The sequence below is a fragment of the Meleagris gallopavo genome, chromosome 1 (genome assembly GCF_000146605.3).
Source record: "Meleagris gallopavo isolate NT-WF06-2002-E0010 breed Aviagen turkey brand Nicholas breeding stock chromosome 1, Turkey_5.1, whole genome shotgun sequence".
Classification (NCBI taxonomy): Eukaryota; Metazoa; Chordata; class Aves; order Galliformes; family Phasianidae; genus Meleagris; species Meleagris gallopavo.
Window position 1 is genome coordinate 37,189,850 of NC_015011.2, and position 55,142 is coordinate 37,244,991.

The 55,142-nt window shown below is 43.7% G+C and overlaps 3 protein-coding genes across 4 annotated transcripts in view; 2 read left to right on the forward strand and 1 right to left on the reverse strand.

Annotated features, from left to right (window-relative positions):
* LOC100551190 (glioma pathogenesis-related protein 1-like) overlaps positions 1–2,264 on the forward strand; it is an 8,751-nt gene extending 6,487 nt beyond the window's left edge. Inside the window, exon 7 of the mRNA XM_003202097.4 lies at positions 2,204–2,264. The gene's annotated coding sequence lies outside the window, so the exon portion shown is untranslated. The remainder of the gene's footprint in view (positions 1–2,203) is intronic.
* A 4,532-nt stretch (positions 2,265–6,796) lies between these two features.
* LOC100550421 (glioma pathogenesis-related protein 1-like) lies at positions 6,797–15,404 on the forward strand. Its single transcript, XM_003202092.4, has 6 exons — positions 6,797–7,102; positions 9,760–10,005; positions 12,140–12,249; positions 13,146–13,228; positions 13,749–13,775; positions 13,858–15,404. Exons 1-6 carry the CDS (start codon positions 6,923–6,925, stop codon positions 14,007–14,009), a joined length of 798 nt encoding a protein of 265 aa, XP_003202140.1. The 5' UTR covers positions 6,797–6,922; the 3' UTR covers positions 14,010–15,404.
* Positions 15,405–17,988: 2,584 nt separating this feature from the next.
* Positions 17,989–23,645, reverse strand: KRR1 (KRR1 small subunit processome component homolog). 2 transcript variants are annotated; one of them, XM_031553666.1, is made up of 10 exons: positions 23,350–23,645; positions 22,908–23,083; positions 22,408–22,542; positions 21,913–22,038; positions 21,733–21,816; positions 20,994–21,050; positions 20,425–20,595; positions 20,179–20,256; positions 19,980–20,073; positions 17,989–18,615 (listed from the first exon to the last, which is right to left on the reverse strand). In XM_031553666.1, the coding sequence occupies exons 1-10, from the start codon at positions 23,411–23,413 to the stop codon at positions 18,476–18,478; spliced, it is 1,125 nt and encodes a 374-aa protein (XP_031409526.1). In that variant the 5' UTR covers positions 23,414–23,645; the 3' UTR covers positions 17,989–18,475. The 2 variants fall into 2 exon arrangements, with proteins under 2 accessions (XP_031409526.1, XP_003202141.1); XM_003202093.4 differs by having other exon boundaries at positions 22,908–23,086; positions 23,350–23,490.
* Between the last annotated feature and the right edge of the window lie 31,497 nt (positions 23,646–55,142).

The window sequence follows — 55,142 nt, forward strand, 5'->3', positions numbered from 1 at the left end:
GATAGACGTGACAGATGAGGAGGGTTGGAAGAGAATCTCAACTCAGCATCACTGCCTAGCCTGCTTCCCCAGCTCCCAGTAAGCAACAGGTTTGAGAAGCTGGAAATTGAAGGGGTGGTGAGTGGTGAGGTGAGGGAGGATCTGCCTAGGAGGGAGCCTAAGGCAAGGCGGTCACCCCCACCTTTAGACTGCCTCTGTCAGGAAAGAAAGAAAGGTGATTGTAGTGGGTGACTCCCTTCTCAGAGGAATGGAGGGCCCCATATGCAGACCAGACCAGAGCCGTTGAGAAGTTTGCTGCCTTCCTGGGGCCCAGGTCAGGTACATAACCAGGAAACTCCCAAAGCTGGTTAGGTCCACTGATTACTTTCCATTACTCATAGTTCAGGTGGGCAGTGATGAAATTGCTCAGAGAAGCCTGCAAACTACGAAAAGAGATTTCAGAGGTTTAGGGCATTTAGTTCAAGGAGAAGGAGCTCAAGTGATCTTTTGTTCTATACCTTCAGGGGCAGTGAAGGACACGGAGTGGGCTTAGGAAAGGACAAGTAATGAATAATTGGTTCAGAGGCTGATGTTGAAGCAAAAACTTTGGGTTCTTTGATCATGAGGCAGTTTACTCAGCCCCTGGCTTGTTGTCCACCTATCTCAAAGAGGGGAACAATCCTAGCGCAGGAGCTAGCAGGGCTTATTGAATGAGGTTTAAACTAGCTACGATGGGGGAAGGAGATAAAACAGGGATCACCAGAGACGAGCCTAGGGGAACAGTGCTGGAGCTGGGGGTGAGGCAGATGATTCGGCTGAAGTGCATCTACACCAATGCATGCAACATGGGCAACAAGCAGGAGGAGCTGGAAGTGATTGTGTGGCAGGCTAACTATTACCTAGTTGCTATTACCAAAACGTGGTGGGACCACTCCCATGACTGGAGTGCTGTGATAGATGGCTACAAGCTCTGCAGAAGGGATAGACGAGGAAGGAAGGGTGTGGCTCTTTATATTAAAGTATGTTTTGATGTCGAAGAGCTTGGGGCTGGGAATGAAAAAGTTGAGTGTCCATGGGTAAGGAACAGGGGAAGGCCTGTAGGGGCGACATCTTGGTGGGGGTCTGTTATAGACCCCTAATCAGGATGAAGAGATGGATGAGGCATTCTATGAGCAGCTTGCAGAAATTGCACGATTGCCAGCACTCATTCTCATGGAAGACTTCAACTTCCCTGATATATGTTGGAAATATAATACTGCAGAGAAAGCAGTCCAAGAGGTTTCTAGAGTGCATGGAAGATAGCTTCCTTACACAGCCGGTATGAGAGCCTACCGGGGGTGGTGCCCTGCTAGACCTGCTCTTCACTAACAGAGAGAAGGACTGGGAGCTGTGAAGGCTGGGGACTGTCTTGGGCAGAGCGACCATGAACTTGTAGAATTCTCTATTCTTGGAGATGTCAGAAGGGTGAGTAGCAAAACTGCTATCTTGAACTTCCAGAGGGCAGACTTTGACCTGTTCAGGATGCTTATTGCAGGGATCCCTTGGGAGTCGTTCCTTAAGAGTAAAGGGGTCCAGGAAGCCTGGATGCTCCTCAAAATGGAAATCTTAAAGGAACAAAAACAGGCTGTTCCTGAATGCTGTAAGGTGAGCCGTAGGGGAAGCAGACCAGTGTAAATGAACCGGGAACTGCTTTTGAGACTTCGGAAGAAAAAGAGAGTCTATGTCCTTTGGAAGGACAGGCTACTTGGGGGGATTACAAGGAAGTTACTAAGGTATGCAGGGAGGAAGTTAGGAAAGCAAAAGCCCAACTCACTCTCAGATTGGCCACTGCAGTAAAAGAGAATAAGAAATCCTTTTACAAATATATCAACGGTAAGAGAAGAACCAAGGAGAATTTCCATCCTTTACTTGATGCAGCGGGGAATGTGACCACTGAGGATAAGGAGAAGAGTGAGGTCCTCAATGCCTTCTTTACATTTGCCTTTAATAGGCAGATCAGTTATCCTCAGGGAACTTTACGCCCTGATCTGGAAGTCTGGGATACTACGCAGAATACACCCCCGGTGATTCAGGTGGAGATGGTTAGAGAGCTCCAGTCCTCCATCTCGACTGTCACAAGCCCATGGGACTGGACAGGCTCTACCCTTGGGTGCTGAGGGAGCTGGCGGGGGTGATTGCCAAGCCGCTCTCCGCCATCTACCAGCACTCCTGGTTATCTGGAGAGGTCCCAGAGGACTGGAGGCTTGCTGATGTGGCTCCCATCTACAAGAAGGGCTATAAGGAGGATCCAGGGAACTACAGGCCTGTCAGCCTGACCTCGGTACCAGCAAAAGTTATGGAGCAAATCATCTTGGGTGAGATCACATGGCACATGCGTGGCATCCAGGGGATCAGGCCCAGCCAGCACAGGTTCATGAAAGGCAGCTCATGCTTGACCAACCTCATCTTCTATGACTGGGTGACCAGACTGATAGACGGGAGAAAGGCTGTTGATGTAGTCTACCTAGAATTCACCAAAGCCTTTGACACAGTCTCTCACAGTATTCTCCTGGGGAAACTGGCCTGTCCATGGCCTGGACAGGTATACCCTTCTTTTGGTGAGGAACTGGCTAGAGGGCTGTGCCCAACAGGTAGTGGTTAACGGAGTTAAGTCAAACTGGTGACCCTGTTACAAGTGGTATCCCCCAGCGGTCAGTGCTGGGGCCCATCTTGTTTAATGTCTTTACTGATGACCTTGATAGGGGATTGAGTGCACCCTCAGTATGTTTGCAGATGACACCAAGTTGGGAGGTGGTGTTGATCTGCCTGAGGGTAGGGAGGCCCTTCAGAGGGATCTAGATAAGCTGGATGGCTGGACTGAGGTGAATGGGATGAGGTTCAACAAGGCCAAGTGTTGGGTCCTGCACTTTGGCCACAATAACCCCATGCAGCATTATAGGCTTGGGGATGAGTGGCTGGATGATTGTGAAGAGGAAAGGGACCTGGGGGTGTTGGTTGATTGCTCAGCTGAACATGAGCCAACAGTGTGCCCAGGTGGCCAAGAGGGCTAATGGCATCCTGGCCTGCATTAGAAATAGTGTGGCCAGCAGGAGCAGGGAGGTGTTCATCCCCCTGTACTCAGCACTGGTGAGGTTGCACCTCAAGTATTGTGTTCAGTTTTGGGCCCCTCACTACAAGAAAGACATTGAGGCCCTGGAACGTGTCCAGAGAAGGGCAACAAAACTGGTGAGGGGTCTGGAGCACAAATCTTATGAGGAGCAGCTGAGAGAGCTGGGATTGTTTAAGTCTGGAGAAGAGGAGGCTCAGAGGAGAACTTATTGCACTCGACAACTTCCTGAAGGAAGGTTATGATGAGGAGGGGTTTGGCCTCTTATCCCAGGCAACAAACAGGACCCGAGGAAATGGCTGCAAGTTCTGCCAGGGGAGATTTAGATTAGACATAAGGAAAAACTTTTTCTCTCAGAGAAGTGGTCAGGCACTGGAATGGCCTGCCCAGGGAGGTAGTGGAGTTGCCATCCCTGGCAGTGTTCAAGAGACTTCTGGATGAGGAGCTACGAGATATGGTTTGGTGCTTGTGGTAGCAAGGGCAATGGGAGGATAGTTGGACTAGATGATCTTGTAGGTTCTTTCCAACCTTGTGATTCTATGATTCTATCAAAACCTATGTCTGAGAGCATCGTCCAAGTGCTCCTTCAGCTTTTGAGTTGAACTTAACTCTGAATCCAAAAGAAGCAATAACTCATTTTCATTAAATTTCAATTATCCCAAACATCATTTTTTCTCGATATTGGAGATTTAACTATGTATTACTTTTAAAGAAGAGAAAGAATAAAGCTTGTCCTTTACTAAGCCTATATGTGTTAGTCTCCATTTAAGTTATTCTATTGTCAGTGGTACCATTCCATTCTTCTCTCAGAGCTAATCTTTGTCCTGTGTAGCTCAAAAAATACAGGTGAAGATTGATAGAGCGAGGTTTAAAATTGAGTGCCAGTGGAAGAAACCTAATATTAGGACGTTTGAAGGTGACAAAACCTGACATGCGGAATAGGTAACATCCACCCTGAGCTGGCAGAGAGAGGCAGTGGGGAGTGGGGAGGAAAGCCAGATGTGGGAGAAATTAGGTGGGCTCAGAACAGGTTCTGGTTCAGAAGTGAAGATCTCAGCCTCATTCAAAAAGCCTGAATCACTGGTGGCTTCAGTTTGTTTTTAGAGTCTTTTGGCCTCAACCACCTATTGTTCCTACATACCTCTGTTAGCAAAGGAAAACAAACCCAGCCATGCTTCAAGTTAAGAAATACTGGCTGAAATTAGCATGTGTAACTGCTATTAATGTTTCTCCTCCTTTATCTTAGATATACTGTTTGTGAACACAGTATCTCAAATTCTGAGCCACAATGTAGCTCACAAGGAATGTGGCATCACACAAAGAAAATGAGCCCCAGGTATTCAGGCTTTTGTTAAAATGTCAAAATTAAAATTTTGTTAAAATTTTCTTACCATGTAAGAAAATACATATTTAATTTGACCATTGTCAGTTCTTGTCTGCTGCCATCTTTCATACTAAGAGATAAGTAAAGATTTAAATTAAAGGGTTTAAATAAAGACTTAGAGAATATATATGCATGCATTTATTATTGTTTGCATTTAACAGACAGGATAGTTGACCTGAATTGGCCAAAGGATATATCACATTGTGTAACATTGTGGTCAGAAATGAAATCCAGAGTAGAGGAAGAAGAGGCAGGGGTTTCTTCCGGGGTGGCCACTGCTCACAGACTGGGCGCCTATATATCTGTCTATGAGGGTGATTGCCTTCACAGCACTTGTTATTTTGTTTGTTTGTTTTTCTCCTTCATCTCCACTTCTGTTGAGCTGTATTTATCCTGACTCATGAGTTTTCTCATTTCTGCTTTCTCCTCCATTCTGCTGGGAATGGGGACTGAGCAAGTGGCTGTGTGGGTGTGTCTCACTCCAATTTATAGGAGGGAGAGGAGGTTCTTTGATATCTGTATACCTGGTGTGAGATTAAGAAGAAATGGTTCAAATGTTGGTCCAACCAGTTTATTACAAATCTTAATCAGGGTGATAGGGAAGGGGAGGACAGACACTATTATGAAATAGGGTGATGGGGAAGGGAAGAAGGGCAATAGAAAAGATAGGAAAGAAGCAAGGAGTCTTTATAGGAAGCAAGAGGGAGATAGTCACCACCATGGATCCAGTGTGGTTCGTAGCTCAGTCTTCAGTAATGGTGGGTCATCGAGCATTGTTCCGTTGACAATGATAGTCACCACAGCGATGGTGATGGAGACTTCTCAATGGTGGAACCAACTTATTTATAAGTCCAAAGTCGTCGAGTCAGCTCTCCTTTGAGTGGCAGCTTCTGGATCTGGGATCTCAGCAGAAACTCCTTTTTTCCCATCTTCTGGGCCTTGCCACCAGATAAGAGGGAACAGGGAGGTGCTAACTTGTATCTTGCCTTCACAGGATACAATGGTATCATTCCCCAGTCTCCCATAGCAAGCTGGAGTTACTTGGACACAGGCTAGATCTTCTGCCAGTAAACAGTCCTGAGCACTCTCTTCCAAAGGCAAACAGCTCCAAAGAAATGCTTTCAAATTGTAAAATTGTCCACACAGTGATGTTGATTGCCACATGCAACACCCATCACTCATCTACTAGACAAGTCAGTTTTATCACAAGAAATACCTCAGGAAGCAAGCTTTGAGCCAAAAACAAAGGATTCATACAGGGTGCTTGACTGCTGGCAGGGGCCAACCCACCCTATTATTCTTTAAGAAGTAATCTGTAGTGAAGTTGGGAGCATGGTGTTTCCTGCACATGATTCCCTCAGAGGGCGTTCTTGCCCATAAACAGTCTCCCCCAAAAAGCTGAGATGTGCAACCCATGGCACATAATGTGTGGTGGTGGGGCTGCTTCTGTAGGCCCACAGCATAACTTGCTATGACCAAGGCCAACGTTTATGGCATCGCATGCACAGAAGTGGTAACTGTGACTTACAACTAAGTATTCCAAAGTTGCAAATTCCTAAAATGAAACATGGAGTGGGAAGAAATCCAACTTCATTCCCATGAAGATGTCCAAGTTGGTTCACAGAAAGGATCCTGAGCTTGGTGGAGAGATTATAGTTACAGGCAGTGTGAGGAAAGGGTGGTGATGGTGGCGGGTCTGGGCAGGGAGTGTTGGGTACATGAGGCAATGTGACTGGGACAGCAGCTGCTGGGTGAAAAGCCCATTGTGGGTGCTGGGCACCTAGCATGAGGCAGCACCAATCTCTGTGGCACACAGCTCCACTGTAGGCTTGGGTCACGGGGAGTGATTCATGAATTGCTAAAGTTGGGGAGGAAAATTTGGGAGCAACAAATACCACAAGCAAGTGATCACAGAAGAAACCCATTAGTATGCATAGTACATTTAAGTCACACTTCTTAGCCAATAACTGCAAGTACAGCCAAAGTGACTGCTCTGCTATAGTAAAAGATTTAATTCAGATCAATTATGTCTCATTGCATTTTGTCTCAGAACAGCAGACTTAACAGCAATGCTGTTTTTATGAGAAGCAGAAAAATTGTCCAAAATGTTCTTGTAACCCATTGTGATTGCTATGGATGGGAGGTTACAAAAACAAAGAAGCCCTAGGGCTAGGAGACAAGAAGCTTGCCCACTGCAGTGAAAGAGAAGAGAGAAAAAGATTCTGCGGCTTTAATGTGAATTCGTAGCTTAATTTCCTTATTCTCATAGCAACGCTCTTGAAATATGACTCATTTCCTGTGACATGTGCTGCAGTCAATTACCATGGCTAAGACAAGTCCAGCCCACAAGCCTTCCAAGCAACACAAGCCCACAAGCTGCAAGGAGAGCTAAAGCCACCTGACGCAGCTGAAGTGTTCTGTTCTTCAAGCTGACAGACTGGAGGCTAAGTAACATGATAAGCAGATTTTTCACTTGTGTGCTGGCTTTATTGCATTTCTGCCTTTCTTCTGGCTTCTATCAACCGGAGACGTTGCCTGATATTGGAGATGCAGAGTTTATTGAGGAATGTGTGAGAACGCACAACAGATTCCGGTCTGGAGTGAGCCCCCCAGCCAGCAACATGTTGTACATGGTAAGGGGATATTCACAGTTTACATGCAAGTGTGGTGTTTACAGTTGTTAAAGATGATTTTTCTAATCAAACGTAAAAAAATGAAAAAGAAACCAACTCCTGGGATCATAGCTGCAGTTCCTCTTTAAAGCAGAAGATAAGGCTCTGATTGTTGGATGATGTTATACAATCAGATATGTGTGTAGCTCTGCCTGACTTAGTTTTTTCATTCCAAACTCAACATTTCAACCCACAGCACTGTGAAAAGTGCTGTGAAAAGGCTCCTCGTTACAAGGCATCGAAGTTTAGCAGCCTGGAGTGTGATTTATGTGCAAACCTTAGCACAACCTTTCATACTTGAGTTGGCAAGTGCAGAAAACATTGCCAAATGGCGTTGGAGAGCTTGCTTTTAGCTTTCTTTGCAAAGATCTCAGCAGCTTGAGCCAATGGAGAGCTGTTAGCTGCAGCTCCTAGGTGCTGGACTGCAAAGGAAGCCAAAACAAGTGCAGCAGCAGCAATAGCTGGAGGCATTGGTCCTGCACTGTGGTGCCCATCTCTGGCTGCAGCCATCATGCAAAAGGCAGTATGTTGTGATTCAAAAGAACCCCAGCCCTGGGAAGTAGCTTTAGTGGGGCATTAGGATCCCAAACCTCCACTGCATATTGCTCCAGATCTTTTCTAAAACTTTTTCTAAACCGCTTCACTAGCTCTACATTAACAGAATCTTGCTATGAGCAGTATCCATCTTTTTAGAATTTCAGTGATTTTGTGCCTGATTTTTCTTTTGAAAAACTGAAGATCTGGAACCAGAGGGAAAAAAAAAAAGCAAACAAAGACAGGTCACCACAAAGAAAAGAAGAACTAAAATAATGGCAGCTTTCTTTTAAAGTGCTGCAAAAAAACTAGTCTTGGGTATGACCTCTCCCAGTAAGAATAGAGCAGTATAATACATTATAAAATCAGTGAGAAAAGTAGAAGTATTGGAATTGAAAAGAGCATGTATGTTTATTGTTGTAATTGACCTTAGCACTACAAAAATGAGGAAAACAAGAAAACTTTTTTATTTCTCAGAACACTTCTGTTTCCTGCTGATAACTGTCCATCTAGATGCATAAAAATGAAGGATATGAACTCAAGGCATTTCCATCCTTTGGGAAAAAAATACTTTTTAAAACTAAATGCAAGACAGAAACTCCTTTAAGCACAAGTGACAAAGCCTAACCAGCTACATTTGTAATACAGCTGTTATTATTAATACTACTACAGGATGAAGAAGAAAAGAGGGCTGCGAACTCTCCAGAGTCTGAAAAATGGGACTGTGGAGGACTAACCTATCAACTGCTATCACAAAGCTTTTGTCACGGTCTTCTGCTTGTGACCTCACAGCATTGCCAAAATGTAGACTGCAGCCTCTGTCTCAGCTTGCAGCAATGCTAGGACTGGGAGATAATGCCTGAACAAAGCAAGATTTTGTTAATCATCCTTCAAAGTTATCATCTAAGGAAACATCAGATCTTCAATTGCATTTAGGCCCCTGCTCCCAAGTTTACCTTTATTATTCCATGTACTGAGTTTTTAGACTTATTATTTATGTTTTAGTTTTGTAGGACAACACTTCTCCCAAATAATTGGCATAGGGAGAATTGGAAGACAGTGGTTACAAAATATTTTCAAATCTTTGTAGATCTATTTTGATGTCACCTGGCAATTTCTCCTTACTTATTCATAGCATAAAATTAAAAAAAAAATTTTAGACATCTTCAGTACAAAAAAACTATATTATGTAAAACATAGGCATGAAATTCAGCAACTTCCAAATCTTTCCTCAGTCACGATCAGATCGAAACAGTTTCTCTGGTGATCCTATTGTTTGCAGAGGCAACTGAGAGATTTTTAATCCATACACAGAAGGATAAATAAGGAAGTCTTATTTTTTTACAAAAGCCCAATCAGAAATTATCCAGCAGTACTGAACAGCTTAATTTTCATGACACATTGCTTAAGCAGGGCTCCAAGAGCTGTGTTTTCCAGGAGGTACAACACTGCTTGCTCAATCAGATTGTGTACACAAGAAAACCCAGTGGAATCGGACAATGCCTCCAGTGCAAACAAAAGACATTCATATAACTCAATAGCTCTCTGTTGGACTGAATTGCAAGTGAGTGAGTGATTCCACAAATATGAATTCAGTGCCAGTGTGTGAAGCCACAAAATTCCCTGAGTTTAGACTGTTTCAAAACTCCCAGCATGTTTGTGACTTGACCCTGTGGCCCTAATCTGTGAGGCTGCATGAGATTTCAGACAGTTTGGAACAGAAAGCACAACCCTCTTCTTCCAGGCTTTCTATAAATACATTTTTTTAAGGTTAAATTAACATTCTCCCTTAAGTGGCACAGCCTGAAAATGTATATTGTGCTCCATACACTTTGATGCACAAGTCTTGGCATCCAACAAGCATGTCAGACACAATTGTCCACCTCTCCAAAATCTTCCCCATGTTTAATGAGCGATTAGATTCCCATTAGAACTTACAAGTCAGTCTACTATACAGCACTCGAAGTCTCAGCAGAAACAAACAAACAAACTTGCAGTGTATAGACCCAACTTCTCCAAAATCTGTTCAGCACTACTGCATTGCTAAGATAACCAAGTCATTGTTACTTGTCTTTATTTTGCAGAGTTGGGATCCAGACTTGGCAAAGACTGCAAGAGGTTGGGCAAAGAGATGCGAGTTTAAACATAACATATACCTCCAAGAGCCAGGGCAGGCTCACCCCAGATTTACCCCTGTTGGAGAAAATCTCTGGACTGGCTCACTTTCAATTTTTTCGGTGCAGGGAGCCATCACCTCTTGGTACAAAGAGGTCGGAGACTACACATACGCCAGCAATAGATGTAGCAGAGTATGTGGCCATTACACACAGGTAAGGCATCACACTTGTCCAACTCTGTCAAGTTTAGATGTACTGAGTGCTGCTGAGGCTGCACCTTGAGTACTGTGTCTTGGGCTTCTCACTGCAAGAAATATATCAAGGCCATGGAGCCTGGTGTCCAGAGAAGGGCAACAAAGTTGGTGAGGGACCTGGAGCACAGGTCTTATGGAGAATGGCTGAGGGAACTGAGATTATTTAGTCTGGAGAAGAGGAGGCTTGAGGGAGACCTTATCGCTCTGTACAACTGCCTGAAAGGAGATTGTGGTGAGGTGGGGTTGGCCTTGGCCTCTTCTGCCAGGTAACAGTGACAAAGCAAAAGGTCATGATCTTAAGCTGCATCAAGGGAAGCTCACCTTGAATATTAGGAAGAATTTCTTCCCAGAGAGAGAGGTGAAGTATTGGAATAGGCTATCTGAGGAAATGGTGGAGTCATCACCATCCCTGGAAATTTTCAAGAAACATGGAGATGCAGCACTTAGGGACATGGTTCAGTGTATATTGCGGTGATGAGTGGATGGCTAGACTAGATGACCTTAGAGGTCCTTTCCAACCTTAATGGGTCTATGATCCTATGGTTTTACGAACTGGACTTGCAATTCTGACAAAAAAATTCTAAATTTCTGTTGAAGTCTCAATGAAGTGAATTCAAAGTGCCGTAGTAACTCTTTTGTGCCTGTGTGCATGAGATGTTCTCACGTCGCATTTTAGAGAAGAAGAGTTCCACTGCATTATTTTTTAATACTCCAGCTGTAGTTTGTTTCCAGGAATAAAACAGGACAGAGATCAAACAACCAAGGTTAGCCCAGCAGTGGCTGAAAACCAGGCAGTGGCTGTAGGCTGCAGTGCATGGTGGGACAAAGTCCCCACTCTGGCAGGTAGCTTCCACACAGCACCATGAGTAATACAAGGGCTAGTTCTGTGATTCTGTGTGTGATTTGGCTCCTGCTGTTTCCCCCTCACCATCCTCAGGGATGCGGTTGTCCACCTCTGGTGTCATGGGCAGCCTCTGGTTGTTACTGTGCTGAGAACACTCTCAGGAGCCTGAGGAACATGTCCTGTTCATGGGCCTGGCAAACAACAAGGGGCAGGCTTTCCTTTGGAAAAGGAAATACGATATACAGTGCTGAGTTGAATTGGATAACTCATGCTACACAGAGGATCATAAGAAGATCTGATGCTCTTGTCTCTGTTATGTCAGTCATGCTCATGATCATAGAAGGCAAGACTGCAATCTGGATGTGCTCTTTCTCCCTGTTTTTCCTGTAGCCCCCTGCCTTTTGGTCATTTGCCTGTGCAGTAAACCCTTGTAGAAGGCAGCAAACAGCCTTGTCCTCACAGATTTTATATCCTCCAGTGGGAAAGGCAGAACTATCATGGATTACCATGAAGGAAAGGAGACAAATTTCCCCTTCTCCTTTGCAAGAAAAGAAAACTGTCTGTCACAATCAATTTTTCTTTCTTTCAGCCATTTTAATCATAAAACCATAGAATGGTTTGGGTTGGAAGGGACCTTTAAGATCACCTAGTTCCAATCCCCTATAGGTAGGGACACCTCCCTCTAGACTAGGTTGCTCACAGCCCCATCCAGCCTGGCCTTGAATGCTTCCAGGGAGGGGCATCCACCACCTCACTGAGCAACCTGTTCCAATGTCTCATCACCCTCACAGTAAATCATTTCTTCCTGCTATCTAGTCTAAATCTACCCTCTTCCAGTTTAAAACCATTTTCCCTCATCCTGTTGCTATATGCCCTTCTAAGAAGTCCCTTCCCAGCTTTTCTTTAGGCCTCCTTTGGGTACTGGAAGGCCACTATAAGGTCCTCCAGAGTCTTCTCTACGCTGAAGATCCTCAGCTCTCTCAGCCTGTCCTCATAGGGGAGGTGCTCCAGACCTCTGGTCATCAAATAAATTAATAAACATCTAGTGAATTAGTTAAAAAAAACAGATGTTCTTCAGAACAAGCTATTATTTAGATATCCATCACTATTGCTTGCCACTGCAAATCATGTCCAAGGAGCACTCCAAAGCCCATCCGTTGTGTAATATAGAGGAGGACAAGGCTTTTCACTAAAACTGTAGCTGTTAAACCAAATATTCAGCCACCAATGCTTGTGTCTGTCTTTGCAGGTTGTTTGGGCTCAAAGCTACAAGGTTGGCTGTGCTGTCCACTTCTGTCCCACAGTGTCATACTTCTCAGGAACCAATGCAGCACACTTCGTCTGCAACTATGGGCCAGCGTAAGGTTTCCAAAACAAATATTTTAGAGGATTCAGATCCTGCCCCTTCTCCCCTCCCCAAATGTGCAATTTGACAGGATCAGACCTTTTTTTTTTGTGTGTTTACGGGTAGAAATGGTCCTCAAAACAGAGAACGAAACATACTCAAACAAGGATTGCTTGGATAGATGTAAATGGGAGATATATATTGTAGCCAAAAAGCAGTGGTGCTGGTAGAAAGAGTAAAATATAAGACATTGAAATAAGCATACCTAAGTGATCATTTGAAGGCTGTTCCCTTGTTCCTCAGTGCCGAGGTGGCCCCAGATGGTTGCCAAGGCGCAGATCCAAGGTGTGAAAATATTTACGCATTTGTCTGCAGAATCAAGTCTCTTGATCAATGGTTTGAGTAAATACTGAAGTGTGCAGTGCTTGTGGCTGCAGGCCAAGCTTTAGTACGAGAGCTTGGACATGTGATGCTGGGCTGCTCAAGTGTCATCAAGACAAAATTTCATTGAGAGATCCTTCGTATGCATTGTAAGTAGCATATTTGCTGCCTGAGGTTCAGAGAGACACAGAGGCTCTGAAGGACCTGCTGAACCTTGGTCTCAGCTTATGAGGGCAGGATGCTTTCTTGGTCCTGGTTGAGGCCCTGATCTGCTCAGCCCTTGAGATCACAGGGAGCATAGAGTACAAAGCCCTTACTGTGGATATTTACTGCCTGCCAAAATCTTCATGGAGCAGCCTGGACATCTCCTGGTTTAGGTGGGAGCAGGGCAGTCAGGCAGGGCTGACCAGGACACAGTTCACTGTCCATACAAGTGGAGAGAAAATCTCAAGTTCAGAAGCAAATTAGCAGAAGGGATTGCCATCCCCTCATAAGGGCAGCTTCAAAGCAATGTTATTTTCCTTCACAGTGGGAATTACAGACGGCACCCATACGAGACAGGAGCAGCATGCAGCAAATGCAATGGCGAGCAGTGCACTGACAATCTGTGTCGTGAGTAGACAACCCACCCTCCTCCATAAGCACATGTAGAAAGAGAGGGAGCATGCAAGAAGACACTAGCAGGAAGCACAGCATCTCCAATTCCCAAATACTGTCTGAAAAAATGCAATGAGGAACCAAGAGAGCAGTGATGCCCAAGGATAGTAAAGGTTTTAAAATACCAGCATCAAGGAATGACGGGATTCCTGGCTGATGGGGTTGGTTGATGTCAGCTAGACAAGTGAATCTTGAACATGAGAGCTGGGCAAAAAAAAAGTGACAAAGTGTACCTGAGGGATAATTCCTCTCCAGCCAGCCACTGGCAGGGGCACTCAGTAAAATGCAATCGAGCTCTCTGCAGCAAAGCCCCAGAATCACCCTCTGGAAGTCTACAGGTCCTTGGTTCTTCCTGGAAAGAAACACAACTGTATTTCTTGTCAGCCCACTGTGAGCGAATTCTCCTCTTTCATAACTCACATTGTTTGCAAATTCTAAGCTTGCTGCTTACATTCACTTCTTCTTCTCTCTCCAGGAAACACCGAGCGTGACAAAGTCATTAGTAAGTACCACAGATATTACTGCCTCGGTTTGTTGTCCCCAGTGCAGTTACACTTGAAATAATTGATCTGTTTTGCCTCCAGGTGATTCCAGGTGGTACCCAGCTTGGGACAGACCTGCCTGTGATGAGTACTGCATCTCTGTGGTTGTTTTAAGGCTGCTACTTCTTATTCTGACTATTGTAGCCACTTGGATCCTACCCAAATACTGGTCCATAGCACCTGCCACCAAGTAATGCACAGGAGGCTGTGGCAGCACTGAGGTTGATTCGTCCCCTCCCTGTGCTTAAGCTACTGGCAGCACTGAGATGGATGGAGTTGTCGTTTGCATCCACAAATCATTCTGACATATAGAAATACCATCCCCATTTCATGGAGGAGCTGGCAGAGCTGATAAGGAGCCTTCTCATTGTTCAGAATCAGTAGCTGGTTTTAAATTATCTGCTTATTTTTCCAAAGTGGAACACTGTGGCAGAGATGGGTATGCCACCCACACTTCCCAGGGAGGGAGTGGGGTGTCTGCAGCCCAGCAGAGTAGACTCCTCTATGCCTATTGAGCTCTCTCCACACATACTCCTCCAGTGAGACGCAGCAGCATGGTTTTGGGCAGCCTGGAGAGATTTTCTTTTATCATTTATAGCTTTTTTTTTTTACCTCATAATTTTTGGGCACAGGTGAGTTCCAGCATGGGCATCCCACAGCAGGCAGTGCGTTTCCCCGTTTCACAGTGCACAGGGACCACTGGCATTTCTCTTTGCTTAGAATCTGTTTTCAAACACGTCATCTCTGCCAAGACACAGAGCTTCACCCGTGTTTAAATGTGACTCTGCACCACCTTAAACTCCTATTTATTTATTTTTTTTTCTTTTTCTGAGCATGAGGTTTTTGACTTCTGCTTCAAACAATAAACCACTATTTCCTGCCTCCTCCCATGCATGGCGATCATGTATCTGCAACCTGATCTGAAGGTCTACTGGTGCACAAACCCAAAACAAATGCATTCAGTTCCAGCCTGCACAATGCCGAGAAACATGATGCTGGGAAACACAGTACAGTGGTCTAAATAAAATCATGCTGTGCCCAAAATCGCGCCCTGGGCTCAGAGGCTGCCAAGCTCCAGTCTCCATGAGGCTGTGCCCCCAGAGCAGGCAGGGTTCAGCCAGGCCCCTTCGATACATCACACCATTCTGCTGGGTGCTTCTATGCAGGAATCCGGGGAGTCCCCCAGCTGCTTCCTTTCTGTGGTGCTGTCTTTGCTCATTTCTGTCAGTGTTGCTGCACAGGTCCTGCTCTGATGCCACTGCTGGAGTCAGTCTCACCTGGAAGTACTGCAACTGCAACCCAGTTTCTGACATTATTCTTCCATGCAGTTAGCTGCTAGTACTTGAATCATCTCAGCATCACAGCATGTCCTGAATAAAATCATTTTCCAAAATGTAAATGCGGTCAGGGACAGAATTCCTAATTCTCTTCCTTGTCCTTCACTTATATTTACACTTTCTTTGTGCCAGAGCCTCTTTTCTGCCAACCAGTGACCAGTGTCACAGCACCTGTTCTGGCCAACATAGACATAATTTTGTTAAATAAATAAATAAATAAATAAATAAATAAATCCTCACTAAATATTCAAAGCCACGGGTCTATCTGTTGAAAAAAGCAGCCACTTTCACTCCCACTTGCCTTTTTGCCACACTTTCTTGAGAACCACTCAAGCCTCACACTTCCTGTACTGCAAACTCCCATCTGGAAATCCCACAAGGATGATAAGCAGCACACGTTGGCAGCAGGACGTACTCTGCAGTGTCCTTTTGCAGAGAAGGGCTCTTATGCCAGCATCTGCCCCATGTGCAGAAAGAACCTACTGATGCAAGAAGAAATGGAGGAAAGGAAAGCGCATACAATGCTGTGTCCAGGGAGCAAAACGAGCTCAGCAGGAATGCTCCCCTGCTAAGTTTAATCTACACTTGGTTTCCAGGAGAGTAAACAGAACCAACACAGAGCCCTTAAAGTTCAAAACATTCACAGTGCTGCCACTGAAACACATACCTTAGCAGCTTGAAGGGAATTCCATAGAGAAAGCTTCATTAAAAAAACTGTAAATCACTGGGGCTAATGGGGGAAAAAAAACAACCAACCAACAACAAATTCTACAGCATGGTAACTTTCAAACAAAAAATCCAGAAAGTCAAGGAGTCAAAGCTAACCAAGAACTGCATCTCATTTTTCTAAGGACACCCAAAATCCAGATATTTAACTCCTGATGATTAAACCCCCTCAAGTTGTTCACATTCTTTTTATAGCATACATCTGTGACTTCCACATGATAAATGCAAAATACAGAAACAGCCATTGAGTACTTCTTTGCTAGTCTGTAAACTCTAAAATCAGTTTAAGGAGATAGTTTGCAAAATCTCAAACTAGTTCTAAAAATACTAAAACAACTACTTTGCCCTTCTAAACTTATTTTTCTTTTTTTTTAAAGACACATTAGAACAGGTGCAAAAAGCACAGTAGTGAGCCCAATGCAGATGGTTACCCCAAGAAACAGATTCTAAGCACACAAATCCTTGGTTTATCTTCCTTACGTGAATGAAGGGCCTTTCTATATTTTCCTGTTTAACTAAATAGAAGTTTAACCACCAATCCCTGAAACTCAGCAGCCATAACAACCAAAAAAAGATTAAACATAACCCTTTCATCTCATGAAAACAGAACAAGACTCCCTGAAATCAAGCAAGTTCTACTGTGGTTGGGGTTTTGATGCCCAATCTACATAGATACCTCAGCTGGGGAACCAAAGTTCAAAACACTCATTTTCATGGAAGTACATATATGCATTTTAAGGCCAGGCTGCCACCAAGCTAACGTATATTTTCCTGCTTTGCGACTCAGGCAACTATGCAGCTGGTTGATCCAGCTGGAAAACAATCACTTAATTAGCAGGTTCCTGAAATAAAAGGCCAACCTACAAAGTCAAACAGCCCTTCACATCATGGAAGATATAACTTAATTTTAGCAAACAGAAATTTGCTGCAGGGACCTTCTGCAGTAAAAGGGGCCTCATTCGGTCCAAAATATAAGAGAGGACTCTCCCTCCTTGCACCTCCCCTGAATCCAGTTCAGCTCCTCCTTACTGGCTTCGGGCTCCGCCGATTACTCCGTTGAAGTACTCACTTGTGGGATCACTTGACAACTATTGCAATGCCTCCAAGGGTGGCTCAGGCCCTCAATATGTCCGACCCACCTGATGCTGAGCTCAGGCCTCCCCTTTACACCATCAACAGCTACATATCAGGTAACATGTCTAAGAGTTTATCATAGGGCTGATATCCTAAACATATCAGCTTACTACAGCTTCTGAGATGGGTGTGTAATTTACTTATTTTCTCAGTGAAGCATCTGTTGAGCAGTACTTTCTTACATGATTTTATAAGTAATTAAACCGACATTTATGGATGATAGAGTATTGAGTTTTCTCTTCCAGAACTAAGTTGCAAGAAAAGATCAGGCAACAGAAAGGGGTACCAATATTGTCCACCACCCTAAAGGGCAAGAATCCTAGATCATTTTCTCCATGCATACACACACACTGACTCTTTAACATACATTCTAAATTCTTATTTAGACATGTAACAAAGAAAACAGCTGTGTTTTCAACGGCCAGTCCCAAATAAAAGGCCACTAACCAAAGCAAAGTGAGCTGCAGTGTTCTAGCATAATCATCTTTTCCACACGTGCAAGGAATTCCAGTCTGGCAAAGCACTCAAACACTGTCATGAAACTGGTGTGGCCTGACCACCTACTTACTGTTACATTTGCTTCTTGAACCTCAGACACATCAACTAAGTAACATCTGCTTTTCTAGTGCACTCTATTTCATCATAATTTCCATTTTTAGGAAACTAAGAACCTCTGTACTTCCTTCAAAAAAGGGGAAGGGGCTGAATAAAGTTAAAAGGAACCTAAGTTCTCATTTCTTGTAAGAAATGAATTAAGAACACATTTAAAGAAAGGTAACAACATTTACGTTTCCCCTGCAGCACACTTGCTTTGCGTCACATTCTGCCTAACAAGATAAGTTAATAAATGACAATTTATTAATGGTGTTCAATTAAGATTACGGTTGTCTAATCCTCACATGAAGCTGTAAGCTTGCTTCCAGGAATACAAGATGTGGGTTTTGCAGTAGATGACTAATTAAAGGATTTAACATCAATATATTAAAATAGTTTATTAACTCCAAGACAAGATACACAAAAAAAACCCAGCTTGTACAGAAATAGAAGCTTAATAAAACTAATAAGTCTTGCCTATCTTGACAGTTATTTGGCAGCCTTTCATAGAAGTATTCCATTTAACTCCCACCGAGTTCTCCAATCCTTACTGTTTCACATTCTGTATCAAACTCCTGAATGTTTCTAATATGAAACTTCCTTTAGGCAGACAGATATTACCCAAATACACTCTCACTTTCTCAATAAATATGAGAGAACAGATTTCTTACACCAATTTTGACAATTTTGCATAGCTGCTCTAGGTCCATTCGTTAAAATGGGCTTGGAAAAGAGAACAATCTTTCTGCCCAGTATTTTCTCATCCACACTACACTGACAGCAAGAAGTGTTTTACTCCACGTCTCAGTTGTTCCAAGTGTGAAAATGTTCTTTACTGTAGGAGAAAAGTGCTCATTATGAGTGGTGAATTACTTCTTTTTTTTCTTCTTTTCATCTGCTGCCATTTTTAACTTGACTTCTTCCATAGGAAGTGCTCCTAATTTCTTCTTCTTTGCGTTCTTTACTTTTTCCTTGATGGCTTCAATATCAATTTTTTTCTCAGTGGAGGCTACACAGTAAAAACACAAGCACAAACAGACACAAGTTTCACTTTTCTGATTTTTCACAGCCTGTGAGATTACTTCACACGTATCCACGGTAAAGTGCATCCTGTAGCATTGGTTAGGACTAATTTTATGTTTGGTAACAATTTTATAAACTATTCCTACCATTTCTACTGAAACTAGCATGATATACAAACCTCTTTCAACAGAATTCAAGGAATAGTTACATAAAATCCTATACGACTGTGTTTGAAAACTGATGCCCTACTACATTGCACACTTAGAAATTGTCACCCGCTTATCAGACCACAGCTGTACTCCAAGATTAATACATACATAGTCTGCTGGACATGTGTCTATTGCCTTGGTTGGTCTTACATAAAAAAATAAAACTACTTATTGAGTACTTATTTTCAGAGCTTCCATGGCATTTTATATATATGCGTGCAACTAGGGTGATGAGTTCACAGACATGCCTGTACCATCCTTATTTTCCTTCCCTGGCCGTGCATTAATGATGGCTACTGGAAAAAGTCTGATCTCGGCATGAAAACCTTTGCAAGAGATTTCTACAGGAAGTGACAGAGCATGAAGAACATCCTATTTTATGTTCATAAAACATTTTATGAACATGCTTTATAAGGGCACGTAGCGACAGAACGAGGGGAAGTGGCTTTAAACTGGAAGAGGGTAGATTTAGGCTAGATATTAGTAAGAAATTCTTTACTGCGGGGGTGGTGAGACACTGGAACAGGTTGCCCAGAGAGGCTGTGGATGCCCCTCCCTGGAGGGAGGGCCGGGCTGGACGGGGTTGTGAGCAACCTGGTCTAGAGGGAGGTGTCCCTGCCCATAGCAGGGGGCTGGAATTAGGATCTTAAGGTCCCTTCCAACCCAAACCATTCTGTGATTCTATGATTCATCTGATATTTTCTCTTTTGGCCAAGAGTCATGAGCTTAGGTCCAACTCTGCCACCTCACATGGTTAATTCCTACACACCATCAGGTGTCCTTTTTGGAACTCAGCTTCTCTACATACAAAGTATTTCTGTTATTTAGTTCTGGAAGACTGAATGGTTTCATTCAAAACACTTATCAGCTGGAAGAGCACAGTATTTGATATACAGAAGAGGCAGTAGCACGATTACAGAAAGTTTACTGCTATCACAAAAAAGTATTTTATACAAATCAGTGCTCCAGAACATACACTGCTTGAGAAGTAAACAAATCCTTCAGCTCACAAGAAACAGCGTATTAATATGTAAGTAGCATGACTTTTCTTACTTCCTGTGGCTACATCTCCACATAATCACTTAGGCTAGAAATTAACACTACAAATGTTTAGAACAGGGAAAAAAAAAAAAGACGTTACCTTTCTTTGCTTTCACAACTGGCTTTTCCTTTGGTGGGATAAAAGCTTTATTTCTTTCTTCTTGTCTCTTCTTGACTGCATCAGCTTGCTTTGCCTAAAGTTACCAATAACAAGAATGAAGTACCAATAGAGCAGGGCAAAAGGGAGAAAAATCAAAGTCAGAAATCAAGCCCTTTTAAATTGGTTGTAACAAATTTACCTTTATTTCTTCCACTCGTTTTCGTTTCTTCTGGCTTTCTTTCAAGAAGTATTCACCACTTGCCAATTCTTTATCAATCTGTTCAAGAAAAGTACCACAAACCTTTAGAAAATTATACATTCTAAGCCAGGTATGTAGTATCAGGAAATAAAAACTTGACAGAAAAAGCCGTTAACTTCATCTTAACAAAAGCAGGATTTAAAATTATCATATACTCCTGCATAGCCAAATAAAGTTTCAGCTGACCTGGCTTTCTGGCTGTGGAGGTGGGAATGGTGTGTACTCCTTCTTAATATTTTTCTTCTTTGGCTCCTTGCGTTTTTTCAAGTTCTTCCGCTTGAACTTAGGCAAAAATCTTTCCCAGTTTTGTGTCCTCAGTTCAGGATCTTTTGATAATTCACGTTTGATCATCAAAGTCTTTGGTAATTTTAGAACGTCATAAAGAAGAATAAAACAATAGTATTGCAGTAGTGCCTAAGAGCTCCAAACTAAAAGTTTCTTATAGTATATTAACAGTTGAGGGATTTAATTATGAACAGAAGCAGAAAGGTGAATATGTCTCAGGACAGGGACAATTTAAATAGCAGGTATCAAGCAAACAATCAAAGGGAAGAAAACACTTTTCTTATGATATTTTCTCAGATACTATCAATGATATGACAACATATCCCCAGCAAGTAGACTATCTTTTTTTTTTTTTTAAGTACAAAACAAATTCTCATAAACAGTTTATTACATTGAAACATATAATTACTAACATAAAGCTCTGTACAAAGACATAATGCTTGCAGAGGTGCACACTGGACCGTACCAACCTTAATGTTATATATGGGATGTATATTCTTCATTGTGTCCAGAACAACTTTCCTAACCTGTATTTAATAAAAGAAAATGAATGGTACACTCAGCAGGTACTTCATATTCTAATCAAGTAAAATATCAAGTACCCTAAGTTTCTTCAAAATCAGATAATTTCTCTTTCCTAGCTTCACAACAAAAGCAGCTAGACTGAAAAAGCCCCAAAGCCAACTAGAAGGCACAGTGCTTCAAAAATATCATTAGCTCTACTGTCACGCTTTTGATACACTCCAGCATCACCCGTAACCACCACTTTCACACCGCTCTGAATGTCTCTTTGTTTTTTAGCTTTTGACATGCATTTTTCCCGACAGAATTACTAAAAGCACATGAGACGTTCACCCGTGCTATATGCCATTAACACTGCAGTATTTTCACTTAAACCCCTTAACTGAAACTACATAAATTCAGCACAGTAATCTACAGGGAAAAAAAAGCTGAAGCACTAGATACATTATTCAGAATTATATGAAAGCACCCCTTTGATACATCTGCTAAATCTTACCTTAAGAAACAAAAAATACTTTTTCAGCAACTAACAAAATTCAGAAACTAAGACTACAGGCGTTCACATAGAAGTAGCACTAACATGTAGCTGAAAGGACAACTCTTGAGGCTGTCAGATTCTGCCTGCAGCCTATGCCAGAGCTGGACACAAAAGTGGGCTACATAAACCACTCATCTGCCTTCTCTTACCTCTTTTAGCCCACTGAAAGGTCCAAGAGCTGAAACAGTGTTGCCTTGCACCATAATATAACAGTTGGTTAACAATTCGAGGGCCTAAAACAACAAAAATGAATAAAGTCAGTGTGAGCTCAAGGTCTGAAACAAATCTGCACCTAAGATTTTTATGGTAACCATACTTATTAGAAATACCTTCAGAGTAGATCCTTTTGGCCCAAGAAGTCGTCCTCTTCTTTTCACAAAACTTTCTCTGTTCCTCACTAGAGAACCTATTTTAATGATGTCACACGCAACATCATCCTGAAGAATACGAACTGCCTGAAGATACAAGCAGCAGGTATTAACATCTGAATCCAGAAGTATTATTCAGAAGAGCCAAAAAACTCATTTCATTTGCAAATAATATGTTTATTTTAAATATATATTTTCATATAATTATCAAATCATTTGAGTTGAAGGGACCTTTAAATGTCAGCTAGTCCCAACTCCCCTGCAACAAACAAAGACACCTACAGGAAGGTCAAGTTGCTCAGAGCCCCATCCAGTCTGACCTTAAGTATCTCCTAGGATGGGGCATCCACCACCTCTCTGTCCAACCTGTTCCAGTGCTTCACCACTACTACCTGAAAAACCCATATTTTGAAAACATACTACTTTATAAGCATTACAATATTATTTGCTACAAACCTGTTCAAACGGAACACTTCTTGCCAGAAGCTTTATTAAATCTCTAGCCCTGATGATCGCATATGGATCAAAAGTCTTCTTAGTAGTAGTGACTGTCATGCTTCCTTCAATTAGATCCAGCGTTGCATTCACGTACTGCAATGTGTGAAAACAAACAGCAAAGCAATCTCTAAAATAAGAATCTAAGATTATATTTCTGGTAGCATGAAATTCAGAAATATAAAACTACACACTGCACAGGCATGCAAATCCATTATCCAAACCTCTGAAAATGATTCTCAGACACACATATACACACACACACACACAAAAAGCCACCAGACTGATAGTCCCTATGTATCACAAGGCCTGAAACACTATCCCCCCCTCATCTCCCTTAAAGGCAGATCCCCCTCATCTCCTTGGCAGATTATGGAGAGCAACTGCTACTACAGCAAGCTTTTATGCAAAAGTAACACCTATATCCCTCAAACAATAGAGCACAACATCACAACTCATACATGCTCACTCAGGGCTTTCTGGACAAGCGGCCAGCACTCCTTCAGGTAGGCTTCTCTGTACTTGGGGAATAACGTTGCAAAACTGCTTTCTTCCAGGAGCCCTCTGGGATTGTCTTCCCTGGTAAACGCGGGTTCTTTCCAACCATCCGGCACAGTGAGCAGTTCAGACTCATCAACTACTAGAGATTAAAAGACGAAAGGAAGTTTGTTTCTCCTTTGTCATCGATGGCAGCGATAACTGAAAGCAGGCACACAGCAGGCGGTGCGTTCAATGCTCCGTTGAGGCGTTCTGCATTTCTCCTTAAGGAAGTTACCGCCTTTCCAGCCCGAGGCCGGGCCCCTCAGCGAGCGAGAAGGAAAGGATGGCGGGGCAGCAGGCCCAAACCCCGCCGCCAAGAGGCCGCGCAGCCCGCGGACAGCTCCCACAGAGCCCCGCACCCACCTTTGGCCGCTTTCTTCTTGCCGGGACGCCGCGCCTTTTCCTCCGCCGCCTCAGGAGCCGCCATGCTCACCGCGCGCACACAACTTCCGCTCAGCGCCGGAAGTGGGACGGGGGCCGCGCGGCACGCCGGGAACTAGAGTCCCGCGCTGCACGCCGTTGTAGTTGAGCTCCCGGGCAGCACAGCGCGCTGGGCAGCTGGGTTGGGTGCTGTATCTCCACTCAGGCAGCAGCTGCAGGGTGCTGGAGAAGGCTTGGCTGAGGGGCGTGCAGCAAGCACCTTCTTTCCTCCTTCCTCTTACATATCAGACATCGCTCCCATCCGCGCTCCTCAGCGCTGAATTTGCTGCTGGCGTTTTGCAGCGCAAAGGAAAAAAAATCCAGCATCATCAAAATCAAACCAAAGCACTTGGGTAGATGCTTGAAGTACTTTAGTACTTGCAACTAAAAAGAACACATGTTCCTGATGAGACCTAATTATTTAGTTGAATGACATAGCTTAATGCCTCCTGGGTGATGCCCTGCCTCCTCCCCACTCCCCATCCCATACTTGTACCTCAGCACTTTCTTCAGAATGAAAGCAAGCTTGTGCAGCCTTTGCTGCTTTCCTGGGCATCCAGAGAAGCTGAAAGACACGTTTGAGCAGGAATCCTTGAGGCAGGGCAGTGTCCCTGCAAATGTTCATCACACCTGCTCACTGTGAGGTGTTTAATTATTGTCATAATCATGGAATCATAGAATGCCTTAAGTTGAAAGTGACCTTAAAGATCAATTCCAACCCCTTCCCATGGGAAGGGCTGTCCCCCACCAGCTCAGGCTGCCCAAGGCCACATCCAACCCGATCGAACAGGGATGAGGCACCCACAGGCTTTCTGGGCAGCCTGTGCCAGTGCCTCACTGCCTGCTGAGTAAAAAAATTCTTTGTAATATCCACCTTAAATTTCCCCTTTTTTAGTTTAAAGCAATTCTCCTTTTCCTATCACTATCAATCTGTAAAAATTTGGTCCCCCTTCAGCTTTTAAGTCCCCTTCAAATACTGGAAGTCTGCAATGAGGTCTCCCTAGAGCCTTTTCTTCAGGATGAATAAGTCCAACTCCCACAACACTTCTTCATAAGAGGCTCCAGCCCTTTGATCATCTTCGTGGCCCTCCTCTGGACCCTCTCCAACAGCTATCCCCACTATCAACTCTACTCATAAATAAAGCATCCATAACTCAGTTTTGACACCCAAAGACGTTTCATTGGGCCGCACTGCTGCTCTTATCCGCTGGGTGGCACTGACCGCCGCGACAAAAGGAGCAGCCCAGCGAGCCTCAGTGCCCGAGGATCCCTGAGCTGCTCTGGCAATGAGCACGGACAGACCGCGGCTCAGAAGTTTCTGGTGAGACGCACCTGGATCTTCTCCAAATTGCAGGCACGCTCCAGGGACGTCTGTCTCCAAGGAAATGGGAACAGAGCATCCCTGTTGCTCGCTGGCTGAAAATATAAAACAATGGAGTAATTCAGGTTGAAAAAGCACTAAGATCATCAAGTTCACCTGTCAAAGCTCTGCACCCCAATGGGGTCATCCACAAGGCCACCCAAACCACAGCCCAGGCAGAAGCCAGCTCGCAGCTATTGGTGTGTGCAGCTCTCTCACCAGTCAGGAGCCTGACAGTGTAATTCTTATCTGGGGAACTTGAAACAATAACAAATCCAACTCAAATGCTATTTATTTTTCAAGATTTCACCCTTAGTTAGCGCTGTTGTTCTGCTTTAATTATGCCATAATTAATTGCAGCAAAACTGTTTGGGAAGTGCATATGTGCATGGCAGAAAGGCTCTGATATTGCAACCTGCTTACCTACAACAACGAGCACTAACCAGGGAATTTATGATCCTGGGTTGATAGAGCACTTGGTGTTCACTACACTGCCTTCATAGAATCACAGAACCAGAGAATCATGAAGGTTGGAAAAGACCTCCAAGACCATCAGGCCCAACTGTAGATCCAACCCCACCATGCCCACTCACAGAATTGTAGAAACATTAAGGTTCGAAAAGATCACTAATATCACCCAGTCCAACATCAACCCATCTCCACTATGCCCACTATACCCACTTTCATCCAGAGGGTCTCCAACTCCTTTCAAAACCAGACCAAAACCCCATGAATGAGTTATTTTGCACAGAGGAATATTAAGGTGCAGAGGAGCTAATCTCCTTAATTTATCTCTAGGTGGGGATCAGCCCACATGCAATATGAGGATGAAAGAATGTTATGCTACAGGGAAGAAGATCTAGCCTCAAATTAAGAGACAGCACCAGCAGTTGTGCTATCAGACTTGGAAGCTGTGACTCAGGAAGGACCCTCATATCCCATCCTGCCTGGCTTTCTGGTGGAGGCAGTGACTTCTCAGCTTTCCTCTTACCTCAAATTTTGCAGAGGAGTTGAATACAAGGAAGCCGCCTCCCTAATTCCTGTCACAGACCAGGTGTTCCTATAGACCCCTCTCCTGCTCCAGTCAGCCCACTTGGGCTCAGACAATGACAGATTTATATCACTTTTGTCAGACACTGCTCAGACGCAATGGCCAGCCCCAGCATGTCTGGCAGTGGCGGGCTGGGAGGTGGGGACAGCTGTCTAGGGCCAGGGTCTGCTGAGGGGACAGCGAGATGGAGGTTGCTGCAGGGAGTTCCAGCAGTCCTGTACCAGACTGTGATGGGGCAACATGTTTTCTTAAAGCAGCTCTCAGTAATCACAGAACTGTAGGGGTTGGATCATACCTCTGGAGATCATCGAGTCCAAGGCCCTGTTGAAGCAATTTTCCTACACTAAGCAACATGTATCACATTCCCTTTGTGTGACCGCAGACCTGGGTGCAGAAAGCTCCTTCGAAGTCTTCTGCCTGAACAACACAGATCTCAGCCTAGCAAGACCCCTACATCTGCTGAGCTGGTTGCTGGGCTCTGGAGGAACCTAGGCCAGCTGTGTGTGTGTCTCTATGTGCACTCACTGTTTTCCTGTTAGAAGCAATGCAGACGATGAAACAGCACAGCCACACAGCCTCCCCTGAATGCACTTCAGGCTGTAAGATAAAATAGGCAGAGCGCTGCTGTTAGGCTGAAGGTGCCTCTATTATGCAGCAAAGTAATTATTTCCCAGTCAGTAGATAGGACTCAAGCCACTTGGCACTTTCTTATGTGCCATTTTCAAATCCAAAAGAGCAACTTGGGATTTTGTGATAATTCAAGCAATCAGATGAGCTCATGCACATGGCATCCATTCACTAGAAATGCCATGCAGATCCCATTCAGCCCCAGCACTCGTAAATCCATGTGACACTTTTATCTATTTATAAACTTTTAACAGCAGGTTATGATTGTTATGCAAGCCATTTTCCAGGGATTAATAAGCAGCTTGTGTTGATGGCAGTGAGAAGAGCCATTAACTGCTCTGGGACAGACATTAATCTGTAGTAAATGTTCAGCATCTGGATCTTTTCTGCGTAATTAAATAATCAATACTGCCTTTTGATTGAAATAACTGGAGAATTGTATCTCAAATTTGTCTTAGCTTAGGGTATTCTTAATTATTTTTGCTCATGGCAGGGCAGGAAACAGCCACAAGGACAAGTGAGAGTCTGAGCTCTTTCATGCAAAACATCTCATCAAATAATCAAAATATAACTCAAACTGGATACCAAAATCTATTCACTGGTCATGATACAGGGGAAAAAAAAAAAAAAGGTTGAGAATGTGTTGTCCTTTTCGTGTTAATATAAAACTCCTTCATTATTTGAGTAAAGTTATGGCACGAAGTGACCCAATATTCAGAGGCAGCCTGGCAGAATAAAAATAATGAAGTAGAAAGTTCCTGTGCCCAGCTACCTCCAGAAAAGCCCTGCTAACAAGACCAAGGCTGACATGGCTATGCTCTCCATTTCTCTTTCCTCTTCAGTTCTCTCTCTCGCAGAGGTGTAAGTCACTTTTCTGGTTCTGTTTTATTCTTGACTTTGCTGCTGAGTGCAGCAATCTGCAGAGGTGCTGACAGATAAAAGCAACAGTGCCCACTGCAAACCACTCTGGTGCAGTGCTGCTGCCAACTCTGCAGGGAGCCTGAGGAGGGGGAGGTCATCACAGGTGGCAAGCAGGAAGTAGGAGTGGAAAACACAAATTTCAGAAGAGAGAATGAGACTTAGTGTATCATCACAGGATCATAAACAAATTCTCAGTCTTCTGGGCTCTCTTTTCACCGCATAGCAAATCCGCACCTTGCTACAAGGACAGGATGGAGAAATAACTGCACATATTCCTGCTAGTTGGGTTAAGGGTGAAAAAAGAGCAAGCGCTCACACTGGCAGTTATCTACTAGTGTTTCAGAGCTGGAAAGCCAGAAGGAAGGTTTTGCTAGAAATGAGAGGAGTATCATTGATTCAAGAGCAAAGTTTTCAGATGTAGCTAGCACTTGCAAGGCTAGGCATGGAGAGATCAGGAAAGAGGACAGCAACCACCATAAATTCAGCTCAGCTGAGAACTACCTGACTCTAGGAGAGTGAGGACTTCCCTTTGAAAGAGAGCAAAAAGGAGAGCACATGCTAAACCCTAAAGAGGAACAAAGAGCTGGAACATGAGAGGGCCACGAAGCACAAGATCATCTGAAAGGATTTGCTGGAAAACCATAGCAAAGATAATTAGATGCAGAAGGAAAAACCCAGAATAAGAAGAAAGAATCAACAGACAGAAAGGATGACAGCTTTGTCTGGGGAAAGCCGTGCTGCAATAAAACTGCTGTCACCAAGAAATGGATGGAGCCAATTGGGAAAAGGATCTCAATGTCATTATGAAATCAAAGCAGCAGGCTTAAATCAAAAGGTCTTTGGAGCAGGGGATGTGTCTAATCATGCATCGTACAGTGATGGACAGGATGGGGCTTTTTTCTTGACTTGAGCGTCTGGGAGTTGTCAGAAAGCAAACTACACACAACAGAAACTGTGCCAGGATCTGAGATACACACAGAGAATGAGCAGCTGAGAGTGGTCAGGAAATACGTCCCTGAATTTCTCCAAAATATGTGATTAAAATCATTTTAATATTGTACCTGAGCAGCCAGGTTTTGAGCATTGTGGATTTTTAGGAATGCGCAATAGTGCCGGTGTGTATTATTCTGAAATGTGCAGATAAAATACTCCCTCAATCTATTTTTCTCTTGTACTAGAATCCAGGCATTATTATGCAGATTTCCACTATAGCAAAATTACAGCAGAATAAATAGCTCTGCTATACACGAAGGGGAATCCTATTACATCTTCAGTAACTCTCAGTAAGCATCATCGCTATTATACCAATTGAAGAGACAGAAAACAATTTTTAATTAAAAATATTTATAGCAGGCATAATACCAACTGCCAGTTTCACTATCCAATGAATGCATTTTGCAGCTGGTACTAATTCTCTCTTATTTCCATGAGGTTAGCCAATATCAGCTGTTCATTAAGCAGAGGACATTTCAGGAGTATCCATATTATAAGCTGTAACTAACTGCAAAGTTCTTCCTTTGACAGATTTCAGGAAATCAAGATTGCTTCACTATGTTATTCTGGGACTTTATAATAAGGAGGTCATTTCCCAGTGATCTGAGTAGGCTGCATCATCAGTTTTATTGAAATCAATCCTACAAACTGCTTTCCAGCAGATAAGAACATTTTAATTAGCAATATATCCTTTGTCTCGTATCCGCAATGGAGTAGGGGGTGGGAAACTGATTGCAGCACATCCTTTATTTTACTGGGATAGCAGCATAATCAGAAGGTGTCAGCAGAAGCACAGATGAATTAGTTTTGAGATGCAGAGCCTGAGCTGTCAGGCTTCATGGGTGAGCGAGCTCACCACTGTCGATGGCACCAGGCAGGCTAGAGGCATAGCATGGTGCAGCTCTTCTGGCCCAAGGACACCATGACAGTCACCCTGAAACACTCATGCTTTCTGTACCAGAAAGCAAGTAAGATCTCAGCTCTTGTTCTTTTTTAATGTATGTGTCAGTGAATGTGTTATGTGTAGCTGTAGGTACCCTGGAAGCAGCTATGAGGCTGTATCCTATGCTGCAGGCAGGGGATCAAGCCCAGAGGATCCTCACTCCCATATCTCCATTCCTCCTGTCTCTGTGTGCCTGAAATCCTGAGCTGCAGTGATGTCCCCACCAGCCTGGTGTCCACGGGGAGCTCTCTCACCATAAAAGCGGTGATTCAGCAGCACAGCTTGTCCTTGGTTCACAATCATGCGACTCAGAGGGAACTCAGTATGCTGAAAGCTACAGCCCATAAAATCTGATACGAAACTTTGTGTTTGCTGCATTTACCCCTGAGATAGCCAGTGTGAAATTCCCCTGTGATTTATCAAAGTAGCAGCTGAGAACTGGCAGACAAAACGTCTGTTCATAACCTGCCCTGTGACTTGCTAAATCCCACATGGTTATTGTTTTTCACTAAAATATTAGCAGCCAGTTTCAAAGCCCAGAATTTAGCAAGCTTTTTTTTAAAACTGAACATCGAGCCTCTTATAAATCTATGAAGTCGTTTAGTACATGTGTATCCTTCCACCCACAGCAGATTTCACAGCACTTTCCCCTGACCCGGATCCACAGCAACCATCTGGAGCCTGGGGGACACAGGTGGGGACACAAAATGTGGAGTGCAGGGCAGCAGGAAGTGTCCCAGAGGCAATTTGGGAGGTGATGCCAGGACTTCTTTCAGAGCACTTTGGGCTGTCCCCTTCCCTTACCAAAGTAAAGATTTTAGGTGCTAAGCTTTCTCCAAGTACCGACTTCTACAAGACAGCAGTTTGAGAGGAGCTTGTGCACGGTACAGCTGCCGCATGGGACACTAGGTTTGTTGTAAAGTCATATCCGATGTGGAAGGAAACACAATGGAGCTCGTGGGTGGTGAAGTAGCTGTTAAAACAACCATTTCGGATGAAATATCGCAGACCAAAGTTTGAATGATAAAATTTCGTTTTTGCATGCCACCGGGAGGAAGAAAAGAGGCCATCTGTTCTCCAGGCATTGCACATTGTTAAACAAACCACTTGCAGCTTGGCAAATCAGAACATTAGAAGGAAAAAAAAAAAGAGCGGACGATAGATGAACATGAATACAAGATGAGTCATTGAAGTTTACCCAAAAGCAATATAAAAATGATGGTTTGTGCCAGGAAGCTATGCCAGGGTATTCTCTGGACCTTGGCTGGCTGGGGCAGAGGCCTAGCAGTGCATTCGCCCACCACAGAGCCTGGCCAGGGCCGCTTGGCTGCCGGTGCATGGGGAGCACGCGCGTTGGGTTCAGCAGACAAGGGACGCCATTATCACGTACCTCAGCGGGGCTGTCATGTCAACCAAACAGTCTGTTTTGTTTCAAATGTGACGTCTGACTGGTGAATGAGGCATTTTGGGTGTCCTGGAAAGACTTTATATACAAACCAGCTGGAATCCCATTGACAGGCACAGCCTCTTCCTTCCCCTCTCCCCCCTGCCCTGTGTTCTCAGACAGAACTGGAAGTGACTGAGAAGAGCTCTCAAAGCCTGTGCCTTGGAGCGGTGAAGGCCGCTGATGCTGAACATCTGACAGTTGTTCATTAAGAGAGACCCTGGGCAGGCACCGCATCACTGAGATGAGCTTTTAATACATGAATGGGAAGTGAGAAAACATATTTGTGGGCATTTCAAAAGGCTGTCATACAAGGAGACACCAAGTCTGAGCAGGTTGGAAAAGCTGTCAAGCGCTTTGGAAGTGTCTCAAATGGACTCATGCTTTTAAAGCACAAAGTTGCTATTGGAGCTTCCAAAGGAAAGTAAGAAACAGAAACAGCGGGCAGGCTGTTTTCTCCAGCACACAGCCAGGCTATAAGGCAGGGAGGGAAAGTTATCCAGCTCTGCAGCTCCCCATGCACAGGATCACAGCTGCATCCAGCCACCCCAAAACAAGGCAACATTAGTCCTGCCTCCTAGCTGCATAAGCTATGTTCTGGGGCTTCCCAGGTCCAGGTAATTCTATTACATCTCATGCCCAGTGAAGGAAAAATGAATTTTCTAAATGTGAAAAAGTACCATATGTTCAAGGACAATTATTAAATGTAAATATGTTCAAACCAAAACTGAAAGTAGACCTCCAATAGTGGAGATAGAAGAATGTTTAAAATAATGCAAAGTAGAGGCAGAAACATTTGGGAAAGCGCTTTTCCTCTGATTTTGAAAGATGCAGGGTTCTGGCTTCTGTAACACAGGCAGAGTGCCTCTTGTGCATCCCAAGTGTCCCAGAAGAGCTGGCTGAGAAGGGAACGATTTTTCAGTAGCTTCTAAAATACCAGGGGAACTACAGGAACTTTGAAGCAAGATGATGAGGTGCTAATTGAAGAGGACGCAAGGATGTCACTAGCTGACAGCTGTGGACTGGCTGGTTAATTTCCATCCTACTTGAAACTACGGAGGAGCTTGATATGAGATTCAGTGATGTACATTTAATTACTGACACCAGTGTTTTGCAAGAACAAACCTACATTATTAATCATATATTTCACTTGCCCAGTGTAGAAGTTCGTCTGATAAATGGCAGTTATGGACAGACCTTTAACTCATATGTACTAAGACTATATGGATGTTATCTCAAAAAGCTCCACCAACATCAACCAAAATAAAAACCTTGTCACACATCACACAGGACACAGCCAGTGGATTAAGACCTTCCTGATTAACAATGAGGAATAACCCTGAAATGAGCTGCCAGATTTGTGATTCAGTCTGCATAGGTCCAAGGTAGTGTTTTTGTTGAGCACCTGAAAACAGCTCTAAGAGCAATGCAAAGCCAGTGTATGGAAGATGCCTGGGATGTAAAGCAGATAGGCTGTAATATGGCAGTCACGTAATGTGCTGGGGCACTCACTCAGCTCGAGTCATCCAGACAAGGAGTACTTTAACATAAGATGATGCAAAACACACACTTGGGAAGAAGGAATGCTAGCTGGACCCCTGTGGGAAATAGGATCCTGGAAAGAAGTGACTGTGTGTAGCTTGTGGGAATTAAAGAAGCACAAGCAATACAGCTGAAGTGGTTGGAACAGTGCTGTGACAAATACATAGATAATATTTACAAGAATGCAAAAATAAGGATAATTGTTAAATGCTCAGGATAAAAATGTTTTCTCCACTTCTTCAGCTGAAGATTTGGTGCCTTTCTGGATGATATGCTTTACTCTAACATCAGCAATTTAGTTAAGTATATGGACAGTCAAACAGTCTATTCCCAGGCAGTTGTGCTACACTTCGTGGTCCTTTTCTGACATGAGATCTGTTATCCTTCCAGTTCTCTCCCTGAATTGCATATTAAGGCTTGCACTGTGGAAACCACAAGTAGGCTAGGAAATGTCCTCATAAATCACTGTGGCTAAGCAACACTTCTTATTTAGGGTTTGAGGCCATCTCCAAATGAGGAGAGAGGAAATACAGGGAGTCAGCAGGGAAGACAAGTTATGCCAAAAGCATAACAAAATAGCATTAGGGCTGTGGGCATGCAGCAAGCTCAGCGGGACCCAAGGGCACTGCTGATCACATGGGTCAGATGACCCTATTTCAGCAAGTGCTGGACTGAGACATCCTGCCTGCATGGCCCCAGAGCCTTTGGCTGTAGGTTTGGGTAGTGTGCTGATCCTTTTATCACGCTTAAGAGCAGGAACTGCGGTCCTGCCAAAATTAGATAAGGGTTAAACAAAAGACAAGGGCAGCAGCACACGCTGCTATCAAACTGAGCGCTTGCTTGTACTCTTACATGGTTGGAAATCATCAGCAAATTAGGTATAAAAAGAACAGGCAGCATGTTCCCAGCTGAACTGCTGTAAATGTCACAGCGCTTATGTTGGCATCACTTCTTCATTTATATAAAAAAAAATGAAGAAGAAAGGAGGGAAGGAGGGAAGGAGGAAGGAAGGGATGGAGGGAGGGAAGGAGGAAGGAAGGGACGGAGGGAGGGAAGGAAGGAAGGAAGGAAGGAAGGAAGGAAGGAAGGAAGGAAGAGAAGAAAATAAATATAATATAGTAAAGAGGATTGTTTTTTTGAATGAGAAGAGTTAAACATTTAGCAAAATCTACTCTGCAGGCATCTAATAGTCAGGTCCTAATTTGCTGATGGTTATATGATGGTTGGAAGCTGAATGGTCAAGTCATAACTCTTCACCATCACTGATAAAAAAACTAAAATGTGTGAAATATTTTATACCATAGAGCAAATGAGAAATGAGATGAAGATATGAAAGTGCTTGAGATCATTATTTGAATCAGAAAATACTTGGAACTGGATGAAGCTTGGGCAAAAATAAAAGTAATACTGCAAAAGGTACTGTATTGCTTCATGGGAGTTAATGGTCTGCCATTAGGATCTCCTAATTCACTGTTTGTAAAGAAACAGTGCTTCTCATTAGGTGACAGAACCCAGCACTTTCTCTCTTGCTGCTAACTCAGTATCCAAAGGAGAAATTTTGCAGGAACTGTAAGTAAAGTAACAACTATTTCAGCTCACCATTTTTTAAGGGGAAAATTAAGTTTGAAAGTCGTCTTCAGGAGCCTGGCTGAAACATGGCTTTCTACAACCAGCCTCACCCAAAACATTCACAAGCACCTGCTGCTTCCCAAAGCAAGGCCAAAACAAGGCCAAATTCTCTTGGTTTCAGTCCGTGGTGAATTCCAAAGTTGGGACAGGTTTGCAAAGCTCTGGGTGCCTGGGTATGACTATGGGAGAATGTCATGTTTCAGAGCAAGCACTGGGTGGTGCAACAAGGCTCAGCAGTCACCCTGACTGCCATACTGAAGGGATGAATACCATGCGAAATACTGGCAGGTGAAATGACTTCCCTGAGAACCAGCTGTATTCTGCAATCACCTGAAAGTTTCTGGAGTACTTCGGCATCTCTTGTTGTATTGGTGAAGAAAGAAGCAGGATGGGCTGCTCCTGCACTCAGCAATGCAAGCTGGAGACAGGATCCCAAGTTGCCAAAGGGATTTTATGAAACCTTAGTGCAGTAACATCTGTCCATTCAAGACAGTGTGGATGTGTTAAGGAGTCTCCTACGTTGTTTTGAGTACCACAGTGCATCATATGTTCCCTTTCATCCAGGAGGAAAATTTTCTCATAATTTATGATGCTGTATTTGGTAACAAACAGGCTGTGACCTCTCTGCTGGAAACCTTGGAGGTTAATTCCTATGGCACAGGGAGGAGCAGCAGAATGTTTCACAGAACCCTTCAACCTGTCCTTCCTGGGGCACCACAGCTCTCATCTCTACCTCATACAAGTGAAGACAGGGCATACATTGCAATAAAACAACATTTTGATACAGCAACCTACATATCAGGCTCACAGTCTGAGAAAAATGACCATGACCATGCACACACACTCCTACAGCAAGAATGTTTCTTCTCATGAAGACCAGTTTTGCCTCCATGCCCAGCCAGTGGTTTACGCTTCAAATTTGGTCTTCAGATGTACTCCATCTTCAGTGCTCCTTGTTCTATAGTGCCAAACCTTAGAGACTTTAAAAAAAAAGTATTCTTTGAATATTGTCTGTCAGTGTTTATTCAATCTGGGCTGCTTTTATGTTCTATGGTAACCTGAAAGTAGGCCATCATGATTTTGAATTTCCTTTCTATTCTCTATTTATTTTAAATTAAAAAAAAAAAAAAGCAAAGTAAAAAGCGTACATGCATTTGTCAATATGTAAATCCTACACCATATTTATTTAATAAGTCTTGGTCAGCTAAATGCCGTATTTGCTTAAATTGTTTCTGATTACCCCTGCATGGCAGGTGTTGCAGAGCAGAACAGCCTTCATGCCTGCATGAGGCCAGGTGCCCAAATCCAGCACCCATCACACTCAGGGGTAGAGGAGGACGGGGCTTGGCTCTGTTAATACAGTTAATATGGGGGCAGGGCCCACATGCAGGGTGCTGCCTAAGTACAGTGCAGGCATTTATCCCATTGGGGTGGGCAGCAGTTTTCCTGGATGTCCCACATCTGGAGCCGTGCACATCTGATGGGAGGCACCCATGGAGCCTGTGGCTGAAGTCATTTTACCTCTAAGCTCCACATCCAAATACAAGAGTAAAATCCTATCTCATGAAGGCATTAGTAGAGCTTTCTTCCAAATAGTGTGTGAAAAGATGAAAGCCCCATGCAGGACAGTTTGAACAGATTATGGTTCTATTTGAGAAGGATTTCTGGTGTCCCTGCTTGTAAAGCTGTCAGTGAGCTTTATTGCTGCATCCACTTAACCCTGAGCATCAGCTCCAAAGCCTCCGTGATTTGTGAGTGATGTTGGTCTTTCAGATACAAAAAAAACTGCTTTTTACTAAAAGATGTTCTTTGTTCCTCTTGTTGGAAAAGCAGAATGTCCCGGCAGTCTTAGCATTTCATCATTAACTGCAAAACACAGTTTGTGCACAGCTTAGGAAAGATCTGGTGTGAAAAAAAAAACGCATTTGCCTCGTTGCCCCCAAACCCATGCCACCTGTTATTTTTCACAAAATTGTTTCCGTGTTTATGAGCCTAAATCAGTATCTTTGGAAAAAAGTGTCTCAGGGCAGCAAAGGGAACAATAAAAATCCCAGGGTTTTATGAATGAGAGGGATTGTTGGGCACTGCTGGGCCAAGATCAATGCAGGGCTGGCAGGTGATGCTGCGGCGATGCCACAAATGCTGCCATCTGTCACTCTGAAGCTCCCAGAGCACAGGAGGCAGCAGGGAATGGCAGCCATGCCCCGACACAAGGTGCTCAAGCAGCTCCCGCATGGTGCTTGGGGCTTACTTCCTCACCCTGTGCTGCCTGTTTGCCCTTGGCTGTTTTGGAGGCTCCAGGGCTCGATGACTTGCATGTGAGCATGGTGTGCTGGGGAGAATGCAGAGCTGAGATACCTGCAGCTGAGCTCCTGAGCATGGAGGAACCCTGAAAGACAAAAGGCTGTAGTTCTCTGCAAGGCCAGTGTCTTAACAACAGAAGCAGAAAGAGAGACACCCATGTATGAAAGCAGTCTATTCAGAAACTATGCTGTTGTTATTAGTGTGTAGGAATACTCATGTTTGCAGGCTTTTTTTTTTCCCACTCCGATTCAATGCAGAGGATGGGACATAGCTCCAAAATAGCTCATCATTTCCGTTTTTCTTTACATTCAGATAATGTATTTTCAGGTTAGAGGACTTAGCAAGACAATACTGGCTACACATGCAACACTGCTGGAAATGGAACTTATCCCTGAAAATCCATCTCCTGGGGGATGTGATAACTTCTCTCATTATTCCAGCTATTCCTCTCTGACCTCCCCCCCCTCCTTCAGGCACATCACTGCCTCAAGCTGCAGCTGAATTCCCCACAAATACATGGGAACTTCCGACTGTGCTGCCTGCCTGCTGCAGGGCTTCAGGGGTGGCCAACTGCAGCTTATTATGGGCAGCAAAAAACCAGCCCCAAGGCAGGGACAAGCATGCAGATGAACCTCTCAAAAGATTTAATTATGTAGAAGCAATTTCTATTTTGAAATCCCATAGGATTTCTGTTTTGAAAATCAACTGTTAGAAAAATGCTTTTTCTGCCTCTTTGTCTCAAAACATTTGTGTCCCTCCTACACTCTCCCTGAATGTGCCTTGTATTTATGGAAAACAGTGCAAGCACCGTGACACTGTGTATTCTAAGCAGCCTTCTTCCTCAAAAGCAGATTCAGTGATTGTGTTGGAGTTTCCGCTGGATGAGAATAAAAGTCAGTCGGGGCCTCACCTCGAAGCTCATCATACAGGAGTGGTTAACAATACACAGCTAGCTGGGAAAAGGCAAGACAGAGGCTTGCACTGCTAAGCAGAACAGCCTTTGAACTGGTTTTTAATGGTTTTCATCTAGGAAGAACTTCACCAGAAGGAAAATAAGACTGATCAGACAAGCAGAATAAAGATTTCACATTAAATAAACCTACAACTCGCAAGTCACTTAGGTCTGGAAAATCTATTAGTGGGTAGTTGGAGCTATCTAGCTACTGTTGATCAGTGATTGGTTAGACAATCTGGTGGTCCAGCAGTTCTTTGCTACATCTGCAGATAAATGTGCTTGATCAGAGCTATTTAGTAATTCAGATAAGGCATGGGCAACCATCACCCCACGTGAAGAAGGGAACAGATTTACAGTGATCTTAAAACACACTTTCTTTTTGTGCATATTCAGAAGATGTATGGGAGAGCGGCACTTTTTGCGTCACCGAGTGTTGATATAGATGCAAAGCCAAGGCTGGAAGAGAGCCAGGGAGCCAAGTATTTGAATCAGGTGAGCAGGTGTGAAGACCTGGGGCTAGGATCGGGGGATTTTAGGTAACTCAGGTAGGAAGAGGCCTCGGCAGGGCCCTGTGACCACCAGCCTCCTGCTTGAAGCAGGGTCAGCCCCTTTACCATCTGCTCATGCACAGCTCACCCTGAGGAGCAGATTGCCTCGCAGCAGAGCTGCCAGGCTCTGCCATGGCCTATCCCTGTGGCAGAGCTGCTTCCTCCTCTGAGCAGTGAGGGCTGCCGTTGGGCAGCTGTGGGCACAGTGTGTGCAGGGGTAGGGATTGTCCTCAGCAAGTGCCTCCGTGGCTCTGCAGGCATTAACTGAGACTTTGCACTGAGAGACAAAAGGTCATATAATAGGGAATGATGTTTTATTAAATACATTGAACACGACATGATCTAGCATCCTAACTGATGCGTATGTTTATATACAGCACTCTGCAGAACTCAGTAGAAGTGTCATTTCTGTAAGCCTGCATGCAGGTGTCAGTAGGGGGACTGAGAGAACAGAAAAGCAAACAGGAAGCAAAAGGCAGCCCTTTATTTGGATGTGGGAATCATCAGAAGCTGACAGAGGGCTTGGCTCTGCATTAGCAATGGTGAACTGCTGCAACAGGAACCTGTTTTGTTACTGAGGCACACTGCATGTCAGGAGACAGCCACATTTTTCTGACTCATCAGCCGATATTAATGAATGACCTGCGGATGCACCAAAATTCCCACTGTATTTCCTTCCTTGAAAGGCTGCGGTTGTTTCTCTTTCCATTTTCCCATCTCTAGAAACAAATCATGTTGGCAAATCTATAAACTTGGTCCATGGAAGATGGCTGAAAGAGCTCAGCCCCTATTCCCTGTAGCACAGTGCTGTGCCTGCAGCAGGGGTCCATACCAGCTCCCCCCAGAGAAGATGCAGGACCCCAGGGGCAGAATGGAAACCAACTGAGGAGCAGAACAGATGGCAGGCAGCATTTGTAGCCTCTCTTTTTTTTCACATGAAAACCTGCCTTGTATTTTACAGAAACTGCCCATGACAAAGCAAATGCCTATCTCTATGAGCTACTGAATCTCCTTGCCAGTCAGGAAAGTAATTCTGAGCACTGGCATTCTGGGTATATGCATTCACAATACCTTAATTTCCATCAAACAAAGGAATGTGGCAACTCCACCTAACTCACAGCTGCAGGGAAAAAAAAAAAAGACCAGTGCTGTCCTCCTTCAGTGAGAGCACCCACCTCCCTAAGTGTTCCAGGCTCTTTCCCCTGTGGCACACTTGAATCCTTTCCTGGGCCAGGATTGGTTAAAACCCAATCTCCAAGATTCACGTCAGGGCTGACTGCCAACACCTGAATTTGTTTGTCCTAGCAAACAGAGGTACTCATCATGTGTTCTCTGGGGGATCCTGTATCTCTTACTCTAAAGTCCAGTTTTTGGATAAATATCTGCATAGATATGAAACTTCCCTGTAAATGTTAAACTTCAGAGAAACATTTAGAAGAAAAAAAAAGTAGTTATCCTTATATAAATTTGTTTGGACCAAACAACTGCCACCAAGATATCATGCAGTCTCCAGGGTATTATGAATTGTCCTTTCATCCTTTTCCGTCACTGCGTAGTAATAAAAAGCTCTTTTCTTGTCTTGAGACACTACTGGAAAAATAAAGCCTCCTTGTAAATGATCTCAGGTTCCTTTAACATGAGCACTAAAACAGAGCAAAGCTGTGCTTCCTAACTCAGTCCATTTTTAACACACACAACCCTCTTAATAAGAACTTAGCAGCGTCTTTGCAGTCACAGATGCTCAGTCAGGTCTTTCCTTTGGTTCTCATTATCCTGGAGCACCAAGGAGCATCAAACAGATTTGTAGAGGAGGTTTTAATGAGTGGGAGCCCTGATGAAATAATCCTACCTTTATCATGTATGTGTCTAACTCCAAATTAAATATTAAAAAGTCTTTGGAGGTGACAGGTCAATAAAGCAACAGAAACACTTACTAACCCTGACTACCTCTGCAGTAAATGGTGTCTCCAAGCGAAAAGTAGGTAAGAGTAAAGTTAATTCTGTATTGTACCCTTGTTCATCCAAAGCCTAGCCTCAATTTAGTCTTAAAAACTCAAAAAAAAGTTTAAGTAATTAGAACTAGAATAAGTTTACTAGTGAGTTAGCTTGCTTATGAATTTGTGAGAGCACAGAATTGTTTGTTTTTGTTGTTGTGCTTGAAATTTACAGTGGGCCAGTCATCTGAAGATGTGTTTAGCTGATCTCCAAATTGCTTTCTTCCTCACTAGACAGTAATAGTTTTGGTTTTTCTTTCATTCAGACATGAGATGCCTTTTACAAAAAAAAGAACAACAATAAGAAAATAAGAAAATGGAAGCAATAACAAAATGATACATACTTATATGCACCTGAAGCAAGAAGCATAGACCTGTTGCTAGCCTAAGGAAGACAATCCGGTTTGTATTTTTCCAGCACAAGACTTAAACTCACCCCCCAAGTGTCTCTGCACCAAAGAGAAATAATTTTCCTCACATTCTTATTTTGAGGAGCACGTGCTTTGATCAGATGAGGCTCTGGACTTCCTAGATGAACAGAAATGTCATTCTGAGCCAAGGCTTTGGGGCAGTTCCTAAAGCAAGCGTGGAAAATGTGTCTGAGGGTTTTTCAGTAGAATTTGTGTGTTGCTTACTGGTGCCTAAAACTGTTATTTAAACCCAGAGGGCTTATGTTATCTGCATGGTTGTACATGATAAATCCAAAAACAAGGTTTGACTTTAATAGCGGAGGTGACAGAACTAAAAGAGTGACACTAAAGCCCTGCAAATATCAAATCCTTTTGTGTGTGCCCTCAAAATCCAGACTGTAATCCACACTGTTTGCATTGGATTCTCCTCTCTGCTTTCTCTACTTTTGCTGAAAAATTATAGTTTCCCGATCTAACAAGTGTGCCTGTACAGGCCAAATTCACGGAGAAAATGTGTTCATCTGAGTTTAGCTCCCCAGTTCATCAGCCTGACCTGGGTTACTCATGAGTGCTGTGCATAGCAGACTATTTAAAAATGGAATCTGGGAGTGATTCTGCCTGCTCTGCAGGAGTGAAAAACTGAGTTGTATCAGATATCCAAACAGACATCCTAAACCAACAGAGCATCTTCAACTAACCCTAATAAAAATGTTCTTTCCAGAAATTTTGCATGCAGCATTTGGCAACTTTATCTACCTAAACATGGACTCAGACTGCTGCTTGTATATTATTGCTCCCCATTGTAATATGTTCATATTATCAAATTGTAAAATAACAGTGATGTAAATGCTATATATGATGTATCCACATGCCATGGCATTACGAACTCTTTGAGCAACAGCATTTAAACAGTGGCAATGGTACACCAACACTACTGAATGATCTAACCCAGAAATTCATCCAAAAAGGACTGGTGTTGCAGTGAGCAAACTAGCATCCAGCACAGCATCCCCACTCACTCTTTTTTGCTCCTCTTTCTCCTGGTTCCAGCCTACCACTGCCTTTTCCTTTGGCTCATTGCAACACCATGCATAGATTCTGAAGTCTGCCTTGAACTTCCAGTGTTGTAACAAACTAGTTGCTGAGAGAAAAGGGAGTCAAAGTCCTTAACAAGTAGAAAGATCACACAACCTAGCAATGAAAGACTTTTTTTTTCTTCATAAATGATGTACTCCTGCATACAATAAAATGTGGTTTGGGGTGATATATAGGGCTTAACAGGTTGTTTTTTCAAACCCTGCTGTATAAGTCCTTGGTAGAAGGTCTGGCCACTTTGGTTTCTTCTTTTTCATTTCTAAAGAGTGGGATTTCAGCTGAAACTCCCCCAGGACACAGCAGCCAATTCATCACTCAATCATTTATTGCCATAGTTGCCTGTGATGTTACGGAGTGCTCCCATGAAGCTTTGCATATTGCAGTCTGACTGAGAGACATCTCCTCACACATTATCTGTGTGCTAGCACATAGAGCTAGAGATCAGCCAAAATTGTATTTCGGAAATCAAAAACACTGCAAGATGAATGCAAAAAGCATTTGGTAGACATTAAAGACACTGAAATGATTTTTTTTTCCCCCATGCTGAATTAGGAATTACAAGATTCCCGGGAAGAGATATAAAAAAGAAGGGCTATAAAAGGAATTACCAGATTCAAAGACAGATCTGTGAGAGATCACCGAGATCATTTGATTTGATGTTTTGCAGAGCACAGAGCTCAGATTTCCATGTCAACTCCTGACAAAGAACACTCTTTCAGCAGGAAAAAAATGCAGTCTACTCTGATCACTAATGAGGTTAATTGTTGACTAATGCTATTGTTAGATATTTGTGCCTTATTTTTATTCTAAAGCATTAGCGTCTTCTACTCTTCTTGATGGATGATGCTATATATTTTTCTGTTAGGCTGAAGAATTATCTGCTAATAAATTTGTGTTTCATCTGTAGGCAGCCACAGGTTGCATTATCCTGATTTTGATAAGATAAACAGATTCCCCTCCTTGGGTCTTCCTCACATTTTCCATTTTTTTCTCATCCTGGTAGCTCTCCCTTGAATCTCCTCCAGTTCCTCAATATCCTTTCTGAATTGCTGACACCAGAAATGGACTCACTTGGCCAGACACAGAGGTAACACATCCTGCTCACTCCCACTCAGTATTCCCCTGCCTTTAATCACTTGGCAGAAGGGCTGGGCTAACTGCTCAAGTTCAGTGGGGCCTCCACCTCTTTTCCCATCTGCCACAGTTTCCTGGGAGGAAGGGCTGTCTTTCTCCCATAGGATGCTCAGAGCCCCATCTCCTTGGATGTCTGGATTTGAACTTGGCTGCAGTACACCATACTGTTTAACAGCAACCAGACCGCCAGGCGATGCAGGCTGCTGTGTGCCACTGCACTGCTCATGGCTCATTTGCCTTTTCTCCAATCTGTACATCACTGGCAACCTTCCGGAAGATGACAAAGCTTTAAGACCTATTCCACTGAAAAAAAAAAGAATCATCTTTCTGTCGCAGACACAAGCACAGGCTCTTTGTTCAGGGATACTTTCTATCCCCTTTTCTCTACTGTTTAACTGCAGACTTCTTGTCACTGAACTACTATCTTATTATCAGATAGTATTATTTGTCTGGATTAGGTTTAGTTCTGCAAAGGATCAATTCCAGTCAGTGGGAATACTTCATCAACAAGAAGTTTCTAGCAATCACTGGCCAGGATGTTAAAGCATAAAAACACTGCATTGCTTTGCCCCTCAAGGGATGTTACTGCTTACTTAGTTTTCACGGAAATAAATTGTTACAATGTGAATGCAGCAAATGAGAATGTATAAGCTTATTAATAATTACTTTCTTCTAGTTACTTCTCATCCTTATGGCACTCTTTTTCTGGCCCTATAATTTGAGCTTTCCAAACCATAAAGAACAGTTTTAAACTTGTAATTTGCTTCTGGATGCTGTAATTGTGCATGTCGGGGTGAACTCAGCTTACTGCAGACTTACACAGCATCTTCACACTGATGCAAACTGCAGCAACCTGCCAAATCCCATGTGAGGTGCCCCAGTAATCCTGATGTCCACCCTCTCTATTCTACAGCATGTCAGCACCAGAGCCCCCTAACCCCAAAGTGGGGATGCCTGGAGACTTGCAGCCTGGTGCCCTACCAGCTGGAGGCAATAGAGGTCTTGCAGCATGGGGTGAGTGAGCCTTGGGGGCTGCAGCTGCTCCATCAGCCTACCAAGCAGCTGTGCTGATGTTCAGACATTTCTTTCTCTGCTTGAGTGACGCAGTGAGCAGAAAGGCTGGTTGGTGTTAGGGGCAATGAGCATCCTATTGAGGCGGCACTGGTGCACCGTGATCTGGTGAGCTGCTGTGCTCTTGGCTCTCCCCTACCACTGAGCTATACACGTATGGTACTGGCACTGCTGGGCAAGCTGCTCTAGGGCCAAACTTTTTCATCTGCTGCTGCTGTAAAAGCTTTTGCTGATCCCATTGTCTTTTGAGAAGCCTACCTTGCCATTCCAATGAGATCATAACATCCTGGAAGCATCAGGAGGCCACGTGCTTCATTAGGGGATGACTAACGGAGCAAAGGCTTTTCTTCTCTATGCAGGCAGACAACACACGTCCGCAACGACCACCCTTCCTGCGCCACCCCCACCCCATCATTTTGCTCTGTATTTTAAAGTACTGGTTGTTAGGGAGAAAAAAAAAAAACAAATTTAGTCTTGAGCTTCTGTGAAAAGCTCATCCTTGTACTGCTCCAGCATGGAAGGATAAGGTACATGACCAGCACAGGCTGCTCTTCGTGGCACAGCATTCACAGGGCTGTCCAAAGGTCTTCTTTACTGAAGCACACAGGTTAAGACCATCTCCAGCTGATCCCGAGGTGAAGAGTAGACTCAAGTGGCATAAATTCAACTTCTAGTCCTCTCTCAGGGTGACAGAAGCCAAGACAAGCTTGGCTGGAAGCAGCAGCCTATGCCTAGCAGCACCAGGGTTTGTGTCTGATGGCTGCCAGAGGCCAAGGCTCCTCCACCTTCCTCGTGTTGCTGGCCCTGCCTGCTCTAGGCCAGCCTGCAGCAAGAGCATTTTAAATCAGGACTTGCAACTACCCATTTCAGGCCCTGTTTCAATACACAAAGAGAAAGGGTGAGCTCAGCAGGACACAGCAGGTTGCAGTCCCTGAGGTATATAGCGAGGCTGAGCACAACACCTGAGCACCCACTGTGGGGAGCAACCCTGGCTGAGGGCAGAGGAGACAAGTGCACACACTGAGCCTGTCTCTCGCTTTCAAGCACCACTTCTTATGCTTCTTGTTCCCTGCAGAGCTGAGCTAGTAAATACACATGCCCTCCCCTTCTTTTTGCCAGCCCTTCTTAACACCTATGTAATTCCACCCCTGATTCCTTTTTGCTGCCATCCACGCAAATCCAACAACCGAGTGGTCAGTATATAAGTGATTCCTATTCTTAAATAGCTGTAAAGCTGCATTACAGTGCAGATTTCTTCTTATCCATGACATAGCCTTTCAGTTGTGCAAACCTCCCTCCCCACAAGCTCTGAGCTCAGTCCCTGGAGAAGGGCTGCCTGGTGAGGATCAGGAGGAGGGATGACTGGAAATACTGCTCACTTTATGCCCTCAGAATGGCTGTGTTGCTCTGAGCAGACAGCCACTTTCAACTTGATAGAGGGTCATGAACACTCCAGATAAATATCTGCTCATGACCTGAAAATGCTAGGAAGTGTTCTATTTATTCTCAGCTTAAAAAAAACAAAACAAAACAAAACGAAAAAAAACCAACCCACACAAACTAACTAACTAACTAACTAACTAACTAACTAACTAACTAACAAGAACCAACAAAATTCATACACAGAAATCAGACTGCTTTCTTCCACCCTTTCTTTTCCCCATGCCCAGTTACTCTCCTTGGAGAGCGCTGTATCACCTCCTTGGCTCAATTAGCAGAGAGAGCAGCAGGACAAGCCAAACAAAGTGACTGGTATTCTTCTAGAGCTGCAATGGTTCTCCATTCTTTATTTTTTCTTTCTTTTTATTTTTTTTTCCTCTCACATTCTCCTTTGGTACTGTCCTTTATTAAAAGCAGGTGCTACTTTTTATTATCTGTCCCTGTGCCTGCTCTCCCCATCACTCACATCCTTCCAGGAGTTTAAATGGACTTCCACAAATGCTGAGCTCTGTTCTGAAGGTTGCTTAAAAGGACATTGCCAACTCACTGCCTCTGCTTATGTTTTAAAAAGCTTGCTTAGAACTGTAAGACATGTTATTTCATATTGGAAGATATTGGATGCTTAGCCAAGCATGGACAGATTCAGCTTTCACTTACTACCTGGGCTATAACTGAACTAATATTTTTTCTTCAGTGTAAAACTGCTACCAATATAAACATTCCTCAGACTATAACACAATAAAACAAGTATTCTGCAGCTAAAAAAGAAAAAAAGTCTGGCTTTAAATTGCCACTTTATGTAATGACAGGAATTGTTGTCAGTCTCAGTTTTTTATTCCTTTTCATACCAAGACGCATGGGAAGAAAGGAAAAGTTACCAAGAATGTCAAGCTTTTGTTTCGTGTACTTAGAAAAAATAGCTTTTTCTGTGAACGTTTGTTTGGAAATCATGCAGTGTAACAAGACCCACTGCAGGGTACCTTCTCATTCTTTATGATAGAGAATGAAAATTGTCCTCAAGAAAATAATAATCAAGCATTATCTTTGACACAGTCCCATTGAATGTTACGTCCTCCTCCTTTTTCAGTTGTTTTATTTGGTTACCAGGGTAATATTGCCCACAAAGAACAGCTCCTGACCAAGGGCAGCATATGGTAATGAGGTAAAAGCTATCAATGGCTGCAACCAAGTAGAAGGAAATTTAGGTGGTGATAACGGGATGGCTTTTACACAACAGAATGATGTGTGAAGGAAATTAAATTGGACTACAAAGCCTGCAGTATGTGACCCCGTTACTCAAGTTTATCTACTGCAAGACCAATTCCCTTTTTCTCTGTACTCATCGTATGTTTCCACAGAATCTTATTTATCTCCTCAGTGATCCATTTACTACTACAAATTTCAACTCTTCTCTTGGGTTATAAAATAAACAAATAAATAAATGTAGCCTCACATCTTTTTCTCCTCTCTTCTTCTTTCCAGATCTTCCCTCCAAATCATTGGCACAGCACAGTCAACAGCCTGGTCCAGCAGCACATGTCAGATTTTAACATGCTGCCCACAGGTATTTTCTCCATCATGCTGTACTCTAAGATTGCTGTGCTGCTGTGGGTTGGGAAGCAGTATCAGAACGTGATCTGCAAGTATTTAATCCCCTTCCTGCTGCCACTTACTATGAAGAAGTCCCAGTAGAGGGAGAGTAGAGCTGAAGTGTGGCACTGGGACTGCTCAGAGCTGATTTCAGCCTGTGGCTCCTCCAAAGAAGGGTCTAAACTAGACAGTGTTAGAGTCAGTGCTTGTCTCCCAGTGACATTTGGTGACTACTTATTCAGCATGCAAACAAAAGTCTTGCCCTTTTCCAGTCTTCTTGTCCTGCTTCTGATGGCCAACTGAGGCTGAATGTATATTGCTAACTATAATACAGTGTTCTGACAGGTAAATCCTGCCTTACTTTGTTTTTTAGAATCAGTTTGTCATATTTTTCCTGCCTCCTCCCTGTTGTCTGCCCATCCCAAAATCCAGACTCCAGAGCAGCACCTGGATTGCTGTGATAACCAAAGTCAGGGAGGAGTGGGAAACTGAACAACTACATGAACCAGGCTGAGGAGAAGGATCTCCCTGCAAGTTGCTGACCCGGAACTGCTACTGGAAACAAAATTGGTAACAAAGAGCATTTTGGGAATTTGTGCTCTGCTCACAGGTTTGTTGATTATGAAGCTGTTACTGGTTACACATTGTCACCTTTCTGAAATGACAAAATCCTTTGCTGCAGCAGTGAAATGCCATGTGAATGTGCTTGGAAGGGAACTTCCCCAAGCAAAAATGTGTCCTGAGCAGAGAATCATCCCTTTTACTGCAAAAATGCAATTACAGCAAGCACCTTGCCTTTGAACCAGCAGTACTCCATCTTCTGTGCCTCCCATTGCGCCAGAGAAAAAATGAACTTAAAGTGCTCACTCTTCAAAACCACACATGAATTATCCCACAGAACCTTGTGTTGATTTATGATTTTCAGACTTGACTTGAAATGCTTTCCTACAGAAACAGAAAGTAGTTCAGTAAGTATCTAATCTAATAAGGCTGTAAAGAAACAGTTATTTTGGATGAACTCACAATTTTGGTCTTGGCCAGAAGTGACAAGCATGAATTATATTGCAAGTAGTTGTGGATCCACTTAGTCGTTTGTCCTAGAAAAAGAAATCATTTAATAACAGATAAGAATCAAGTCAGTAAAAGGAGAGAGAAAGGAAGAAAAAAACACAAATATTTTTCACCTGCACTGCTCAGCAAGATGTTTTCCTTGTGTAGGGCCACCAAGTGGCACTTCTCCCTCCCACTGAACGAGACATAAGGGTTTGTTGCTTTTATGCCTGTCAGTAAAACTTAAGGCACAAAGAACATCATGGGGATGCTAATATTTGAGCACCTTTGTCAAAGAAGGTATTTTTGTTATTTTTCTGAGGACTAGGCATTAAGTGGAGACACTTTCATGCAGATATTGTTCCTGCACATGGAGATCATGTTGATATCTCCTTGCTGCTGCAGTTTGGCACTGAAGCACTGTCACCTCAGAGAGCATCCTTGAGGTTACTCTTTCAAAGAGAACTGACTGCAGAGATTTGATAAAATCTGCAGAGAAATCAACAACATTTTTACAGTTGTTGCTTTTATAGGACCCAATTATTTCCTTTCAGACCTCAGTCCATTTGAACTAAATTTACTTCAGTATCAGTCCTTCTTGCCTCACAGTTTGAAGTAACCACAAAGATAATCTTTAAAATCACTCCTCTGCAGCTGGGAGACTGTGCATTCCCTTCTCCTGGCCAGAACAAGCACATTCTACGTGACATGAAATTAAAGCTGCTCCACTGGGTCAACAGCAGTATTTTACAACCAACACATTCTCTTTTCAGGCACCCAAGAATGACAACAGCAAATATATCAGCACGTGTTACTGTAAAGGCAAAGTAAAAATTTCATATATATGTTAATTTCCAAATATTCACAATGTATTGTCTAGAGGATCTGTGGAAGTGAGGGATGTTTAAGGCAGTAAGATTTGAGAGGACCGCTTTATCCCCATGTCTGGCACAGATTGCTCTTTAAAATGGTTAAGACTCATCTTTCTGCTTATGAAAAGGACGCTTGACTTCATAGAATCATAGAATGGTTTGGGTTGGAAGGGATCTTAAAGCCCATCCAGTCTCAACCCCCTTCCATGGGCAGGGTTTGCTACCCACTGGATCAGGCTGCCCAGGGCTCCATTCAACCCAGCCTTGAACACCTCCACGGATGGGGCATCCTTGGGACTTCTCCCATTTCCAAGAAATTTATAACTTGTAATGGGAAGACAGTGTCCTACACCTTGCACAATGCCGTGTACCAAGGGTTTTTCAACTCTGAAACCTACAGACACAAAGATAATATAATTAAGAGTTTATTGTTGCAGTGACTAACTTTCAGTTGAAAGATTACTCAGGCTTGTAACGGTAACTATTCTGTTGTTTGTTCCAAAGCATTACATGGGTTTTTTTAGATGTTATCAACAAAATTTGTCCTGGCCTGTAGTATGCTTGAGTGACACAAGCAGCTGAAAGTGAATCAAGCACACCTTTTCACTTATTCACTTACTTTTGAGAGACACTTGACTCCAAATTGAGCCAACAAGGCATTTCCAAAAAAGATACCGCCAAGTGTTGATAGTTTATAATACACAATGTCTTCCAGAAAGAGGTTTCCGCTTTCTTTCCCCATTAGAGAGATCTGAAGGGGCCAGTGGGGTTTTAACCACAGTAGGTGACAGATGGAAAATTGTCCATTACTTAAAAGAAAACAAATACAACATGCAAAATCTTGAGATGCCTTAGAAACACAAATGCTCAGGTAACTGCTGCAGAAGTAGCACTGAAAAGCTTTTTCCTTGAGCCACAACAAACAAAATGAAACCCTTTTATACTTGCAGAATTGTATAGTAATCAAGTAGATCTTCCTGATAGGTCATTCACTCTGTGACTACATCTATGGAGGTGTGGGTGATGGCAGGTTGCTGTAAGAGCAGAAAGAAGGGTCCAGAGGCCTGGCTGGGACTCTGGGAGCGTGCTCAGAGGCTGACTTTGAAGAAGATTCTGGCTGCTTTTATGCTGCTCAGGGAAATGGGATCACAACGTGGGCTTGAGTACCAGCCAAGTCTGTACTGTCGAAGAGAAGATGAGAAGATCATCCTCATCAGTTGACTTTTACAAACACTTTCCTGATGCTACATTTGTTTCGCTTCTAACAAGAACCTGAGGAAGATGCTACAGCAGCTCAACTGCTGTCTTCTGCACATTTCTGACTGAGCTTTAACTCAATGCAAACACTTTCCATGATCTGCAGAGGTGGGCTGCAACCCACCCAGTGCCTGCCTGGCTGACTGTGATGCCTCAAGCCACAGCATCCTTGGGTAGGGGCTCAGAGAGCCAGCAAGAAAGATATTTGCATTTCCATAAACTGCTAAATTTTGATTTTAGGCTTCTGTGTCATTTTAATATCTCTGAATGGCAGCTGAAATGTAGGGCTTTTAGCTCCAGTAAGCAGATATTGTTTTGGCTAGCTCAGGAGACTGTTCTGTAACTTCATCTTCTCTACTGAACTGGATGTTCCCTGAGTGGGAGGAACTGATATCTGAATTTCAAAGCAGTTAATAGTCTTACTCGCACTTTTGCAATATTTGGAAAATTGTAATTAACCAGCTTAGCTAATTTACGTTTTTAATATTTAAATGTTGCTTGTTACACAGAAGATGATTGCTGTAGTAGCTTCATTCTGAAAGCTCATTAGAACTGCTAAAAGGTCTAAATACACACAGCTGAAGAAATACATGCATTTTTATAAGGCAGGTATTGTGGCAGTATTTTGGATTTCATTGGCCTCGACAAATACGCCAGCCTTCTGCAGAAGGTTTTAATCAAGCGCATTTGCATTTGCTTGGGAAGGTACATTGCTTTTTTTCTGTACTAACTGCTTAAATGACATTAGCTAGCAGGATTTCTAGCTCTATGTTTTTCACTGTCATTAACCTTCTATTATGACAGAGCCAAAGAAAATCAGACAGGGGCCCTTTTGTGCTGCTTATGACTCACGCAGGATGTAGATAGCACGTGGACAGGAGGAATGAGACTGGAATTCGGAATTTTCTTTTGAAATTATTTAAGTACAATATTTCTTCAATTGAGGATGTGTGCTATTTTTCCAAAGCTGGGATGAAAGGAATTCCTGTGGGATGAGAAGCCCACGCATCACCTGCTCACTGCTGAAGGTGATGCAGATGACAGGATAAGAAGGGTGACTGGGGAGGAAGGATGTGGTGGGGACATGCTGCTGTGCTGGGTGACGTGGCATGGCCTGATACAGAGCGCGAGGACAAGGCAGATGTCTGGCACAACCGCCTCACATTGTTCATTTCCAGTTCCATGTTCCAACCTCATCCCAGCCTGACAGGCATTGACTCTCCTTGGCGGTGGGCTCTTTTCCTGTTTAAACATTTACCAGCAGGTGTGATAATCTGTTAGCTATAGTGGTAACACCGCTTATATTTTCCTTCCGTTTTTTCCCCTCTATCATGTTGTCTCCTCTTTTAGTTTTTCCTCCTGCTCTAGTACTCCCCTTTCCCCAAATGTAACTGATTCCTGCCTGGAAATATCACAGAAATATTCAGAGTGCCAGGCTAATGATTAGGAGAGCATCACCGGGCCCATCTGACTGTGTAAATACCCCTTTGTAGTTTGGGCTTTTCTGTCTGTTCAGCTGTTTGGGAAAAAAACACCCCAGAAGCCAAAAGCTATATATGTGTGTGTGCATATATATATGTGTGCATATATATATGCATGCAGAATCCCCAGTCAGCAGATCTTACAAATGAGCTGACGTTACCCCACCAGCAGAACCGACAGCGCGCTTAGTTCAGCACAGGGAGAGCCCTGCTGTCGTGGGCTGCCCATCCCTTTTCCTCTTCACCCTGGCTCCTACCATAGGCCCCACATCCATCTCCACTCCTTCCTGTGCTTCAGCTCCTGTCTTGGCCTGCAGAGCTATGAGGGTCGGATGCCCCCTGGGAGGCTGCTGATGTCAACTTTGAGATGCTTGTCCAGGGCTCCCCCAAGTGATACAACACTGAGCTTAAGGACACAGCTCTGATATTTGTTGCAGGCCACAGTCCCACACTGAGCTCAAATCATGGACTCATTAAGGCTGGAAAAGACTTCTAAGATCATCTAGTCCAACCATCAGCCTATCACCACCATACCCATTGAGCCTTGTTTCTCAGTGCCACATCAATGCATTTCTTGAACACCTCGAGGGAAGTGATGACACCACCGCCTCCCTGGGCAGCCCGTTCTAACATCTCACCACTCTTTCTGAGAAGAAATTCTTCCTAACATCCAATCTGAGCCTCTCTCAGTACAGCTTAAAACCATGACCTCTTGCCTTGTTGCTGTTACCTGGCAGAAGAGGCCAACCCTACCTCACCGCAACTTCCTTTCAGGCAGTTGTGGAGTGCAATAAGGTCTCCCCTGAGCCTCTTCTTCTCCAGATTAAACAATCCCACTTTCCTCAGCCATTCTGCATAAGACTTGTGCTCCAGACCCTTCACCAGCTTCATTGCCATTCTCTGGACATGTTCCAGGGCCTCCATGTCTTTCCTGTAGGGACGGGCCCAAAACTGAACATAGCACTTGAGGTGCAATCTCACCAGTGCTGAGTACAGGGGGAAAGAAGGGGACAGGTCCACATTTCCTCCTTTTCCTGCCATTATTGTCTGTCTGATATTAGAGCTTTGACAGCATGTGATCTTTTTTTTTTTTTTTTGACAGCAGTAAACTTGATTGCCTAAAACCATCAGCTTCATTTTCAGTAGTAAATCCCAGAGCGATACAGAGGTTACAGCAAGCTGCAAGCACAAGAGAGGTCCCAAAATACAGCTCCTCCTTCCTAAGTGAGACAGACAGCTGTATCACAGTCCTGTCAAACAGCATCTTTAAGACATGGGAAATGATTTTTCCTTTCTCTAACTTACCATAGAAGCCAACTACCTGCTAAACGTAGGAAGGGTGTGAGAGGAAACATCAAAGTAAGAGCATTGATTGGAGAGAGTGGTGATGCTGAGAGAGGCAGTGCCACAAGCCTAGAATAATTCTCATGCTCTGGTCCACAGCAATCCCAAGCAGGCTGTGCATACCAGACTGTCAAGCTGTGTCTCACAGAGATCCTCACTGAAAGGTACCTAGAAGCAAATTAGGCTTGCAGGAGGTCAGAGGCTTCTTGACTTACACACCTGCGAGTCTGCAGGAGCGCTCTCCTTCCCACAGGGCTCAGGTAGCAGTAATAGCCACCTAAGCCAATGCACAAGCTTGCAGTGCTAATGTTCCCCATCCTCTTCCCCTGCTCTGGCACAAAGAAGGTCAAATTGCTCATTGGGGATTCTCAATGCTTCCCGCACTGAAATCTTTCCCACCAACAGATCTCACATCTCGCAAAAAACACGTGGGTCCTGCCCTGCCTTTAAATGTCTGGGGTGCAAAGCCTCTTGAAATAGGCACCATGGGATCCCAAGCCTTAATGAAACACACACCCGATGGACTGCTGGAAAAAACAGGTCTGCTTACAGCCAGCCTCATACTTTCCAGCAGTTGGAAAGCTCTAAGCCTTGGCTCTGCCAAAAAGGGGAATTTCCATTGATCTCACCATATTTTTGATAAAAGCTTTTTGTAGCGCATGCATACCCAATTTGATTTCTAAATGCTCAGAAGACACACTTAGAAGCACAAGCGCAAAAAAATCCCTCTCTGCCCCCAGCATGTGACATAGCATTACAGGAAAAGAAGCCTTCATATTAGGTCATTGAAAAAGACCAAGAAAAAGGGGATTTTCACCCAAAGATGCATGCTAGTGTGACTACAGCCTGAAGTATGTGAAAATACCAGGATGCAGTTATCAAATATGAAAGTCAGGGGGAAATCTCTTTCATGGTCTCAATCTCAGTAAGTGAATAAAGAACCAAATTTACAACCAGTACTCTGCATCTGCTCACTGCTGCGTGCCCTCTGCAGACAGCTTCTCACTAAATCACAAGCGTAGTTAATCTGGTAAGCATAACGAGAAAGAAGCAGTAATAGCATCAAATTTTCCCTCCTAGGACACTAATTGCCTGACATTTTGTTCTCATTATGAAGGACATTTCATTGTTTGTCATTGTGCTGTTTGGGGGGAAAACGTAGTAATAAAATCCCAAAGCAGATGCAAGTGAAATGATCTGATTTGAGTTCTGTGGAGAGGTGCTGACACTGTTACCGGAGGTATAGGTGTGTGCTGCTGTCTCTGGAGAGCATCACACTCACGTGCAATCTGCTGCAGTCCAGTGGGCCACAGCACAGTGCCCACACTGCTTCAGAGCAATGGTGTTAATTCCTGCAGATGTCCCGCACTGCTACAAGTGCGGCAGCTGATAAGCAGAGGCTTTTACAAGAGATAGCACACAGTAGTGCTTTCAAAATAAACCCTAGGAACCTGGACCAGCACCAAGAGTGAGTCTGTGCTTGGAGGTGGGTAGAAGGTCTGAAACGAGTGTGCTGTGCCTAACTAGTGCTTCCCCCTCAAAAGCAGATGAAAGGCTTTAATGCTGCAGAGATCGAGACAGAGCACATTACATTTCACCTCTGCCATTTCAAAAATGTAAGCTGGAAAATCCAGGCAGCGATCCTGGAGTTTAATTCTGCCTGGGCTGCTCTCCAGTGTGCAGCACTCGCAGGCAGTGTGCAGCAGATCTTTCTGAGACAGCAGCTCCCTCTCACTTCTACATGTTCTCTCTCAGCCAAAGACATGTACAACAAAACACATGTATGCCTGAAAGGATCGTCCCTAGTTGCTAAGTTGACCCAGAGCAGTCACAAATGAAGCCGTGGCTCCAGCCCCATGGCTAATACGGGAAGCAGCTGACTTGGGGCTCAGGACTTGTCAGGTTTTGAGCACAAGCTGTGCTCAGTGTGCAGATTCATGGTGCTATGAAGAGATATTTACCTGCACAGATGTAATATGAAGAAAGGGGAGAAAAGGGGTTGTGCTCTTTGCAAAAGAAGACAATGAAAGAGAAGGACCAGCCCTCAGACAAAAAAGGGAAGCTCCCAGAGAGCTTGGTGACAATTATTCACCAGCACCAGCATTTATTATGGAGGAGCATGCCTTGCCCTGATTTATGTTATCCAGGCATGGACAACTAAATATGGCAATAAAGACAATTCCTATTTTCTAGCTGAGTGATGAGCCCAGCAGTGCCTCACCAAACTGCGTGCCTGAGCAGTGAAGATCATTTCACATTGCGTGGCTTAGGGAAAAGCATGTGGAAACCTCATTTGCAAAGGCAAGATTTTTCAAACATTTTATCACACTTCGGGTAAACATAAACCAGAGAACAAAGCAGAAGCACAGCTGTACTCACAACATCAGTGTTTAATTTTTCCCCTGTATTTTCTCTGTCGATATTTGTATAAGCTACGAGACTTGAAACACTGCATTTCTGCCTCTTCAAAATAATTCCCAGCAGTGACTTGTGATGTAGTGTAGCTGTCCACAGTTCCACACACTCCCAAGCTGCTGCCAGCTGTGAAATACCAGATGTACTGCCTGTGAACCAGAAAACCCAGAGTTATGGACTTTTTTACTTCCACAGCTATGAAAGGAGATAATGTATGTCCTGACTTATATTGCATGCTGCGGCAGTGAAATAAATAAGGTGAGAGA

Bases quoted from the DNA above. Each gene is read 5' to 3' on its own strand.
- LOC100550421 (XM_003202092.4), top strand. From the start codon at position 6,923: ATGATAAGCAGATTTTTCACTTGTGTGCTGGCTTTATTGCATTTCTGC. The intron at 7,103-9,759 runs GTAAGGGGATAT...TTTATTTTGCAG, and splicing joins CCAGCAACATGTTGTACATG to AGTTGGGATCCAGACTTGGC. The intron at 12,250-13,145 runs GTAAGGTTTCCA...TTTCCTTCACAG, and splicing joins GTCTGCAACTATGGGCCAGC to TGGGAATTACAGACGGCACC.
- KRR1 (XM_003202093.4), bottom strand. From the start codon at position 23,413: ATGGCGGCTCCTGAGGCGGCGGAGGAAAAGGCGCGGCGTCCCGGCAAG. The intron at 21,817-21,912 runs GTATTTCTAATA...TTGTTGTTTTAG, and splicing joins CAAAAGGATCTACTCTGAAG to GCCCTCGAATTGTTAACCAA. The intron at 20,596-20,993 runs GTTGGTACGGTC...AAATTACCAAAG, and splicing joins ATCCCATATATAACATTAAG to ACTTTGATGATCAAACGTGA.